We start from the raw sequence: 64,062 nt of genomic DNA on the forward strand, positions 1-64,062 counted from the left end.
GTGTCTTACATCTTCCATTGAAAGTGTACTCAGACCACTAAAACAATTCTTAAAATGAACATTGTAAATTTTATGGTAAGATTACACAAAGGATAAAACAGAGGTACGATTTCTTGGATAAGGACTATTTCTAATTTATCAAACAACCATAATTAAACCTGTTGAAAAAAACCTGTTGCGGTTATCATTGTTATTTGATTCCCTCCATAGTAAGTCAACGTTTTTTTTTACTATTTATGTCTTTTATTAAATAGATAATAAAAAAAATGATTAAAGAGATTAAAAAGAGATTAAAATTAAAAAAAAGATTTTCAAAAATCTCAAAACATCAAGCTGTGTTAAAACGAGCTGAATATGTATCTTCTCCACCATTGACGATTCAATTATAACTCTTGGTAAACTTGATGATCGTTAACGTGTGGAGAAATCCGTATGTGACAATTGCAATAATGTGTGCATGTACGCCAGAAATGATTTGGGCCAATGCTACGTTAGCGCATTAAGTCTTCAAAATAACGTAAAAATAACGCAAATTTGATCATCGTTATCATGTGGAGAAATCCATTTGCATGCATTTACGCCAAAACTAATTGGCGCCAATGCTTCGTTAGCAGTGATATTTTTCAAAACAGCGTAAAAAATAAAACATGCGATTGTTTCATTTATTTATTAAGTATGATAACAAAATATTAAACTTTTTACAGGTAGAAAACCTAATTACTTGCCATTTAGAACACAAACATACAAATTCTGTAGTAATTTACCTTTCATTTGATACCTTTATTATCACAAGATGTCTTTTACAAAGTTTGATATTTATACATATACGTAATAACTTTTATTTTGTTTTAAAGATATACTACTTTTCAACATGTTTCATTTGATCAAGACCGATTTGACCTTACAAAGTTAACCATATTATGTTGTTTTAAAAGAATTTCGCTACAACCGTTGTTAGTGGCCGTTTAACTATAAGAAGTGAGCTTTTTTCTTTCTTTTTTTCTTCCCCTGTCGAAGTCCTTTATTTAAGATGTAGTTACTGAATAGCAGCAAAACATCGCTGTATATTTCCTTTTTGAGCTTTTTGTTTTTTGTTGTTGTTGTTGTTGTTGTTATTACTGTGTAGATTTTGTGTCGTGGATGGATCCTCATATCATTCATTATTTTATTATATAAAAAATAGACAATATTCAACATTCCCAAAACGAATTACTGGAAACTAGAAATAATGAAACAGATATCATGTTACGATCATGTTTGGATTAACAGTATTGTGTTCTTTAATAGGTTTGATAAATATTAATTGTTTCACTATCGTTGTTTACCACTAACAGTTCTCTCGTTTCAAAGTTGTAAGATAAATCGCCTGGTTTATTGATATCATCGTTTTCTGTCAGGACAATTTCTATCTGTCCATCACCAGATATTCTGTGTATGTTGTTTGATAAATATCCTGCTACATAAACATCACCATGATCATCTACTGCAACACCACTTGGACATTTCAGGTCAGGGCTGTTGTATATCTCTTGTTCTTTCCCATCCGATGCTACGAAGTAGACTTTACTTTTAGTAACGTCTGAACAGTATACACCACCATCTTTGGTGGCACATATGTCACATGGATCGAACGTTGTTTTTATCGTGTTCATAACTTTACCACTGATATTCATAAGAGTTAGAGTTCTGGGTTGATTTTCGACCCATATTTTATCTTTTACACTGGTGATTCCGTAACAATGTCCTTCAATCTTTATTTTTCTTCCAGGTTTAGATAAGTTCAGGTCAATGATCTGGATACCTCCATAACCTGCAGATACAAAAGCATGGGTATTGTCATACACGTTAATATGTTCTATCTTATAATCAACTTTAATTACTTTTGGGTTGGAGCCATCAAGTTCACAAACATAAAGTGTATTCATTGAACGCTGACTTAGGAGTAACCTACCACCAGGGATAAAGCAACCTCTATGAACGTGCACATTATCACCTAATTTTGTAGTCTTGAATAAATTTGTCAACGATAACTTCCTCTGTTCTCCGACCATAAACTGACATTGCTGGTCAATATCTAGTACAGATGTTGGTGCTTGGACATTCTCTATATCTATTGTACCCAAGTCTGGGAGTTCATTTTGTATGTTTGACTCTAACCCTGAAGGATGATACGTTAGTGTCGGAACAGTAGCTGTTTGAATATCTCTGATTTCCATTTCTTGTTGGTGAGTTTTCGCATCTAGAAATTTTACTGCCTGGAATAAGTGAATTTCAGATGTATATTGCTTTAGTGATTTGATATCTTTTCTCCATGTGGATAGTGAGTCGTAGCTTGATTGGACGGTAGTTATAACATGGGACACCGCCTCTGCACACTGTTCATACTTGTTATCAATGTCCTTGTGTAAATTTGATTCTAACTTATCTAAATGGGCGATAAATTTCAGTTTCATTTCCGTCACGCTTTTCGTGATTTTGCTCCGACTTTTTTTCAAATCTTCAAATGTTGTCTTATTTCGACTCAGTATGTTTTCTGTAACTTGGCTTAGATTGCTAATTCTTCTCTCTAGGTCCAATATAGCAGTGCTATCTTTTACCTTTTTGGCAGCCTTTTCGACTGAAATGATAGGATTGCATTTAGGATGTGATACCGGTACACATGAATCACAGATCACCGTGTCATGTTGACAGCAATACAGTACGATCTTCTGGTCGGGATGATTCTCGCAGTTCTTGGACAATGTAAGAAGTGAAGAACTGAGTTCTTGTATTTCTTTCATTGGTACTATCTTGTGAGGTGGGTACATTCTTTCATGAACTCTAGCACATGTTTTACAAACTAGTTCACCACAATCACTGCACCAGGATTCGGCTTTAATGTCTTCTTTACCACGTTGACAGCCGACACAAAATGTTCTGTCTGCCATACTAAAACATGAGAAATACAAAGCGTTTAAGCATTAAAGTTATAACAAAATGTAAACATATCAACGCGAGTTTCGTTAGATCTTCCACGCGACATATCAGAAAACGGGAGCGATGAGAGATCGGTTATTAATTAGATTGAGTATGGTACAACATCAAATTGCAGATTATAATATACCATGGTTTTCCCTCCACACACTTTTTAGGCAAATTAATTCATTAAATTATAAAAGGAAAAAATCCAGTTTATGTTACAAGGTAGATTTTGTTACACATGTACACATTCAAGTTTTAAAATCGATAGTCTTCGTAGAAAATACTGCTGTTCATTTTTGTCTGTTATCAGAAAATTGGATTATTCTCTTATTGCTGAAATGTTTGAAAACAAACAGAACGTATAAAAGTAATCATATGTTCGCATGAGGTCAAACGTCATCAGAATACACATTTTAAGGTCACGGAGGTTCATATAACACTCTTCAAATGCAATACACGTCAGTGGACGGATTTTAAAATCGATATCTGTATAATATACAGATACAGCATAGCGATATCTATAGGGCTGTATCTGTAAAGTAAGACACCCAACTGCATGATAAAAAAATATCTGCAAATTTTCGTTGAAAGGTCAAACTAAGCTCAGAGGAAAATTCAAAACGGAAAGTCTCTATTCAAATGGCGAAATCAGAAGCTCAGACACATCAAACGAATGGGCATTTTATTATGTAGAATGACACCTTTAAACAAGTTGCATTAATGTATGTCTGAAGGACATAATCCTTATGGCAAGACAATATTAGTTTGGTAATTTTTTCATTTTATTTCATGTACCGTGTCAGGAACACGATAGTGTTTATCACATAGTCCGTCTCTATGTTTGTTGGCGTTTGTTTGTGTAGCAGTTCAGCATTTTTGTTTTTCGGTTGTGAAACAACTTTTTTGAATTTTGGATCCTCAATGCTCATCAACTTTGTTCTTGTTTGGCTTTATAAATATTTTGATATGAGCGTCACTAATGAGTCTTATGTAGACGAAACGCGCGTCTGGCGTACAATATTATAATCCTGGTACCCTTGATAACTATTTACACAACTGGGTCGATGCCACTGCTGGTGTACGTTTCGTCCCCGAGGGTATCACCAGCCACGTAGTCAACACTTGGGTACATGAATATCAATAATGTGGTCTTTTTTTAAAAATAAATTTCCTGTTTACAAAACTTTGAATTTTTCGAAAAACTATGGATTTTCTTATCCCAGACATTGATAACCTTTGCCGTATTTAGCACAACTTTTGGGAATTTTTGATCTTCAATGCTCTTCAACTTTGTTGGCTTATAAAGATTATGATATGAGTGTCACTGATGAGTCTTGTGTAGACGAAATGCGCGTCTGGCGTACTAAATTATAATCCTGGTACCTTTGATAACTGTTTTCACCTTATCATTTATGTGTTTCCATCGGATTTGGAGTGTGTTCCAGATTGGTTCCAGTTAATTATGTAAAACACCATCGAACAGATGTATTGTTTTGTTCACGCATCATACAAGTCTGGGGTATATCGCTATACAACCAGGTCCAATCCACCATTTTCTACATTTGAAAATGCCTGTAATAAGTCAGGAATATGACAGCTGTTGTCCATTTGTTTGATGTGTTTTATCAATTGAATTTGCCATTTGATTAGAGACTTCCCGATTTGAATATTCCTCGGAGTTCAGTATTTGTTTTTTTTTTACTTTATACTACCGTTACCTTTACTTTATTTACCCCCTTCACTTTAAATTTACAATTCATTGTAGGTGACAAATAATACGATCAAAACCTATCATTTACAGAAATGCATAAGAAATTAATTGGTCGTCGCACTCACTGACCGCCGTAAACTTTCACTGCAAAGATCAAAAAGTCTGAAAAGACCAGTTTTTGTCTGAATTAGCATCAATTTTTACTCGACATTCCTAATTTGCCTGAAAATTAAAAAAAAATTCTTGACATAGTATGATATTTCTTGATTTTTCCTGACAAGTTCTTGACAGTATGAACATTGTCTGAAAATTTCTCGACACTTCCTGTATCATCTGATAAGAGTCTAGATTAGTCTCGACCAATTATTGACTGTCTTAAATTTGTCTCGACATGTCTTGACATAATATTGACATTCTAAATAATGTCTGAATATGTCTTGACATATTCTTGACATTCTAAATAATGTCTGAATATGTCTTGACATATTCTTGACATTCTAAATAATGTCTGAATATATCTCGACACATTCTTGAATATGTCTTGATACTATCTCAACAGTTTAAATTTCGACTGAAATGTAAACAGACTTATTATTCCTGGAGTAGATAAAAAAAAAATTAATCTTTGGGAATTATTTGTTTTTTATGTAAGAATAATTGACTTCATAATTTTGATGCAGAAAATACAATTAAATTCAATTTTTCATCATCAAAATGATGATTTTCATTTTCATCTATCAACAAACTTTTTAAATTACAGTGGCAGTCAACGGCTAAGTTCTATGGCTGATTACAGGTAATTTCTTGCGTGTACTCTGACTTGTGGAATACCTTAATTTTATGGGGAACATCCCGTCCATGTGTATTCCAACAGATGACATTATACAAATTGTTCTTCTGTTGAATGAATGATTCGTATATCACCATGATTTGCTATTTATATAAACAAAATTTTGGTACAATAATTATTTACCATATTAACATTGACTATTATGAATGTTTAATGAAATATTTCACAGTATGATTAGTTTTAATTATTTAATTTATAAGATTTAGGAATCACAATTTGTAATTATTTAAAACCCACATTTAAATTATTTCATACTTTAGAATTAATAGCCATATGTGCATTTGTAAAATTATTTTATACCCAATTTTTCAATTATTTTACATGCCAACCTTTAATTTTGTTGTAAGAAGTGTAACTTGAAACAACAGTATATTATATAAAGAGAAAAACAGATTAAATTCATAAATATTAGTCGTGATTTCTAGAGCTCAGAACTGTCAAGTAAATTTAGTACACAATTAAAAATGTTCGGAATATGTCAAGCCATACTGAGAAAAAATAAGAATGTCAAGAATATGCCGAGGAATATCAAGACAATATTCAAACGTCAAGATTTTGTCAAGAAATTTTAAGACTATATTAAGAATGTCGAGAATATGTCGAGTAAATTTCATACAATTTTAATATAAATGATAATTTGTCAAGAAAAACTAAGACACCAGTTATACTTTTGGAGAATGTCGAGTAAAAGTTCATGCAAATTAAGACAAAAACTGGTCTTTTCAGACTTTAAAACTTTTGTAGTTTTTGTGTGTAGCAAGAGCATATCATGGGGCGGACCTAGCTATTTAAAAGAAGATATTCATCCCCCCTCTCGACCCCCCCCCCCATCCGGCACTGATCCGCCACTGTTTTCTTTGAACAATTTAAAGGTAACTACATTTGCTAACATGAATTGAATAATGCATATTACGAGAACCAGCTTTGGCATTCATTTTATTTCATTAGAATTTAGAGTATGAAAATACAAAAATAGAATAAAGGTGTAAACAATGGTTTATTTAGGGATGTTTTTTAACAGTAGTAACCAGAGGCTACTATTAAAGATGTGAAAATGTAACTGTACATCGAGCTGTACATGTGTAAAAGAAGAACCAGATGGATGCATGATAAAGCTGTAAACTCTACAATCATTGACAATTACAATACTAAAATAAACGATGTTCCACTATCAAAAGATAAAAATTCTGAAGTTAACAAATATGACCTTCTTGCACGTCAATCAGTGAGAAATCAGCTGTTCAAATAGAGAACGATAATATAATAGTGGCTTCAACTTAACAAAGATGCGAAATTTTTACTTAAAATTATAATATAAAATCATAAACAAATACTTACACTAGTTTAACAAAGATTGAACACAATGCTATATATCGAACAGCGAAGCCAAATTCCTTTACAACATTTTAATGTGGAATCGCATCATACATTAACATAATTAAATTATAGCACGTACACCAAGCGTAAAACACGTGTTAAGGGCGGAGATTTTGAAGTTTCTAAAAATATGTTTTAATAATACTATCCAGGAATTTCTTTCTTACATCATATTTTGGATGCACTTTCTTTTATGCAGTTTAAATTTAAACTATTGGTTGAATTTGTTAATATTTTTTTTCAAATAAACAAATCAACCTCAAAGTATACCAAGTTTTACATGATGCTGTGAATTGAATGCCTTCATGAAATAAATCCGGAGAGACTCATTATAATACACAGAAAATCAGCAATTGATTATTTCAGTCTGAGTTGTGTTTTATATATATTGACTGTTTCCGAATCCGTTTTTACTATTATAGAGCTTTTGCAGAACTCATGAAGTTCGTATCTGAAGTGTTAGGGGGTATGAGTATAACATACATTTAATTTCGATACAGTTGTCATTCCTTTGCCTTACATAAATGAGTGAAGTTCGGTAACTAGAGCCTTTAAGGGCCTGTTTCGATCAGCTGAGATTTTTTTTTATATACAATTGATAAATTAAATTATGCAATTTTTATACTTTTGCTTTAGTTTCAGAAGACAACAACCAAATACGGCAAAATTCCCTTAAACTTACCAATTCAAGGCAGCAGTCCAACAACGGGTTGTCTGATACTTCTGAACATTTCAGGGCAGATAGATCTTAATCAGATGAGCAATGTTACCCCTGTCAGGTTTGCTCTAAATGCTTTGGTTTTTGAGATATGAGCCAAATCTTAATTTTATTCTTATGTTTAGCAATGGCGGCCATCTTGGTAGGCAGGACGGGTCATCGAACACATTTTTGTCGAGCCTTCGACTTTAGTCGAAAAAGCGAGAATAAGCGATCCTACATTCCGTCGTCGTCGTCGGCGGCGGCGGCGTCCACAAAAATTCACCCTGTGGTAAAAGTTTTTGAAATTTTAATAACTTTCTTAAACTATACTGGATTTCTACCAAACTTGGATAGAAGCTTTTTTATGATCATAAGATAGTATCCATGAGTAAATTTGGAAAAAAAAATTCCATTTTTTCCGTATTTTACTTTTTAAAAGAACATTTTACTATTAACAATAACCACAATAAACCTATTTCTCGTATCAAACATAAACTAAAAGAACTAGCCAAGGAATTTGTTTTTGTCCCGGCCGATAAAGCTGCTAATAATATTATTATTGTTTGACGTAAATTTTACATTAAGGTTCTGAAAAAGGAAATCACCAATTCACCAACATTCCAACTGACTCCATTTTCAGAAAACGAAATTTGTAACAAACATAAACTTTTAGCCACCGCTTTACAAGCAGAGCCAAATACAATGAAAGTCCCAACTATGTATTGGCTTCCAAAGCTACACAAAACCCCTTACAAATATAGATTTATTTCGTCTTCAAGCCATTGTTCAACTACTAAATTGTCTTTTCTTCTTACCAGCACACTCGGTACAATTAAAAACCTTATAATAAATTGTTCAAATAAGGCCTTCGAAAATAGTGGAATAAATTACTTTTGGAGTGTCAAGAACTCGTTGGAAGTACTTGATAAATTGCATGCTCATATTGGTGATTTTGAATTTGTTCAAAGTTCTGATTTTTCTACCCTGTATACCACATTGCCTCACATTCTCATTAAGAAAAAAATCACACACCTAATTAAATGGACATTCAAAAAATCAGAATGTGAATATATATGTTCAAACTCTTTTGGGTCATTTTTTAGTAGCAATAAACAAAAAAACTATGTTAATTGGACATGCTTTGATACTATATATGCCCTTGAATTTTTACTAGATAACATTTTTGTTCGCTTTGGGGATTCCGTATATCGTCAGATTATCGGAATTTCAATGGGGACTAACTGTGCACCACTTATTGCGGACCTCTTTTTGTATTGTTATGAGTTACAATTTATGACAAAAATAAGCAAAGACCCATCAAAACAACATCTGATAAACAAATTTAATAATACTTTTAGATATTTGGATGATATTTTGGCTCTCAATAATGACGACTTCAGTATGTATATTAATGAAATTTATCCTGCTGAACTTACTTTAAATAAAGCTAATACTAATAATGACCACTGCCCTTTCCTCGATCTTGATATCTATATCACTAACGGAAAGCTGAATACTAAAATTTATGATAAAAGGGATGATTTTTCATTTCCTATCGTTAATTATCCGTTTTTAGATGGTGACGTTCCCTTGTCACCATCTTACGGTGTTTATATATCTCAACTTGTACGATTCGCTCGTGTTTGTAACAATGTTTTAGATTTTAACGAGAGAAATTTATGTATTACTGAAAAATTATTACACCAGGGTTTTCGATATCACAAACTAGTCAAAACTTTTACTAAATTTTATCATCGGTATAAAGACATCATTCTTAAATATAGCTCAACATGCAGACTTTTTATACGTTCAGGTATTTCACATCCAATTTTGTATGGAAATATTCTTTATAAAGCACAAAGGTGTCAGTATTCACCTCAGAAACTTACAAAACCTTTCAATAGACTGATTAAGAAGGGATATAATTACGATACTGTTGTCAAGTCATTAAAGATTGCATATTTTGGCGTTAATATTGAGTCACTGATAAGGTCTTTGCGTCGGAACTAAAGACATTTATTCTAAAAACAGTTGTTGGCATGACACGGGTTATGTTCTTCTCATATATGTTATGATGGTATGACACTTAACCCCTAACGGGAAGGATTGTGCCTGATGTTCATATGATGAAATCATAATCTTTCAGTCAGTTTAATTGAAGTCTGGAGCTGGCATGTCAGTTAACTGCTAGTAGTCTGTTGTTATTTATGTATTATTGTCATTTTGTTTATTTTCTTTGGTTACATCTTCTGACCTCAGACTCGGACTTCTCTTGAACTGAATTTTAATGTGCGTATTGTTATGCGTTTATTTTTCTACATTGGTTAGAGGTATAGGGGGAGGGTTGAGATCTCACAAACATGTTTAACCCCGACGCATTTTTGCGCCTGTCCCAAGTCAGGAGCCTCTGGCCTTTGTTAGTCTTGTATTATTTTTATATTAGTTTCTTGTGTACAATTTGGAAATTAGTATGGCGTTCATTATCACTGAACAAGTATATATTTTTTTAGGAGCCAGCTGAAGGACGCCTCCAGGTGCGGGAATTTCTCGCTACATTGAAGACCTGTTGGTGACCTTCTGCTGTTGTTTTTTTATTTGGTCGGGTTGTTGTCTCTTTGACACATTCCCCATTTCCATTCTCAATTTTATTAATATTTTCTGCAGGGAAACATTACATTCACTCTGTGGTTACAGTTTTTAGAATTTTAATAACTTTCTTAAACTATCCTTGGTTTGTACCAAACTTGGACAGAAGCTTGTTTATGATCATAAGATAGTATCCAGAAGCAAATTTTATAAAAAAAATAAATCCATTTTTTCCGTATTTTACTTTTAAATGGACTTAAGTTTTTCTGCAGGGAAACATTACATTCACTCTGTGGTAAAAGTTTTTAAAATTTAAAAAAAACTTTCTTAAACTATCCTGGGTTTGTACCAAACTTGGATAGAAGCTTATTTATGATCATAAGATAGTTTCCAGAAGTAAATTTTGTAAAATGATAACTCAATTTTTTCTGTATTTTACTTTTAAATTGACTTAGATTTTCTTCCAGTTAACATTACATACAGTCTGCAGTTAAAGTTTTCAAACATTTATTAGATTCATTAACTATCCTAGATTTCTACTAAACTTTGACAGAACCTTCTTACAATCATAGGATAGTATCAAGAGGAATATTTTTATTGATTTTTTGCCTCATTTTTGTTGAGCCTGCGATTTACAACAAAAGTAGGCGAGACACTGGGTTCTGCGGAACCCTTACAAATTTTTAAACTCGATACCCAATTATTATTGTGGCCAAGTTTGGTTAATTTAGCAGATGAATTTTATTGTAAACATCATACTTTAAATATGAATAGAAATGATCCTGTCTAGGGTATAAAAAGTAAAATCACAAAAAATACTGAACTCCGAGAAAAACTCAAAACGGAAAGTCCCCAATCAAATGACAAAAGCATTTGATAAAACACGGGATTGTTGTTATTGTTGTTAAAGATTCATAGAACTTAACTAGATCATAAAAGTTAATAATTTGAAATTAGTATAGACCAATCGTTGTTGAACAAGAGGCGGAAGAAATCAAGGCGACATTCAAAACGCACTAGTTTTCGGTGTTTTATATCTTCTCAGCTGCCAATCTAAAGAGGATATACAATGACAGAGAATATTATTGGTTACATAGTGTGTTAGTGGCCTAATACGATATAAACTTGGTCAGTAAATTCCATATGAGGTGAGAGCGACGCTCCAACCCCATATGGAATTTACTTACCCCGTCAATTAATCTGTTAACCTTACATATAAATATTAAATTGTGTACCCATAACAAAACAAAAGCAACAGAGGTTAATGAGCGGTTATAAAATGAAAACAAAAACAAAAACAGATGCTTTGTTATTATGGTTAGAAATGGGGGACAACTAAATAATTCTTTGAAAAATGAAATATCAATCCAGAAAAGAAATCGAATTCCCTCTATCAAACAAAAATATTTGAACGAAAATTAAAGCATTTCAATGTCAAGTTGTATGTTGCACATTTAAAATGTACCATGAACGTGTTCCTCTCACACATTTCATGGACATTTAAATGAATTACAAAACATTCATCTATAATAAATATTTAAATCTCATTTTCCATGTTTAACTAACACGGAATGTTAATCTTTGTTAAATAGATTTTATTGATCAAACATTCGACCGTTTGAATAGTTTATTTATATATATTGAGTAAAAATTTCGTCACGTTTTTCTGAAAATGATTAAGAAGAAAAATAGCTTATTTTACAAAGCAAAACGGTAACTTACCATGATACAACTGAAAAATGAATCCAATCCTCTTTGAATAAGGTAAAGGTGACAAAACCATATGGTTTACTACCTGTCAAAAAGTTTATTGACTGGGTAGTAAAGGGAGATGCCATTGATTAAATATTGACAAAAGAAAAATTCACACCAGGTTAGCCAGGTTAGCGATAAACATATGATATTGAACCATAAATGAATTTGAATTATATTAAGACATTGTAAAATTATCATTTTTATATGTCTACTACCTGGAATTTGATGACGTATTACAGGGTTGCGTATATAAACTCTGTAATCTGGGTAAAATTTGATAAAGATCTTAAACAAACACCACTTATGTTATTTTAGTCATAACTGACACATTCATTTAAACCAAAAAATTAAAATAAAACTATAAAAAATTTGAACATCATGATGAACGTTGTACGACAAGCTTAATATTCAAGTAGGATATGAGAGTTTTAAGAGCCAATATGAGTAAAAAAAATATTTTGTTTCAGTTCCTACCAGGAAATTCACAGTTTGCCTAATATGTAACGTCATGAAATGAAAACTGATTCTTACAACAAAAAGTCCTTTCTCACATCAAGTCATTCTTTGGATATGATATATTTATATTCTATATACTTATTTGAAATATTAGCTAGAAATGTGAACCTTATTTGAGCTTTGTCGAACCTTTTCTTTGAAACATTCTAAAAATTGAACACAGATTCTACGTGTTTGGTTGTTCTTTGATGTGTGCTCTTCTTTGTCCTTATATAAATCAAATACAAATAAGAAGATGCGTTATGACTATCAATGATCAAAGGTCAAGGATTTGAACAAACTCAGGTCTCCTAGCAGCCTTACTTAACGAAAAAATATTCTAATGTATTGCACGCTATAACATGCGGCGTCTTTGGAAAATGTGTAACAATTCAGAAGGCATATAGGCTAATGTTAACTATAATACAGCAAATGCAAAACAATGTTGGCAATCATAAAACAACGGTTTCAATGTATAATAAGCAAACAACCTGAATGAAGCACACACGGAATGTGTCTTGGTAACGTGTTTTAGCACTGAACCCTACTCTTAACCTTGAACAGTGAGGCCAAAACAGTTCAGCATGAGAACAAACTATTTGGATAGTATAGATTCATCAGATTAGGTAAGAGAGTGACCAGACAGAAAGTAAAATGACGCAGGACATTGTTACGATTGATTCTAAACAGCAGAATTTATCATGACATTGTCACGATAGAAATCCGACAAAAATGATCTGCTGAGTTTCCCAAATGTTATAGATATTCAAACCGTCGAACATATTTGGTCTACCTCTCTTGACTATTTCCAATTCATATTGATCTGCTATGAAGGAATTTGTTTAAATAATGATAGGACACGCCGGATGATAGTAATACGACATGTTTTCATTTTTCTTGTAGTGCCTTCTAATCTCAAACGGGAGTTTAAATCGTGTTTGTATGGCCGCCACATTATTTTTTTTTCTAATTTTCAAATTATAAATGTGTCTACCAATCCCGAAATTGAAGGCTGCATAAAGAAAGAAAGATGCAACAAATTCAAATTTTACAACGTTAATATATATTATACTTCGACTTTTAATGCAAGAACGAAATGGTGTGTTCACACTAAATCTACATACTAGACAAAAATATCTATTGTCCTTTGTATGAAAAACCGACTAATTTTTTGTTTTTGTATTTATATTTAGTGAGCTTTCCAGTGATATTTTTCTCGCCATGGCCATTCTTACAGTTTTCAATCTCAACACATGCCACATTTATTCACAATATCACAGCCAAATGTGTATACTCTAAGGTTCTAACAATATTATGAAAATGTTCCAAATATATCCTTAAATTGTTAACGCCTTAATGAAAGCCCGATCTGAAACTCCTGAGGTTATGAATATTAATGTAAGCAAAAGTGGAGTTCAGTTGTTTCAGCCTCGCTAAAAACTATAAAATTTTAAAATGTTTTCATTGTTCAGAAAATTAGTTACTTATCTTACCAGATGTTTTTAAGAAATCTGTGTAATTTTAAATGTTTATCGTATGCTCACTATTGAAAAAGGTAGGTTTTTGGGGTGTAAGACGTGATGACAGAAATTTTAACATGTGATAAAAGAAAATAAGGTGATGACTATCATTAATTGTTTGGTTGTATGTGTCTCGAAAAAGGAAGGACAATCATTTCAACCCTGTTATCTCATTACCTAACATGATATAAAAATATTATGTGAGTTAACTATTTCTGACCCTTACAATGACATTACAACTTTAAAGGGGCATATTTTTTTTTGTTCAATCGTTAATGACAGTAAAAAAATGACATAATAATTTGCTTTCAGCAACCAATTTGGTTCAATTTAGTTCAGATAAGCTTAGAAATATAGCTGTTGAACTATTCACTTGCAATTGAATAGTTCAACCTTATTGAATCCGTATGCATGTGAACTTCAAGTTTATATATTAGCTAGAGATGGGTTAGCGTAAACTAGGCTTGCTTAACTATTAAAAGTAAAATTTGGTTGACATATGCTATTTACAAAGTTAGTCTTATACAGGTAAAAACGATGATTAACATGTTTAACAATCATTTCATTAGATGGCGTCCAGACTAGAATATACGTGAAAGGTTGATACACATTATCGAATCCATGCATCGATTGGGCTGATTCTCATTTCGCCTTAGCTGGAAAATCATTATATACATTTATTCTCATTTTACCTTAGTAAGCTTTTTCAGGTATAAAAGAATTAACTTAGGCGAAATGGGAACTTGTTTTATCCATGTAATTCAGTTATGATTTATTTGTATTGCAATAAGTTGATATTTGTCATTTTAATGCCAAAATCGGACAACGGACGCCAAGTGATGACCATTTGAGCCAGGTGAGCTAATAATATTCAAGGTAATAACCGAAAACGGCAAAATTTCCTTGCAATGACCAAGGTTTTCCGATTTATCTGAAAATTTCAGGGCAGATAGATCTTGACCTGATAAACAATATGACAGCATGGCAGATTGGCTTTTCTGCTTTGCTTGCAGAGATATAAGCCAAAATCTTCATTTTACCACTTTGTTCTATTTTTAACTATGGCGGCCATCTTGGTTGGTTGGCCGGGTCCCCGGACACGTTTTTAAACAAGATACCCCACTGATGATTGTGGCCAAGTTTTGTTAGATTTGGCCCAGTCGTTTCAAGGGAGAAGAAGTTTCTAAAAGTTAACGACGATAACGGACGACGGACGCAAAGTGATGAGAACATATCCAACTAAGTTGGACATCACGTGACTTTTGTGACGTATAATAGTCGCCATTTTGTATTATATTTTCTCATATAAAATGCATATATGCTTCAATAAAGTTTAATTTTCTCTTAAACCTTACCCGTTTTCTTACTTTTGCAAATCAATCCTTGATTTTCAGACATATTTCTATTAAACAATGTTGGTCCTAACAGTTTAATTTTTTATTTAATTCGGTCAAATCGGAATCGTAAAACATGCACTTTTTCTCGTCATTTCTCCGTTGACTCAATGCTAAATTACCGATACCCATGTCCACTTTTACAATAATTGAAAGAATTCTGTAAATAAAAAACTAACTTTGCAAATCGAGTAAGTATATTCAAACATATAGCTGGCGATGAAGACTACTTTAAACAGTTTAATTTCAGGGCAAATTCGGTCAAGCATCGATTTAAAAAAGGGAATTTTCCGAGATTTTTCAAAATGGCGGCTGATGTATCATATGGAAATGTTGCATCAATTCAATGATTTCTATAGTAAGACTTTCCTAGATTATATCTAATTTTTCATAAAGAATTTCTGGTGTTTCTGTTATTTCTTTATATGTAATATTTCGATATCATTGATTTCAAAATTTCTTTATAAAAAAGAAATATTTTAAGTGTGACACGGGAACATTTATTTTGACAGATATTCATCCAGGTATACTGTTACCAGAACATAGTTTACTGACCGAACAGGTGAAATCTAACTTGGGTTATAATGTTACATCATAATATACAGGTAGACGTGCAAACCAAAAGCAACCACCTGGTGACATTTCACATCCTGTCAGTGTGTATACATGTATTACCAGAGTTTAAATTTTGTGATATACAAAAGTTTTCATAAATGTACAAATAAATATCTTCTCCTTCCCGTGTCAAATCAGAAGAAGTATGTTTCATAATAAATTTAAGAAAATATGAATATTATAAAAAAAATCTTTAAAAATATTTTTTGCTTAAAAGGCATTCAAATATTTATATGTTTCTATAATTATTTCAAAGATATATTCCGATTAAAATTTTAATTTAAATGAATTTCGACCATTGAATATGATTTTATTGTTTTTTATTTTTTAATTCAATATTTAAAGCTAAATCCAGGCATTGAATCGATATAAAGTTTAAATTGTTTAAAAAAAAGAGTTATTGTATACATTCCAACAGAGACGTATAATACGATTCGTCTGGTTTTAACAATATTGTATACCCGATAGTATCTACTGACAGAGTTATCGGTCCTGAATAGGACTGATATAGTTGGGTATGAAAGCTCACTTGGCCCTTTGGACCAGATGAGCTAAACATATCGCAATAACTTTGATTTTACAGTTTATAAAACCTAATAATTATTTCCATAATTATAAATAAATGGTACTAAGATTGCCCATATTATGAAAAACAAGGCACTGAAGGACACAGTGGATCTGTTTTTCTAATTGTATAAAATTCATAAAATTGTAACTTTTATTGAATAAAACCAATTGATATTTCATGGGAAGCAACTAGCAAATGATTATATACAAAACAATACCAATATTAAAAAAGAAATCATTAAAAGTAATTATCTATAAATATTTCGGATAACAGATATCCTTCATCAGTATGATTATGATGTAAAACGAATCACGATTTTATCTCAATATACATTCTGAAAACAATAACAATGTTGAAATTTAAACAATAAAAACAATTAAAACCAAACAAAAAAAAAGTTTGTACTATTCTAAAATTTAGATTACATAGCTATTTTCAACAGTGGCTGAATAGATGTGCTTAAAAAACGAGTGCGATATGGACTGGAACATTTTTTCAACTCAGATGTTACTACATCCCCATTATCATGATCAATAATCTGTGCTAATCTATCTAATCTAATAAAACACTTTAAATTTGACAACGGTAAACCACTAACAACAGAGGCTGTGTATTTCAACATCCCAAATAAAGTGTAGTTTGATAAAGGTAAAGTAATTGAACATGACTCTGTAGTTGTACATCCGAAATGAAAAGAACCCTGCAATTTCAACTGATATAATTCAACAATTTTAGAGCTGACAAAGGTCAACAACAGATACTGTGTAGCAATATGGAATACCGGTATAACCCAAATAAAAAGGACTGCGCGAATTAGAACTACACGTTTTCATTTATTCCATTTGTTGCCAAAGTTTTATATTTTCTTATCCAAACTATTTTCCTAGTAGGTCTATCCTCCCTAGACCAAGCAGTGTTTTGGTTTATGATTGTAATATTCAGTCGATTGAGATCTGCTTAAGTATTGATAGTAGATCTAAAATGTCGACTGAAAGGAATGTCTTGCTTGCATTCATAGTCGCTACGATTGCCGTTCATTCGTTTGGGAAATGGATGTTCTGACTGGCCATCATACGGTTTACTACATTTACACTGTGGACGATGCACAACATGTGTAGTCTTGCAAGTAACATAGAAAAAATGGTGTATTCTGCACCGATGGTGTGACTATTAAAGGTCCTGATATTCGTTATCTATTTGCAAGTCAGACGTTGTTTGTTTCTGCATCCCTTTCAACAGCCCACAGACAAAGAGTCTGCTTTAGAAGATAAATCAGTTCTCACCAGAAAGTCTTCAATGCTTTTGGGCCTTCGAAACGCCAGTATAGGTGGCTCGGTAAAGATCTTGGATAGTTAAGAATTTTTTCAATTTCTTTCCAATTTTCGCGGATTGATGTGATAACTTGTCAAATTCGGGATTGTAAGTCAGCACATGTAAAACCGACACTCTCTTGATAACCTTTTTGTCTTTATAATGTAAAATTATATACATGTTAATTATCTGAAATAATTCTTGCTGAAAGGAAGTTTATATCAATGCTAATACAGCAGTTGTGTTTATAATTACTGACACGGTTCCATTATTGCGTTTTATAAATATTTACTGTAGCACCATTGTGATTAACAACTAAAAGTTCTCCTGTTTCAAAGTTGTAAGATAAACCAGTCGGTAGATTGATACCATCTTCTGCTGTCAAGACAATATCATGTTCCTGTCCATCATTTGACAATCTATGTATATTGTATTATAGTTTCCCTGCTACATACACATCACCATGGTCATCTACCGTCACACCCTCAGCATGTATCAGATCGTGACTGTTGTATATCTCTATTTCTTTTCCGTCCGAAGTAACTGCATATACTTTATTACTCCTAGTATCTGTACAAAAGACATCACCATTTTTGTTGGCACATATATCATTAGGATTGAATGTTAAATGTATGGTATCCATAACTTTACCATTTATATCAACTATTGTTAGAGTGTTAGTGTGATTTCTGATCCAGATCATATCCTTCATACTAGTGATACCTCCACAATTTCCTCCAACTTGTACTTTCTTTACCAGGAATAATGCAGCCTCTTAATAAGTTTCTCACATCATTCCTGAATTTCGTATACTGAATCTGAATCGATCTAAATAAAGCCAGTTAGCGTTCACATCTATACTATTCTGTGTTCTGATGACATAGATTTTAACGAACGTAATCAATGCATCACTGGTAAATTGTTGTGTCAGGGATTTCGATACCATAAATTACTTAAAACTTTTACTAAATTTTTTCATAGATACAAAGATTTGATTAGTAAATTTGGCTATACCTGTAGAAAGCTTATTAAAAATGGTATTTCACATCCTAAATTTTATGGTAATATTGTACTTAAAGCGAGGAAATCACTTTGTTATCCTTGTAAACTCATCGAAACTTTAAACAAACTTATAAGTGAGGGTTATCGTACCAATATTGTAATTAGATCTCTGAATATATTTCACATTGGCACTAATATTGATTTTGTCATTAGCAAATTAAAACATAACTAAATTTCATTATCTTTTGAGGCGAGATGTATAGAGACACAGACACGTTAACTTTTATTACTATATATAGAAGTCGCTCTTCACTTTACTACTACCTTTCGATACATTTATTTTTGGCATTGCACAAGTAATGTCTTCTTTGACTATTAATGACGTTAAAATAATAAATCCCTGTGATGTGTTTTAGTCGATTTTAGTCTCTGATGCATGATTTTTTATTATTAATTGGTTTTGGCTTTTAACTAGCTGTCAGTAATTGCGAGTACTCTCAAATCGTATTTTTTTGTTAATTCGACCTGTTGATACTGTTTATAATGCTTTTTTGTTATTTTTTATTTATATGGATCTTGTCTGTACACCAGCCTTGATTATTTGTAATATCTTCAATTTTTCACTTATTCTTACTACATTTGTATAAACTTCAAGATTATAAAAAACCGGGTTCTTTTTCTAAAGTGAACTTTGATTGGTTAAATATTTCTCAGTTTTGTCCTGTGTTTGAATTTGTTTGTTAGCTTTTTGGTCATGAATGTACGTCTCTAATATTTAATTAGCTGTGCATTTGTATTCAGATATCGCAGATCAAATTTATTCGTTCATTGTGTAATCATACGTTTTTTTATTGAGTTAAGTCTGCCAATTGATACAACAGTTGTCGTTTGTTTATGAAATATATACGTGTTTCTCGTTTCTCGTTTTGTTTATATAGATTAGACCGTTGGTTTTCCCGTTTGAATGGTTTTACACTTGTAATTTTTGGGGCCTTTTATAGCTTGTTGTTCGGTGTGAGCCAAGGCTCCGTGTTGAAGGCCGTACTTTAACCTATAATGGTTTACTTTTTAAATTGTTATTTGGATGGAGAGTTGTCTCATTGGCACTCACACCACATCTTCCTTTATCTATTAAACGAAAAGACCTCATTTTGGGTGTCGCTTCTCTTCTTTCCACAATAAATTAATCAACACGGTTCTGTGTCCTATAGGTACAGTGCATATTGCCATTTGTCATCCATTCAAATGATTATTCAGATTGAGTATTTGGGGGGAAAACAAGAAAAAAGGCATCCGGATATTTTCCCGTCATTGGACGAAATTTCAAGTCAGATTAGACTTCCGGTTTGCGTTTTTCTGTATACTTTGAACATACATATAAACAAAGAATAAAGTGTATTTTCAGAATTCTATCTGCTATCATTTTCGAGTTTACTATCCACGGCAGTCACATAGCTTATTAGATAGAGAGGGTCTGTATACTACATCAATGACCACTATGGATCGATTAGTAAACTTAAAATTGAAAGTAAATACACTATATTTATATAGTAATGAATGTTCATAATATGCAGATAAGCGCTAAAAATATTCATGTGAACTTTTGATACCTTTTCTGAAATTCTCCAGTCATTAAATCTTTTACAAACTTCATTGATTACAAAAAAAGAAGATCTGGTATGATTGCCATGTTGAGACAACTCTCCACAAGAGACCAATATAATACAGATATTAACTATAGGTTACCGTACGACCTTCAACAACGAGCAAAGCCCATACCGCATACTCGCTTTAAAAGGCCCCGAACTGACAATGTAAAACAATTCAAACCAGAAAACTAGCGGCCTTATTTATGTACAAAAACATGAACGAAAAACAAATATGTAACACATAACATAAACAAACAATAACCACTGAATTATAGGCTTTTTACTTGAATGTTCATAAAATATGTATGTTCATATTGAAATTGTTAGAAAACCAAAAAATGGGAATATTGGAAATAAAGGAAGAGGGATAAAAAAAAAAAAGAAGCATTTTCCTGTCCCCAATAAGAGGAGGGATCGATATGACCTTTATCGGGACTCCGGGATCGGGTGTTTTTAAACTCGGGATTTCGGGATTGACCCTTTCGGGATCCGGCAATTCCTTTTTTTAATTTCGGGACCTCGGAATTTCGTTTTTTTAAGCCCGGGATTTCGGGATTGCATGTTTTTAAGCCCGGGATTTCGGGATCAGGACCCCTCCTATCCCCCTGCAATAACCTGTGACTTTTTTCCAGTTCTTTGATATTTTACAAAATTCTTCCAACAACACTTTACATACTTTAAACTACGCTCTGAATGCCCGCGATTTCGCGAGTGTGTTCTAGTTATCTTTAATCATAACGATCTCTATCGGTCTAATCTGAACCACTGCGTTCACACTACAATTAAAATGCAATCGTTCTACCCTTTTTGCCCGTAAAACTGTAAACACTTTGTATAAATAGAAAAGATTTATCAAATTCATGTGTTGATACACTGATACACACAATTGGGAAAAAAATGGATAAAGATATTGTTTCTCTTGAATCACAAGTTAAAATTTGATACTGGTGTTATTTCAGTTTCCCATTTAATATTCAAAAAAATAACTGTAGCAACGAAGTTACAACATTGACGCCGGAAAATCTGCTGTTCCTACAAAGAAAAAAAATCAGCAAAAGAAAAGAAGACACAGATTTCGCAAATATATGGTACGGCGAAGATAACATGTTTTCAGTTTGTTTTAAAGGTCTTTTAACAGAGAAATATGGGTTAAACAACGAACCTCTGAGATAGTTTTGCCGCTGCACATGCGCATACGTTATTTTCGATTCAATCGTACTTGTTTAAACCGATATATGCGTTCACATCTAGGATGAAAAATGTTGTCCTGCCTTTTTTTAAAGTTGTAATCTCTGTCCTGCCTTTTTATTTTTCAGTCTAGTCGGTCCTGCCTTTTTTTCTTAGCTTAATATCCTGACTTTTTTACCAATTGTCATCCTGACTTTTTTTTCCAAGTTACTCATCTGCTTTTATTTTAACTCAAATTCCTGTCCTGCCTTTTTTTCAAATTTCATCCTAGAATTTCCCCAGTCAATCAAACGTTGCCGAATTTCGACATCGCACGAAGTTCTTGACGCAAAATTAGAAGCGCGTAGATTTTTTGGAGAATTTCTTTTTCGTCAAACATTTCATAAAATCCATTGCAAAGTTTTTTTTAAATCAATGAAAAAGTAGTTGATTTTCCTTTTGTCACGACTGAAAAATGAAAGTTCTGAAATGAACAGACAGAATTTAGTGCACGTTCTCCTGAGAACAATTTCGCAGCATCAATTTACTTTTAAGTCCATAAAACTTCAGAGCTGGTAATCATAACTCATAAGTGACTACCTATGGACCCGGTCAACCTGTAGTTTAAAGAAATTTTCAACGGAATCTTATCTGGATGCTGGACACAAAGTTATTGGAACACAGTCATATCAGTCTTTAGGGTGTTAGACCCAGTGTATTTTATATTTGATAAACATCTAGTTTTTAAAACCTTTCATCAAATTTTAAGAAAAACACCACCCAAGTTAAATTAAAATATGTCGTGTATTGTGGTGTGAATAGAAGAATTAATTGGTTAATCTGTAGTTTATCGTCCAGTGGCAAATTTATCATTAATATTCAGGAAGAGAACAAGTATACAATGAATGTATCTGCATTATTTGTATATTAAATGTACATGTATGTGCCTGTCCCAAGTCCGGAGCCTGTTATTTAGTGGTTGTCGTTTTTGTATGTGTTACATATTTGTTTTTCGTTATTTTATTCAGATAAATAAGGCCGTCAGTTTTCTCGTTTTAATTGTTTTACAATGTCTTATCAAGGCCTTTTATAGCTGACTATGCGGTATGGGCTTTGCACATTGTTGAAGGCCGTACTGTGACCTAAAGTTGTTAATGTATGTGTCCTTTTGGTCTCTTGTGGGCAATTGTCTCATTGGCAATCATACCACATCTTCTTTTTTATATGTATGCATTTATACTAGGATGAAAGAAGAACATGAATTTGCTAATAAATGGGAAAGACGTATCAGCAAGCCAACGACACATTTTTTGTATTTGTTTGGATTTTATTTACAACCTACACATTGATATGTAATATTCCTGAATTTTAGGTCATCATCTTCGACTTCGTATTCAATTTTGCCTTTTGCCTTCTTTTATTCGAGTCACTGATGAATTAAAAACTGTCGAGGACATACATACGAATTTAATAAAAAAAAAAAATGTCCTCTTAAACAATTTATATATAGATTCAAAAGATATGATGAAATATATCTTGAATTTCTTTTTTTTCTCCAACTATCAAACAGTAAGTGGACATGAATCAAAAGAACAGCACGTCTTTGTAACATTTCTCTTAATTTCCATATAAAGTTGATTTGTTGTCGCACATGAAAATAAAGCGTTGATCACACAAAGAATGAACATAACAGAATTGTTAATATTGTCTTCAATTTGAATACAGATAACAACTGTACAGATCATGAAATCAATTTAGTTAGAATGACACTAAAGAAAACAAAAGTAAAAAAAAGTTAATTATCCGAGTTCGAATCTACTCATTGTCTGAAAAAATTGTTCGTGTTTTATTATGCTGCTTTCTTTTCCACGTCAAAGAGAAAAGCCTGTCCGTCACTACTATTACAAACAAGCAGAATCCTTTCTTCTTTGTCAAAATGAATTCCCCAAGGCTTTATCAATCCATCTGATTTAGTAATGATTTCTTTGCGTTGTTGACCATTATCAGAAACTACTACTACAGTGTTTGTTCTCTCATCCGTTACATAGACATAACCCTCATTATCGGTTGTCACACGACGTAAATCTTGAAATTCATCCATTTTAAACTTCCAAATTAGTTTTCCATCTTTCAACGAGCAGCAGTATATTGTTGTAACGTCAATACAGACCAACCTGCCTCTGTCTACTGTAATATCGTAGATACTCTTTGAATGTAAAGGTATTTTACGTTTTACTGTACCCGTCATGTCTATCACATGTATTGTACTCCCACCAATTACAACGTACAAGTTGTTATCATTACTAGTATATGATATTCCGTTGCAGCGACCAATGGTTTTTATACTGGTGACAAAACCTGTAGATATATTTATTATCAGTATGATTTTGCCGTGTTTACATGATACTGCTACAGTATTACTATTAACCACTGTTATATAATATGGTGAATAGAACAGAGGAATGTGATGGATATCAGTACCGTCTAAATTACAAATAATCAGTCGGTCATTCAAACAGTCGGTGAACACCAATGTATGGCCTGTTTTGATATAGCCATACACAAGTTGACGTTCTTGTGTTGACTGTTTTATATTGAACGGTGTACGCAAAGTGACAGAAACAGGAAGGTTGTTTTTGATAGGTTCCTTTTCTGAAAATAGATAATGAATTATCGAATGTATAATTACAACAATAGATTGCCTAATATATTGTGTAGTTTACCGATAAACGTGTTTAAATGGTGTAAGATTACTAGTATGTATATGCACACTCAGGGGCGGATTTAGGCGGGGCGTGGCGGGCGTGCGCCCCCCCCCCCCCCTAAAATTTGCAAAGCATGGGTTGTCTTCTAATTTATTTAAGTATCAGAAGAGAACATTCCATTTTTTTTTTATCATTGAAAGTATATAAAACAATCAGTTTAAAGTCATAAGAAACGAGTGACCGGTGAAAAATTCTGTTCTTCCAATTCTTGAACCAATGCATACACACATCATAAACTTAGTCTTCTGTGCACGAATTTATCATTTTTTTCGTGTAAATTTCGTATAATCGACAATTTTTTTTTCAATCGGTCAGTGTTGTTGTGTAAATATGGCTGGTAATTAAAGTTCGTGTTTTGAAGCCGAAGTTTAACGATGGTCACCTGTTTGTCAACAATCGACAAAAAATAAACAAAAAAGCATGGAAAGCGAGCACGTGTTTAACATGTGAATTCAGATAATAGTTTATTTTAAGGACATCCATGCGTATTGTGATCACCGGATTTTTACGAGATGGGTCACACTGAGGTCACTTTGCATAAATATGTCGGGGGAATTGGTTGCTGGAAGCAAGCAATTAAAATAAAGTAAACTTCTTCTAAATATGAATAAATTAAAGAATTTTCTTCAGAAAAAAGTATATGTACATAAGTTTTATAATGAAAACTATCCATTGAGTTATAAAAAACATATGCATTATTTTTTTTGGATTTGAGGTTTCTTATGACTTTTAACAGAATCAACGTGATTATCAATCAACTGACCTACGATTTATTTAAGTTCTGTTATATATCTATACCTAAAAGGAAGGTGTCAAATGAGGAGTTGCGTTTGATGACAAAAAAAATAGGGTTTTAGCAGTTAAAGTATAAACAATTGTTACATTGTATTTGCGGTTTTTATAATCAATTTCTTTGATAATCGAATGTCCAAAGCATCCCTAACGGCCTTACTCACTTTCACAATTTCATCATGGCATGGGCCAAGAAAACAGTCGGTCCAGGTGAGATTTTTTCTTAATGTAAAAATACTGTTTCGAGCGAAAGGTTAGTTTATAATTTGTATCTCTGTGTCTTTATATATTTCTTTCTTGTAAGCTGAATTTTTTTTCCAAATTATGTACCGCATTATTACATGCATGGGATCCTCAGGAAATAAACATAACTACGCTTAACTTAATGCATCTCATTCTGATTTTATGTGGTTTGTGGCGAACACAGTATATATAAAGTCTGGCACGACCTCCGAAAATCAAAAAAAGTAAAAACAGACATATAATGCAAGGACAATTCAAATTCACGGAGAAAAGTAGAAATTTTCGTTTGCATAATCTAATACAAGTTTTGGCGGCAGGTGAGCTGTTGTGATCTGTCTAGTCTCACCTTGCTTCCGTCGGTCCGCCCGTCTATCTGTCAACTCTTCACATTTCCATCGTCTTAACCAAGTTTGTCGGGGCTGGTGCTATGGAGTGTTAAAGTAATTCTTAAGTGAACCGATTTCATTTCACATTATTGAAACCATGTACAATCGGCTTTGACACATTGACCGGTGATTTGCAAACAAGGGTTATTTCTTTTGGTGATGTTTCTGTATTTCTTTTCGTCTCAACTACCAACACCATGTCTTTCAAGGATTACTCGAGATATTTATTACCTGATATTGCTTTATAGATCATCTTACAAAAATTGCTGGTGTCTTGATTGTAGAATGGTTTGCATAGGAACACAGAATCAACATAAAATGTTCGCATGGTCGGTCTTCAGATTCTGTTTTTAGGACTCCAGCTTTATAACTGTAGCTTTATAAACTCATAGTTTGCAATATGAATATCTTAGTGTGTAAGTAAGGGGTGTGAGAAGATTGTTGTAGATTTTACTAATTTGTAGGATACCTTGTCATCATAACTTGAAGTTCTACGTGGAACAGGAACATATATATATATATATATACAGATATATTGTTTTACATCTGTCCGTCCATCCGTTAGTCAGTCACTAGTGATTGTAGATTGTTGACAGGGTGGATTTAGGCGAGTTCTGCTAGAAACTTTAATTTCTCGCTAATTTTACCTCGCAATAGTTCGAAATACCTACATTGCACCCCTTTAGAAGAATATTTCAATAGTTATACCTCCAAAAAAATTTCGCCTCGCTCCGCTCGGCAAATATAAAAACTTGCGCCCCCTCTAATCGGAAATCCTGGATCCGCCCCTGACACTATATATATGATATTGAATTCTTCACGACCTCAAATTTTATTTCAGATGTTACCAATTTCTATTCCGGTTGCTATTGAAAACTTTCTAATAAGCTCTCAGTAATCGAGAAGAAATTATCAGACTATGTTGTGTTTTGTGTACTATTATTTGTGTTTGTCTTCTTCTTTTTTACCTAAGCGTTGTCATTTTATTTTCGACTTATATGAGTTTGATTGTCCCTCTGGTATATTCGTCCCTCTTTTACACAATTAAACCAAGGAAAGTACAAATAGTACATAAACGAGACTGAGAAATCAGAAATCAGAAATATTTCGAGAAATGTCGCGAAGAGGAAGAGGGGTTAACGATCTTGACTACCCATGAGGGTCTTGAACGGTCTGAAAAATAGTCATGTACAGAACATATTTATACAATGGAAGTTTATCAGACTTTGTAAAACGTCACAAATGTCTGCGCAGAAAGTTGATGAACCAGCAAATTTCATGATAACTGCTTGTCCTTTTTCTAAAGAAGTTCATCGGAAGATACCAGACCTTGTTGATAATATTGGTTATTTTGGTGTAATCAGGGGTGTCCGGTTTTTTCACCGTTGTTGAAAATTCATACACCCTGAGGCGCAGCCGAATGGATGTATGCATGTTCAACAACGGTGTTAAAATTCCGTACACCCCTGATTACACCAAAATAACGAATTTGTTTCTCTTGAACAATTCCCAAACAACAATACTCGGTAGAATCTGCTACTCTCCTTGGAATCAGTCAAGTTGAGACGAATGAAACAATTCCTTATTCTCATTTTTAAACCGGGATATAAAATTGAAAAATGCCTATAAAAATTTTTCAGTGTAACAATTTTTCAGCGTAGATGTTGTGGAAATACTGTATAGAAATACTGTTTGGGGTTTTTTTTGGGGGGGGGGGGGGGGGGGGATTGAAAACATTTTTTGTTCTTTTGAATTTTCTGGAATTTTTTTTAATTTTTCAAATTTTTTTCGTCAAATTTATTTAATTTTGATTTATTATATTTTTGATCTTTTTTAATTTTTGTTACAAGTGATTTTGTTTTCTTTATTTTGGCAAATTTAGATTTTTTTTATGTTTTTTTGGCAAAATTTAATTTATCCCGGGGTGAACAAGGATGAGACACGGTGGGACATGTGAAACCCCCCACCCTGTTTTATTTGTTTTTTTTACAAAAAACTTTATATCACTAAAACATTTTTTTTAATCAATACCAAAAAGTATACAGATCTTTAGAATAATATAACAAAGAAGTGTGTACAGTTTTAAGCAATAATCATAAATTATTTTTGAGATACGCGCGGCAAGTGAAAAAAACCTCCCCTGTTTTACAAAATACTCAATAACTCAAAAATAGAATTTTGAATCATCACCAAAAAGTATACAGATCTTTAGATTAATATAACAAAGAAGTGTGTAAAGTTTTAAGTAATAATCATAAATTGTTTTTGAGGTGCGACAAAACATGTAAAAAAAACTCCCCTTTTTTTACAAAATGCTTAATAACTCAAACATGAAATTTTGAATCATCGCCAAAAAGTATACAGATTTTTAGATTAATATAACAAAGACATGTGTAAAGTTTTAAGCAATAATCATAAATTGTTTTGAGATATGGTGCGACATGTAAAAAACCCTTCCCCCCTTCTTTTACAAAATACTCAATAACGAAATTTTGAATCATCACCAAAAAGTATACAGATATTAAGATTAATATAACTAAAAAGTTATTAAAGTTTTAAGCCATAATCAAGAATCGTTTTGAGATACGGTGCGACATGTGAAAAACACACCCTGTTTTAGTTACAAAGTGGCGTAACTCAAATGTCCCTTTCCAATATACCTTTATTTTCTTCTACATATTACTATCATCAACAAAAGTCTCGAATCTATTTCACTTTTACTGTATTTTGGCATATATATGTTTGCTCGTCAACCATACTGTTATTCATATTCCTTATCCCGAGCCTCTGGTTTAGGTGAGACAAATCGAAACCCCGTCGTTTTATGTGTTTTGAATTTCGTTTTAGGGTTAAAGAATATCCATTTTTTAAGGTTTTCTTACTCTTTCACAGGCGTAAGATGTTTCTTTCAACATATCATTTGGTATGACTTTTGATTTTAGTTACATGTATGTCATTTGCAACATAATTCAATTCCTTGATCAAGATAATTTGTGAATGCATATTAATTTCAATGAAAACATAATTACCAAAGGTATTCGTTGAATTCTTGTCATCCTGCTCTTTTTTTAATTTCGCCGTAACCTGTAAGAAATATGAATTACGTTGTTGATGCAATACACGAAAAAAGAACAAGTAAACAATAAAGTAACATGATGTTACTACATTAAAATATACAAACATGATTATTGACAAGGTAACTTGAGATAATTTGACTTAAACAATTTATATCATACAGGACTCTCACTGATATATACTCGTTTGACTCAAAAACACTTTGTTTGTACTAAATCCAGCTATCCACACCATGTGTAGTCTTGTGTTTATTCATTAACGAAAAATCTGGTGAAGGGGACTGTCTTGTATTTTTATGCCCCACCTACGATAGTAGAGGGGCATTATGCGTTCTGATATGTGGCTCCTTTCGTTCGTCCGCAGGTTAAAGTTTTTGGTCAAGGTAGTTTTTGATGAAGATGAAGTCCAATCAACTTGAAACTTAGTATGCTTATGATATGATATTTCTAGTTTTAAAGCCAAATTATCCTTTTGACCCCAATTTCACGGTCCATGGAACATGGAAAATGATAGTGCCAGTGGGGCATCCGTGTACTTTGGACACATTCTTGTTTTTTTATGATTCTTGTTATACATATCTGCCTTTTGTAGACCTGACCGTGTTCTACAGAAACAAAACCATTCAAGACAACCAGAAAATATACTAAGAGGTATTTCTATGTAAGACACATGATTATTGTTGCTTGCAGTTTGTCATATAGATGAGGTTTATTTCAGTGAATAAAAATATAAATATATTTTCACATGACTGTCTGGTTATGCAAGATAAACTTGCAATGAGCACAACGTTCTTTAATCCGAAATTGAAAATAATTTGTTTCCCATGTCAAAATGGGGGTTTATATTTTACTATCCGAACAAAAGCTGACACAATTGCTTGTCCGGCCATGAATATGCAAATCTTTTTATTGTGTTTGGTAGCTTATCCAATGCTATATACAGTTTAGCTAAACGTTACCATTCGTTGTTTCAAAAATAGGATGTGTTTTGTGTGTACATTTTTGGAATGTTGTGTAATAATTAAAAAAAAACTAAATTTCAATGGTATCTTCATTATATTTTTATGCATACACAACTCATACACAAGTCATAACAACAAATACATTTAAAATTTTTTTTAATCTATATAGACATTTGCCGTAGCAAAATTTCGTGTAATGAAGCTGACGGGTCGTTTTATAATTCAAGAACAGCAAACATTCACGTAGTCGTTCATTGATTGTTGTTTACTTACAATGCACGTTGTTGTCCCTGTACACTTAGAAATAATCTGTTTGTTGTTATAATTATTTAACAGTAGATATAACTAGTATTTTTAAATGGATTTTATTACTTCCATGAATTATATAAAACACCTTAGAAATTGGTCTAGCTAGGTCCTTGTTCAAAATTAAGTATGATGTAAATTACCATGCTTACATTATACAGCTTCATTTCTTGCATTCATTATATTTCATATGTCCTAAATCCTTTCAACTTTGTACTTGTTTGGCTTTATAACTATTTTGATATGAGCGTCACTGGTGAGTATTGTGAAGACGAAACACACGTCTGGCGTATTAAATTATTATCCTGGTACCTTTGATAACTATATCCGCCACTGGGTCGATCATCCCAGTTGTCAACACTTCGGTGTTGACATGAATATCAATCATATGGTCATTTTAGTAAATTTCCTGTTGACAAAACTTAAATTTCTTTTGAAAAACTAAGGAGTTTCTGATCACAGGAATATATTACTTTAGCCGTATTTAGAACAACATTTTGGAATTTTGAGTCCTCTATGCTCCTTAACTTTGTACTTGTTTGGCTGTATAACTATTTCGACATGAGCGTCACTATTGAGTATTACATGTTTGAAGACGAAACGCGCGTCTGGCCTATATAATTATAATCCTGGTACCTTTGAGAATAATAGAGATAACGTACATTGGTTTAATTTCTGCTCTAGGCATTAATTCTGATAGGCGGGAGCTAATCGGGCGGATTTACCTATTTATGGTGACCCGCGTGGTATCTGATGATTGGCTAAGTCCCCTACATCTTTCTTTTTTAAAGTAAAGAGCAGCTCCTCTAAGAATTAGTGAAGGAACACTTCATATATTGTGTAGCAGCTAAGTCCTGTTTTTTTTTTGTCATTCTTATTGTGCTATTTATATAATTATTATATTTTTTTAATATCTTGTAAGCCACAAAGTCACAACTCCTCTTTAGTTATTCGGCCTAAAACAAGGAACCATTTTACTTCAGTGTTCAGGTTAATTATTTGAAGAAAAAAGTAAAATCACAAAAACACTGAACTCAGAGGAAAATCAATTAGGAAAGTCCATAATCACATGGCAAAATCAAATAACAAAACGCATCAAAAACGAATGGACAAGAACTGTCATATTCCTGACTTGGTACAGGCATTTTCAAATGTAGAAAATGGTGGATTAAACCTGGTTCTATAGCGCTAACCCTCTCACTTTAATAACAGTCTCATCAAATTCCGTTATATTTACATGTTGCGTTAAATAAACAGTCACAATTAATAAAATAGTAAAAATACCGGTACATCAGTCATCATCATATAACAATTTTAAAAGGGGGACAATTTAACCGAACACAAAAACATCTTCTATCTACGAACACATTAATTGATTTGAGTGTCTGACGTCAGAAAATTTTATACGTCACATAAATTTGTCGTTCAATGTGCATACAAACAGTTTTAAAATTTACATAGGCAATGTAAGCATACATGATTAAAAAATCAAAAGTATGTAAGAATAAATTACAGAAATAGACCGATATTAAAACTAGTCCAAAATTTATAGGTAGAATTGATAAGAATCCAAAAATAGTTAATACCACTACGCGATTGAATGATTTTGACGTTTGTGGTTCAACGTATATAGTAATTCATAATAGAAATATATCATAATGACATATAATAGACCAATATAATACTGACTGGATCTTTTAAATTACAGAGTCACGTAATAAGAAGAAAAGAAATACAAAAAGTCGCATATACAAAACAATCCACAAAAAAAAATGAAAGCCAATACAAACACATCGACGAAATGTATAAGTACCGAGCCACGTCAAACTGATATCACATAAAACCATTCAACAGTAAAAGTAATATCAATACTAGAACAAAGACAAATGAAACAAGAATAAAACATGTTGTAAAGATGATAAACAACATCAGTACGCAGAATCTATACATCAAGACCATCGTGTATTATTTGAGAAGTTGATACGGAATATTTATCAACAAGGTCTTGATACCTTCCGATGAACTTTTTTAGAAAATGGACGAGACGTTCTTTGACATATCCCTGGTTCATCAACTTTCTACTCAGACACTGATGACGTTTTACAAAGTCTGAGTAGGAGCTCCAAGCTCTTGAATATCGAATAAGTTGGGAAATATATATCCCATATGCAAGTGAAGTTGGTATATTGCTTCTAAGGTGGGGGAAATTTATAATTTCAAAATTTAAATCGTCTCGTTTGTCATAGATTCTGGTACTGAGATGACTGTGTAAGTCAAATTCGAGATATAAGTCTAAAAATGAGGCGGAGGAAGCTGTGTCTGTTGTTTCATTTAATCTCTAGTTCTTGGGGATATATCAATGGAACCCAATCAGAAAAGATCGGATTGTTTATGGAAAGAACATCATCAATATATCTGAAAGTGAAATTAAATAATCTGGCTTCTTTGATCCTCTTGTTTTTGACAAGTGTCTGGAGGAACTCCGATTCATATGAAAATAAGAAGAGGTCGGCAAGAAGAGGCGCACAGTTTGTTCCCATGGGAATGCCGACAACTTGTTGGAAAAGCCTACCTCCAAACTCAACAAATATGTTGTCGATAAGAAACTCCAGCATACTGACAACTTGTTCTTCTGTGTAGCATGTTTTACCTTTTTGTTTGTCACTATTAACGAAATATGTCTTATGAAATCCCAAAGTAATAAATTTATAGCGTATGCTACCATTTTTATGTTGAAAGGCATTGTGGATAATTTCTTTTAGGCGACAGGGTTGAAAAATCAAAAGTTTTGATGGAACTAATTTCAGAAAAAGACCGAGATTTAAAATTGTCTAGAAGTTCTTTCGAATTTTTAAGAATCCACATATGGTTAATACCACCACGCGAGTAAACAGTTTCACAGTATTTCTGAAGACCTTCTTTCACTGCGGACAGAATTTTAGTCACTCTAATGGACAATTCTTTAGTTGAACATGAAGATGAGCCAGCAATTTACCGTTGCTTGTACGGAATTTTATGAAGCTTTGGTATCCAATACAAACAAGGTAAGTCCTCCGATTTGGTGTTCAATGTAATGTTTATTGAAGCCATGAAGGACTTATGATTTGCTAAAATTTCATCCTTGTCAAATGATATGTCTTTGTATGTGGGATTACCTGAGTGCTCCGTTATACCCAATTCTTTTACAAGACATTCGTAGTAATACGATTTACATACACAGACAATATCATTTGAAGCTTTGTCCGCAGGAACAACAACATACTTATCATGAAGAGTTGATAGACATTTCATGGCCTCTTTGTCTCTGAAAACGGACTTTGGTCGATCGTTCACACAGTTTTGCAACTTGTGAATGCGACGTTTTATCAGAGACCTGATAGTTTTAACCCATTCTGATAAAGTGTCAAGTTCAACTTCTTCTTGCTTAGCCCATGCCCTGGCGTAGTCCTCAATAGAATCCATAATTATTTTGAAGTTATGGTTCCAATTGAAGTGTTGGGGTTCTCTAAACTTAGGACCATGAGAAATCACCTTTCGGAGATTTTCATGTTGAATTATGTTTAGATCCCCAGTTATAACATGACCAGAGGAGCTGTAATTATAAGGCGAGTGGGAACAGTCACATGTTGGAGGGTTTTTAAGATATTGTTCTAAGTCAATGTCCTGCAATGCCTGTTTATAGTTGAATATTTTAGGTGCAATGATTTTGGTGTAATTGAAGGATACAATAGGAACAAACTGATTTTGAAAAAAAATAGGAATTTTAGATGTTACCTCTTTGTGATGTAGAACGTTGCAGATATTGATTGCATCGATTCCTCTATTGGCAAAATCAACAGGAAGGAATCTCTTCTTTTCCTCATGTAAAGGTCCCGATCTTACTGGTTTGAAAAGACGGAAAAGAGCTACATCACGAATAATACTGACTAGTCTGTATATTGCAGAAAATGTATTGTCAAGTGCATAATCTCTCAAACGTTTTAGAAAATTAAGTGGCAGTGAAAAGAGAATAGTTCTTATGTAATGTAACCCTAGTGGAAAAATGATGAAGATGTGAAAGAAGGTCACCAAAGCTTCCAGATGGTGACCTAGATTTGGAAGACTTTTTCACATTAGGCCGATGGTAATGTTTTTGCCCATGACTACGTTGTTGTCGTAAGGTAGTATTAAATAAACTCATTACATTAACATCACTGCAGGCAGGACTTGACAAATTTCCTACTCATTGCCATTGCAACCATATGGCATTGCAGTCCCTTATCCAGAAGTTTTCTCTATCTTTGCGGAAAGGAGTACTTAGTACAGGGCTAGTTATGAAGGAGATGACTAAAACACTAAATTATTGGAAAAAAATAAATTCAGCAATGATTAACATGTCATTCATTTTATGATTTCAGTTTAAAATGTGGTCCTTTAAATGGTGCCACTATGTTTGTAGTTGTCAACAGTCATGACTGTTTTATATGTAAACACTTCATTTAAATAAGTTTCCTTATTAAATATATATGTACTTATTCCCGATTAATATTTTGGGCTATCGAAAATAAAATAACAATTAAAAAATTATTAGTGTTTTGGTAATTTAAAAAATAAATTATTAAGTATCTTGCAATAATACAAATTCTCTAATTCTATGGAAATTTATCCCTTTTCGAACCCATTGTATAAACAAATTTAATCAACGTGTGGTTGCTGGTGATCTCAGAAGATCATTGGATGATTTTAAGGGTCATGACCTCTTTGGCTGACTGGATGAACCAAAATATGATAACAGGTGTTAATGAAATTGACAACTTCGTGCAATGTGAAAGGCACTCGAAGGGGATTTTCGGTAAACAAAAAAAGGAAATGTCTTTTTAATCATTAGAGAAACAGATTCTTACATAGTTACTCGTGGATTATCGGATTTATCCAATCTCGATAGTTAAATTATAAATTTTAAAGTACTCGCCGAGGCGGCTCGAACTTTAAAATTGATAATTTAACTATCTCGATTGGATAAATCCGATAATCCACTGGTATCAATGTAAGAATCTATATTTATCATTCTTATATGTGATACATATATATCAGTGTCGAACTTTTTATGAATAGGTAATAATATAATTATTAAAAGGATTACAACCGCATTTAGGTCTTGGAATAGTAATTAAAGCGCAGAGTTTGACAAGCAACATACTGTAATTATTGTGAGGTTTTTGCAAAGTGGAAGAATTATTGATAACTGATACTATGAAGATTTTTTCCGAAATCACAAAAATGAATCTCTCGATTTTGTTAATTCTTCAAAACTTCGGAGTAACATATGCACGCAATAATTTCTGAATTTACAGTATTTGTTTTCTTTGGTATTTCAATTGACTATGCATTTTACAGTATTATAGACCAGCGGTAGAATCAAAAACATTTTTTTAATGCACCCACCGAACAAACGGCTAAATTATATATCATTGGAAAGATAAAATTGTTAACTTTAATATTAATGATGCCGTAAGCATGAGAAGTGGTCGGAATTTTGCATAATTGAGGTCAAAGGTCAACAATTGAATATTACAAAGTTTTGTCTTTTCTGTCTATTTTGGGCTAAATTTAGGAACATAAAACATATTAAACAATTAGGGGACAATATTTCATTTAGAATATATGGAGCCTGTTGGGAATTATTGTTTTTCTAAATACGTAATTTTTAACGTAAAAAAATAACGTTTTTCGTCATTTGATACATTTTGTTTATTTATGACTTCATTTTTGGTAATATTTTTTTTCTCCATAAAAATGAAGTCTGAAGACGACTTGCGACTAATTTAAAGTCAGATAAAGAAGGATAAACGTTAATTTCATTGATTTCAGTTTCAATGGTCATGATGGTTATTTCAGTAAATTTTTGACATTTCTTTTGCAGACAAAGGCTGTCATTAATATTTTTGTTGTACAATCAAAATGTTTTCATATAAGGTTTACAAAATATGTTAGCATCATATCAACGTTTTTGACATTTTTTAACATTAGGAATACCCGATCGTCCTATCATAATAAACGAAAATAGCTTTAGTGTCAAAGTAAACTAAACGTATATTAAATCAACAGAAAAAGTGGACAAAACCTAAAACCAAAACAAGTTTATATATGAGTAAAAATATAAGCATTGTTAAGACGTAAATAGGTCAGGTAATCAAGCATCATCATCATCATCTATATCTGCCAGGTTTGTATTGATGATTTCACAAGTGTCTGATGCTTGAACTTGACAAAGTTCAGTACAGGACAAATTCTGTTCAAAACATGCACAACATTTTCTGCAAACTGATTTTCCTTTGCATATGCACACCAAATTTTGAAGGAAGTCAGATAACACTTGACCTTCAAACAAGACAGATTCAAGGCTACACTTTCCTTCTTTCCAACCAAGCTTTAGAGGCGATCCAATAGCAGACTTGGCGATATTGTAGTCCTTCAGATTTTGGTTTGAAAAGATGACATGAGGACGTTCTGTTTGAACGATGTTTCACAAGGAGGGAAACGGACCAAGCTAGAATCTTTACATGTGGCTAATTTCACCCGGAAACTGTTCAGATTATTATGGAAGCGTTTGTAGTTATCAAAGGTACCAGGATTATAATTTAGTACGCCAGACGCGCGTTTCGTCTACATAAGACTCATCAGTGACGTTCAAATCAAAATATTTAGGAAATCAAGCAAGTACAAAGTTGAAGAGCATTGAGGATCCAAAATTCCAAAGAGTTGTGCCAATTATGGCTATGGTAATCTATGCCTGGGATAAGAAAATCCTTAGTTGTACGAAAATTCAAAGTTTTGTAAACAGGAAATTTATAAAAAATGACCACATTATTGATATTCATGTCCACACCGAAGTGTTGACTACTGGGCTGGTGATGCCCTCGGGGACGAAACGTCCACCAGCAGAGGCATCGACCCAGTGGTGTAAATAGTTATCAAAGGTACCAGGATAATAATTTAGTACGCTAGACGCGCGTTTCGTCTACATAAGACTCATCAGTGACGCTCATATCAAAATATTTATAAAGCCAAACAAATACAAAGTTGAAGAGCATTGAGGATCCCAAATTCAAAAAAGTTGTGCCAAATAAGGCTAAGGTGATCTCTGCCTGGGACAAAAAGAAATCCTTACTTTTTCGTAAAATTTAAAGTTTTGTTAACAGGAAATTTATAAAAATGACCACATTATTGATATTCATGTCAACACCGAAATGTTGACTACTGGGATGGTGATACCCTCTGGAACGAAACGTCCACCAGCAGTGGCATCGACCCAGGGGTGTTAATAGTTATCAAAGGTACCATAATTATAATTTAGTACGCCATACGCGTCCAGATGAAACCAGTTAATCAAAGAGATTATTCGAAGAAATATAAAAAAAAAAAAAAAAAAAAAAAAACCTAGTGAGATTGTTTGGTTACTCTTTAAACATAGAAGTATTGTGATGTTTAGAAATGAATATTACTATAGAATACTGATATTTAACAAGTTTGATGTGTCATGCTACATGTCAAAGATTAGATATGTTATAAATAAAATTGAGAATTGAAATGGGGAATGCATCAAAGAGACAAAAACCCGACCGTAGAAAAAAAAACAGCAGAAGTTCGCCAACAGGTCTTCAGTGTAGCGAGAAATTCCCGCACCGGAGGCGTCCTTCAGCTGGCCTCTCAACAAATATATACTAGGTCAGTGATAATGATGTTAGTTTACATTTTTTACAAATTCACACGCTATTAATGCAAGCCAAATAAAAGCAACACCATTTCACGAAAATACAAGCAAGCAAACCAATAAAAATTCGAATACTCGAACAACAAATCCAACTTACTATGTCAGCAAACTGTAACCAGGTATTTTCTAAGTCGTCCTTACTATGTGTACATTTATGCTCACGACATAAGTAGCGTCCTTGTTCACACTTTTCACCCAGGTCTTTATAAGTTATTCTGCCTTGTGTGTTAGAGTAATCCCCATTTCTGCATTTCGCTTTTATTTCGTAAGATATGTTCTGGCTTAATTTTATCTTTAACTCTTCAATTTTTCTACAAAGCTCTTCTAAAAGTGTGTCATATCGACTATACTTGGCATTAGTGAATCTCCATATCTGTAAGGCAATACTATTCTTTGAAAAACAGATACATAACGTTCTGAGTCCGGTTTTATCTAAATTGACCAATGCTTTTCCTCTATATAAAGTTTTTCGCCCATCTGTCTCTTCACAAACTGTATATTTTGTAATATAATAGAATAGAATATGATTGAAATAAACAAGGGGGAGAAATTTAAATTCGAGTATCAACCATGGTGAAGAACGAAAACTGCTCCTTTCACTTCCGAAACTTTTCTGAATAATATCGAGAGAAGTCGATTGCGTTGTAATCATGCATGGCATATAGTATGATTTGTGTATCAGATTTGAAACGTTTTTGGTTGCTGTAAACTGAGGTTTTACTATAATATCAAATTTTTCCATCACATTAAGTATGTGTGTTTTATATTTTCCAAACTCTAAATCAGGTTCTTTTTCAAAAAGTCTATCAATAATGTTATCTGATAATTGTCCTGTCTTTTCCAGATTGGTCCAGTCGGTTAACTGTACTATTTCAATATTTCTTTTTTTTGGATGATCATCGCAAACTAGGCACCTAAAACACTTAACTAACCAATCCGGCTTTAAAATGATATACTCCTTTATGTCAGCAAAAAAAATAATGCTCCCAATTTTATGCTGGTAAGATAGGAAAGGAAGAAGTTCGTTTTCTTTGATAAAAAGCATTTGGGCTAATTCCACAAAACTCTGCCATGACAATATATTCTGTTTTGAGTCGTCTTTCAAAACGCTTAACGCATTTTCAAGTTGGATCCACTGCATAGGAAGTTCCTCAGCAAAAAAACTCATTTCTTTTGCAACATCAGAAATTTTATCTTTCAATTTTTTACAGTCGCTTTTAAGACATTCTGTGTTAGAAATAAAGTAGATGCCTCTATTGTGATTAGCTTTATCGTATTCTCCAAAAACTTCTTTAAATCTTTTGATATATTCTTTCTTCCTATCTTCAACCTGAAATGAAAAACGGAACAGAAATTGGAATGTTTTTGTCAAACAGTTAAACCTTTATACATGTTACAACAATGTAACATATATTACTGTGATTTGTTATTGTTGTAAACATGTTATCATCAGATCAATTCGATTTCACAAACATTAATTTCGTGACTTTCATAAATTATTACTTTTAACTTTTTAAACCTTTTTGACATGTGCAAGCAAAAGCTATGGTCTGTGAATTGATTTATTTATTTTCTTTTTATTCCAAATCTCCCAATACTTAAACTAGTGTTCAAACATAGAGCAATAGACGGGTCAATATACATAATTAAGTATAATGGTCTCTGGGAAGGAGTTTCATAAAACATCGCCTTATCTTTATGTACTTGTAAGCATACAAAGTGTAATTTGAAAGTTTCTTTTTTAAACCTCTTGTCGTTCATGGTTTGTGTTGATTTTTCATAATTTTGAAATGTTTACTTCAACAAATATATTGTTATAACGTTAAATGTATCAATTTATTCCAATTATATAGAAATGATGTGAACTCCTTTTACTGTTCTTTTCATTTATAAAGTGTGTGTTTTCCCCCCACATTTCATTGAAATCACAAACGATAGAGAAAAATTCAAAATTTAAATAATTTGGCATAGTGTGCAGTTTAAGTACAATTGGATAGAAATTTTAAAAAAAACGCAATACAAAGAGCTAAAAAAGATACAAAAAAAGAACTGGCATAATCCTGATTAAATACAGGCATTTCGTTATGTATATAATGGTGGGTTAAATCTGGTTTTGTAGCTAGCTGAACCTGTCACTGGTATGGTAGTCGCATAAAAGTCCATTATATGTGCGAACAAATCAAACAAACATAACAGGTACACATTTCAAAAAATAGGGTTACAGAATTCAACATTGTGTAATAATGTTACCACTATTAAACAAACAACTATGTTATATGAGGCTAACTTCATGCAGGAACTTCTTAGGAAGAAAGATAAGATGTTAGAAATATCCTTTAACTCTACTCCCCGTTATATAGATGATGTTCTTTCACTAAACAATTCAAAATTTGGTGACTATGTGGAACGCATCTATCCCATCGAACTAGAGATAATGGATACTACAGATACAGTTAAGTCGGCTTCATATCTTGACTTGCATCTAGAAATTGACAATGAGGGTCGATTGAAAACAAAACTTTACGACAAAAGAGATGATTTCAGCTTTCTAATTGTGAACTTTCCATTTTTAAGTAGCAACATTCCAGCAGCACCTGCATACGGGGTATATATCTCCCAATTAATACGATATTCCCGTGCTTGCATTTCCTATCACGATTTTCTTGTTAGAGGGTTGCTGCTCACAAGGAAGCTTTTAAACCAAGAGTTCCAAATGGTGAAGTTGAAAATCATCCCTTCGTAAATTTTACGGACGCCATCACGAGTTGGTTGACCGTTATGGAATAACCGTTTCACAAATGATATCGGGTATGTTCCTTACGTCGTAACTACAATCCCCTTCCCTTTCATGAATGTGACCTACCGAATTATACTATTTACCGGATTTGTAATCATATAAGCAACATGACGGGTGCCACATGTGCAGCAGGATTTGCTTACCCTTCCGGAGCACCTAGTTTTTGGTGGGGTTCGTGTTGTTTATTTTTTAGTTTTCTATGTTGTGTCATGTGTACTATTGTTTTTCTGTTCGTCTTTTTCATTTTTAGCCATGGCGTTGTCAGTTTGTTTTAGATTTTTAGTTTTTTGCGTTTGGTGGACCGTGAAATTGGGGTAAAATCTCGAATTAAGCATTAAAAATTAGAAGGATCATATCACAGGGAACATGTGACATCAACGTCATCAAAAACTACCTATACCAAACACGTTAACCTTAAATTTTATTACCTAAGCTGTATTTGGCAAAACTTTTAGGAATTTTGGTCCTCAATGCTCTTCAACGTCGTACGGTGTTTGGCCTTTTAAACTTTTTTGGATTCGAGCGTCACTGATGTGTCTTGTGAAGGCGAAACGCGCGTCCTGTTTACAAGTTTTTGATTTTTTTGAAATATTAAGGCTTTTCTCCCTCAGGCATAGATTACCTTAGATATATTTGACAAAACTTTTAGGAAGTTTGGTCCTCAATGCTCTTCAACGTCGTACTTTGTTTGACATTTTTAACTTTTTTGGATTCGAGTGTCACTGATGAGTCTTTTGAAGACAAAACGCGCGTCTGGCGTATATACTATATTTATCCTGGTATCTCTGATGAGTTTATTTGCACTATCATTTTCTATGTATAGTGAACCATGACATTGGGGTCAAAACACATATTTTGCATTATAATTAGACAGATCATATCATAGGGCACATTTGTACCGAGTTTTAAGTTGATTGGACTTCAACTTCATCAAAAACTACCTTGAACAAAAAATTAACCAACTTTGACCTGAAGTGGAACGAACGGACGGAAGAACAGACGGAATGACGAACGGACGAAAGGACAGACGGAAGGACGAACGAACGGACGCACAAACCAGAAAACACAATGCCCCTCTACTATCGTGGGTGAGGCATAAAAACAAAATGGTATACACTAGTAGACAAAGTAAAATTGAAAGACAAAAGTACAAAAAATTACCACAGTATAACACATTGGCGGGATACCTAGCCACACTTAACGATATAAAACAAAACTGTTCGGATTTATTTGTTTTTATCAAATGATATTATGAAATACTTTCAAATTTTGATCCATCGACAAACATGGCCGTCATGGCTAAAAATAGAACATGGGGGCCAAATGCAGTGTTTGGCTAATATCTCAAAAACTAGAGCTTTTAGAGCAAATCAGACATCGGGTAAAATTATTCAATTGGTCTGACGATTTATCAGTCCTGAAATTGTAAGACGAATCGAACAATCCATTGTTGGGTTGCTGCCCATTAAATAGGTAGTTTTAAGGTAATTTTGTAGTTTTTGGTTATTATCTTGAATATTTTTATAGATAGATATAAACTGTAAAACAGCATTAATGTTCAGCAAAGAAAGAAACTACAAAAATGTTAATTTGACCAAAATTGTCAATTGACCCCTTAAGAAGTTATTGCCCTTGAAAAACAATTTTAAACAAGTTGTTCATCAAGCTTGCTAAAATTTTAAAATCTCCTCTGAAATTCAGGTGAGCGATTTAAGCTCTTGAGAGCCACGTGTTTATCATGACATGACGAAACGGACTGAACTGTCCGCAGTCACTATTCATCAGAACAGCATTTCAAAATTTAAAAATCGTTCGGGAATTCAGTCGACGAAGACTTAATCAAGCCAAAATAGCCGTTTCAGACTGAAATCAGGCAACTAGTGATTTCAAAACTGTCAGGCTCAGGAAGAGTAAACAGCTATACGTTCAGAAAAGAAAATCAGTTATTAAGTCTCAAAAATGTTACGGCCTACAAAAGACAAAGGTCGATAAAAAAAATCAGGAATTATTGTCTTAATTGTAACAAAATCCAAAGGAATGTCTATATGTACAATAAGTTCACAAACTTATTTGTTGTTAATAATAATAATATAAAAAGTGTCAGCATATGAACTCCAGGAAAGTGAGAATACTAATACATGTTATATATTGCTGATTCTGATATGACGCTTTGAGTACAGAGCCGTTGTCAATTATGAATATATTAATATGCCAGCTGACATGAACGTCATGAATTGTTTGTGCTGTTCCAATCTCACTCTTACGTCGTTTACTTTATATGAATGGGTTACCAAAGGTGATAGGGTACAATTAGGATATTGAACGATGAAGTAAAAAAGAAGCATTCTAACGACAAATGCTCAACCTTAAAACGGAAAGTCGACAAATCAAGAAAACATAAGCAGACTATGATAAGAATTTGTTGTAAGCCCATTTTCGTAAATAAAAGTAAGATAATGAATCAACTGTCTCTATTACGCTATTTTCCTCGGAGTTCAGTATTTTTGTGATTTAACTTTTTGTCATCATTAAATTATATTTATTCAGTTTGTTTGTAGTATACGTCAATATCAATAGTGTGTTCAATTATGGGTACAGCATTTATCTGGAGCGCTTCAAAACTAAAGAATTGCTGTCTTTGTCCTTTTCTATTAGAATAGAAATAATTCATGGAACTTGTTTTTAAAACTAATGTACAAGATCATTGTGGAATTATTATTATGGGAGTCAAATATTAAGTTCTAATAATTCCATCATAATCTATCTCACAACAAGAATAACGTGTATATACACATGGAAAAAAGTATTGCAACACCAAATTGAAATTGAAATTAAAAAAAAACTCTTTATTTTTTGGTGATATAATTTGTTAAAATAGAACTAGTTAATTTTATTTAAATATAACCTGAGTTTGATCAATAATTATCGACTCGATAAGTTCTTATCTGCAAATGCAGCTACTGTGCCCGTGAACAGCAAAACAGGTGTTTTTATCCTCATTGTTTTAACACTTTAAATAACCAAGTTTATAAAGTTATGTGATTGACATCCTCCACAACTCTTAACCGCAGCAAGATGGCAGATTATCCACATGAGAGAATCAGGAATGTAGCTGCGACAACCGCACGTATTTTGGGTCATCACCATTCCACTATTAGTCGTTTTGAGAATGCAAATCAGGCAATAAACGATGTTAAAGACTATCCGAGATCAAAAAGACCTACTATGCCATCTGCTAAGGAAATTCAAGCATATATGGACATTATTGGGCGTAATGTGCGCGAAAGAACATTCCAGTCCAAACACGTGATGAAATAAACAATGCCCTTCATCAGAAATGGTTGCTGCTACCTTAGCAACAAATGAGTCGATTTGTGGTTAGATTAATAATTTTTTTTCAAACATTTTTTGTTCTTTTTAATGCCAATGTCATCATAAACTATATTTCAATATTATTTTGCATATATTTTATCATATTTCATCCAAAATAAAAGGCTGATTTTTCAAGTTTTAAAAAATCAAGGTGTTGCAATACTTTTTTCCATGTGTATAGATAAACAAAAATCTTCCTTTATTGTGCATTTGTAATTTCAATCCCCTTTATAGCTGATAATGCGGTATTGGATTTGATTATTGTTGAAGGCATCATGGTGACCTATAGGTTGCACTTTGTAAATACAGCTGCTTCTGACAACACGCCTCTTTTAAGGAGAAATTGAATATTCATAGAAAATTGATTTTGTTTACATACTGGTTCCCAGTTATGCTCTTTGTGTGCCATATCGCAGAGACAGAACTTGGGAATGTTACCAGTAAATAAACATGTGCATATTGTTTACATTGAAATCTGTGGTAACCTTTCATTCGTGGTAGGGGTAGTTAATAAAATTAGTGTAAGTTTAAACTCTGAGAAGTTCAGGGTATAGAAACGTTGAAAATATGCCGCACAGCCCTATATTTTGACCTTTGAAAAAAATTGTGGTGCAAATGAACTTTCAATTCTAGGATAAGATTTTTTCAAAACTTCATAGTAAAAGTGGTATAGTTTTAGCCGTAAAAGGAGTTCCTATGGGAAATTGCATTGTCAATATTTACAGAAATGCAACCTATAATTGTTAATTTCGGTGTCATTTGGTCTCTTGCGGAGAGTTGTCTCAATGGCAATCAAATCATATCTTCTTTTTTTATATTTAATAAACATTTTTTCGGCACACACTTAATAAAAAAATCGAGCATTAATCAGGTGATAAAAGCCGATACCTCTTCTTTGAGATATTTATGCAATGCTCCTGATACATGTCACGGTCGTTAAAACCAGAATCTTAAATGCCTAAATCTTTCTTAAACCAACATGCCTTGGTCGAAATGCCAGCTTTTCTTACGTTTAATTCTTCAATTTATTAGTCGAAAGACAAAATTAATAGTAATCCATTAATAAGACTTTCCTATCATGTCAAGATAAAAATGACCGTTAAAAACTTTAATTATTGTACTCGTGATGATACCATTGGGAATTTGCATTTGCAATACATGGCGAACACCAATAAAGAATCAATTGAAAATATATATAAAAAATACTATATCAACGCATGCAATATCCTATAAGCATGATAAGGGGAACGGTACACATTACGATTTTGGTAATAGAACTTGTATGCAATTAGTTTAATTAAATATTGCAGTTTGGTTAAAGATATGTGCCAGTCATTGGTAGAACAGCAATCAACAAACAGTTCATTTAAAATAATTGCAAATTGCTAAAATATTGTAGTTTGTCTCAGAGATCAGTATGAATAATATAGTGCACATATGCTCGCCCAACATGGTATGTTTACACACATTATATTTTATGTTTATCTTCTTTCTGACAAATTCGTTTGAAACGACGCTTATTTTTCGTATTCCAAGTAATGGTTACTGTTAGTTAACAGTTAGGGTTATCTGTCATTTTATGCATCAATGGGGCGAGTTACGTGAAAATAGAATTCTGCTATTATCTTTCATCGTTTCCTTAACTTTGCTTATTTTTTCTTGAATTTGGTAATCGATATTACAACTCAAAACAAAAAGAGAAGTGACGCTTAGCCAATAATTATTTTGTTCGATTAATTTTTTTTGATTTTTTAGGCAATATACATACTAGTCAAATTAGCAGCAGATCATTCTTGCCGCTTTTTTATGTTATCATAATCTCTGTTTCTGAAAAAGTGTAGTGTATACAAACACTATTTTGGAAAGCAACACAATGCATGTATCTTTATACTGTACCTCTTTATCTTTCTTATACTGGTCAATATGAGTGCACACTACAATGACAGGTGGATATAAACCGTGTCCCGGAGAACTTGTACGTAGACAATGAATACTATCTAACCAAAAGTCAATGTATTCTAAAAAGAAGAAAACAAAAATAGATGTACTTTGTATTAGACGTCTTTCCGCTATAAAGTGAGTATACATTTAAGATAAATTATAACCTCACTTCAAAACGGTAAGAGTTATTTGTGATCGAACTGTTGTAAATGATTCAATATCTTTGCTATGGTTCAACTCTCAGAGGTTGTTATAGAATAAAACCTGATCTTTAACCGAACAGTCTAAATCTGATTTAGGGTTGAGCTGTAACAATCAGTTTTCGGGTAGAACAGTTTTACTGACATTGATTAAGAACAGCTGGACTTTCCTTGTTAGTCATTCAATTAAATCGTAAAAATCATTGCAGTCTTAGGTGTATATTTTAGTTTATTTTTCTTCTGAATGCTTATTACTATTTTTAAATCCAATATTTATGTATATTGTACGTACCAGTGAATTAAGGAAATATCCTGGTAATGTTCTTTCCTGTATTATTTTTGAAAACACTAGTAGTAGATTATGTTTAAAACGACAATTATTCATTTTGAGGATCACTTGTCATGGGTATAATGTATGTGTTGTTTATTATGAGCTCTTCAACTTCGTACTTTATTTGGCCTTTAAACATTTTGGGATTCGAACGTCACTAATGAGTCTTTTGTAGACGAAACGCCCGTCTGGTGTGAATATACAATTTTAATCCTGGTATCTATGATGATATAAAAAAGAAGATGTGGTTTTATTGCCAATGAGACAACTATCAACAAAAGACTAAAATGACACAAACATTAACAACTATAGGTAACCGTACGGCCTTCAACAATGAGCAAAGCCCATACCGCATAGTCAGCTATAAAAGGCCCCGATAAGACAATGTAAAACAATTCAAACGAGAAAAGTTTTTTGCAACTACTGTGTCGATGCCACTGATATTGGAGATTTGTTTCCCCGAGGGTATTACCAGCGCAGTAGTCAGCACTTCTGTGTTGACTTGGGTTATCATTGATATGTTCATAATTATAAATGAACTGTCATCAAAACTTTAAATTTTTTTTTGAAAAAAAATAAAGCTTTTCTCCCTCAGGAATAGATTACCTTAGCTGTATTTGGCAAAACTTTTAGGAATTTTTGGTCCTCAATGCTCCACAACTGCGTACATTATTTGGCCTTTAAAACATGTTTGGATTCGAGTGTCACTGATGAGTCTTTTGTAGACGAAACGCACGTCTGGCGTTAATATAAAATGTTAATCCTGGTATCTTTGTTGAGTTAATTTGTATTGATTACACATCATATTATTTTTTTCGGTTAGTTTTTTTATTTCCAATGACAACTTGGCATTTTACAATCGTATGACTATGATCTAATTACGTTATGTTAGCTTTGACACACTCGAAAAACCCACAATTTATAATTCTAAAAACTTCATAAAACAAAATAGACAAGAAGCGTCCTCTTCACCCATTGTAATACACTAGCCAAATTGTGGGGTCTGTTAGGCTTAGCAGTATGTACAAGTATGATTTCACATCCTGAATGGAAACGTTTCATCTGGTACATTTTATAAACAGAGTGCCACTCTTTTTGCACGTTTTAAACTCTTGTTACAAATATTTAAATAGATGGACTGTTGCAAAGAAAAATCATTTTACAATCCAATATACCATTGTGTTCCTATGGCAGTTCACATTTTCACGAACTTCATCCCTGACGGCCTGCATTACATGACATATGTATTGCATTTATTTGTTAATTGGTTCTTGTCTTAAACATGCATGAAATTATTGAAAATAGATGTTAACGAACCAACAATTAATCATTTAAAAATGTTAACACACGGAACAAAAGCATCACTTAAGAATGCAGAGGAATCTAGCACTTAAACTTTTTAGAATTTACGTCTTAATATCTCAATTTTTATTGTATAATTACAGTTATAAATAACATATAATTATGTACATTATAGTTATTATATTTTTTATTTCAACGTTTAATTCAGATTAAAAAGTAATTAAGTAATGTCCTGGTTTAATCAGTTGAATGTGTTAATAAATTTTGCTATGTATTTGTACTGTTTCTGTCAATAAAATATAACTTTTAGTTACAATACATTTGCTATAAAATTGAGAATGAAAATGGGGAATGTGTCAAAGAGACAACAACCCGACCATAGAAAAGACAACAGCAGGAGGTCACCAACAGGTCTTCAATGTAGCGAGAAATTCCCGCACCCGGAGGCGTCCTTCAGCTTACCCTAAACAAATATATACTAGTTCAGTGATAATGAACGCCAGACTAATTTCCAAATTGTACACAAGAAACTAAAATGAAAATAATACAAGACTAACAAAGGCCAGAGGCTCCTAACTTAGGACAGGCGCAAAATGCGGCGGGGTTAAACATGTTAGTGGGATCGCAACCTTCCCCCTATACCTCTAGCCAAAGCAGAAAAGTAAACGCATAACAATATGCACATTAAAATTCAGTTCAAGAGAAGTCCGAGTCTGATGTCAGAAGATGTAACCAAAGAAAATAAACAAAAGGCTATGATTGAATGTGTATTTGAACAGATAAATGATATATTTACTTATAAAACTCTAAAATTTGATGCAACGTTACTGTTAAAAGATTAACCGTATACAAGATAAGGAGAATTGTGTTGACTAAAGTTTTAAAATATTTATCAATATGTTCATAACTGTTGACATGAATTGGAATAGTCTAACATTCAATAGTTCTACCTGACAATTTAGAAATACCTTATACCAAACGTTTAAAATTTGAAAAATGGGGTACACTTTTTCCGTTCAATTAAAGTTTAAGATGATTGTGAACAATCAAATGATTGTTCTAACCAGTACTGGATACAATAATTAAATAGTAAAAACCAAACTTGTTTTATTTTGTTATTAACATCTTACCTTCAATTGAATCAAAGTTTTTATCACCTTCTGTAGCTGATATGGCTTCAGATATATTTGTAACAAGGAGATAGATAGCGTGTGGGTTTAGAAAAGTTTGATGTGTGGCATAATAGTCTTTCTGCCCTGCAAAATCCCAAAGACCACATTCGACAAAACTCTCAGATGTCATTTTGTCTTGATCTATCTTAACTTTAACAAGAATTTCATCCATTTGTTCGAAAATCTTTTTCCTCATATCTTCAATTTTTATTGAATCTCCGGATTTATTAATATCATTAGTAGATAGTACAACATTATCTTTCATAGGTTTGTCAAAATTTGATTGTTCTGCAACCGTGGTAATAGTGTCCGTAATGTTAACATTGTTTTCATTTGTTAATGCTTTGTCGATTGAAACAGTTGTAGGATGTTTCTCTAGTTTCTTTTTAATTCCAGACAGCGGTCCTTTAGACGAAATCCTTTCTTCCTCGTTGGTTTCCTCTTCAGATGGAATTACGTGAGCAGAAAATGAAAAATCGCTTTGTCTGTGTTCTTTTTTTAGAGTCTCTCGTATCCTTTTCATTATTTTCTTTCTCTCAGTTTCAACTGTAATAAGTATTATACAATATAAAATGCTTATAGCGAAATTATGTATGGGTTTTATTTTTCAACGGAATGCTTAATTACAACGATAAAACAGCCACACCTTCTTAGACCGCGTTCTTTGTACTAAACATGCAGACACCAAAAATGTACATGTTTTAAAATTTAAACAAATGACAAAATTTAAGTTGAGATACACTCAGTTTAATTGACATCTCTTGTGAGGGACTCTGTGGAAAAATATAAAGAATTACGTCGCAAAATTTGTATATCCAGAAACTACGTCTGGCGTATATACAAAATGTTGTCCTGGTATCTATGATAAGTTTATTTACAACAACTGGGTCGATGCCACTGCTGGTGGAGATTTATTTCCCCTAGGGTATCACAAGCCCAGTAGTCAAAAACCCGGTAACTATGTATTTCTAAACTATGAGGTATTTCAAATCAAGGATCCTTTCAAAAAGTGTACAATTTTTATAATTTAAATCTACAGTACATACATGTATATCACATCTCTATTTACCTTATAAATCTCACATCACTTGTTAATAACTTAAAAGGTATTCTAGTCATAATTCAAAGCATGGATCGAAAAGATCTCAAAACACCCTTTTAATTAAAACCCATTTAGTGTATTTGCCAATATAAGATTATTTGTGTATGCTATTTTGCTTCCAACATCATTGAAGATGCATGAGCTGAAATCTAGCGCAATACAAATGGTATCATTTACTGAAATAATTAAAGAAACAAGTTGATGTATACTGCTCTTCAACGGAGATGTTAATTCTGAGTATCAGTGCGAGTGGACTATTTGTATGTCGCATTGCAAACATTTTTAACAGGCCCCTGTCTTTGGACAAACACATACATACATAATGTGGCGGGATTAAACATATCAATGAGAAACCAACCCTCCCCCTAACCTGGGACAGTGGTATAACAGTGCAACATAAGATCCTATAATAATATGTATAATTGTCTTGAAATACAATTGTACAACATTTTAGTTCATTGTGTATTATTCTATATAACCGTCTAAACTTCTTTTAAGTGACTTCAGAATGGAGTGTTCAGTGTTCTGTTTTCGATATATCTTTTAATAATAAAAATTTTAATTTGATAAACATTTAGATTTGTCAATTTCTGTTTAGATAATTAATATGATTTGTATAAAGAAAAAAACTTAAATTGTTAGGAAATAGTAAGATTAAGATTAAAGATATATATCCAAATACTATTTTCTTTAATGATACTGTAAAAAATTGAATTCTATTTTATCATTAACTCATAAATACTTTTCCAAATGTTTTCTAAAAATCGACAAGAAATAAATAAGTGGTAATAATTTTCTTCTTCGTTACTACTAATGTCATTTCAACTGATCGGGCGAAGCTTACGTTTTAATTTGCGTAAGGACAGTCTATTTGAAGATGTGTGTGATAAGGATGATTGCCGTTATAATTATTACTGATTTCTAATCACCTATCAGTGTCATCAAAGGAATTTACAAAAGAATAACTGGACACTTCATTGATGAGTTTATTCTAAAACACCTATCTATAGATGGACTAGTTTATTATGAGCGAACCGGTTAAACTCCGCCCAGTCAAGTGAAATAAATTGAGTAATACATACATTTCATAGACCGTCATTCTTCTGTTTCAATTTAAACAATAAGTGGTTTGTTGGTAATATGCATTGTAAAAGTATCCATCTATATATTTTTAACTTATTTTCTTCTAAATAATGGAACACGAAAACATATATTTTATACTAAGGTTCTCATTAATTTGTTAAATACGCATCCATTTGCTAACACCAATTGATGGTGCAGTTGTATCTTTGATATCTACTACGTTTCTAAAACTTTTGCACTAAACCTCTATTGTGGTAACAAAATGCCTGTACTTTTATCGTATTCACTCCTATCATACCTGTTAACTGTTCCGACTATCCGGAATATCTGTAAAAGTCGGATAACATTTTCCACAAAAACTCGCTATTTCTTATTGTTTTGTTTATGTTTGCATTAGAAATTAATCAGTTGCTCATATGCATTACGGAAAGAATATAAAATAAAAGCTCGAGATCATATACTGTTTTTTTTAATCTGCAGATCCGGATTCGTCAACGTAAACGATACGGTTGATACGTCTTTAAATGGCCGACTTCTATTATCAACAGATTATGGCTGTTTAACCGGTGCGTGGATATCCGTTTAAACGGGACTGACCTAAGTCTTAAATCAAATTGAATCCCCAAAAAAAGAAATATATTTGACTGTAATAAGAATAATATGTAAGAAATAGAACTTAATTGATAGCAGTGTATTATATCTTTTAAAGTTATTTTCTTAATTCATTCAAATAAGGATTAAAGAAATTTTGGCGATCCATTTAAAATATGGTTACTAGTTAATACACGGAATTTTCACGACAAGTCGTAACTAAGGAGGGAACCTCCGTTTTAGTTGCTTAAATCAACAAATATTCGATTACTACAATATTATCGACTTTAAAACAACAACTACCTCAAATCGCCGATTTTACGATTAGATTCGCCAGAACTAGTAATTAAGTTGAAAACGTTCATTGGATAATACCAAGAACTTGTTGATAAATATTCTTCACATTGGTAAATTATGGTCATAAAGTATCGATTCTAGATACTGAGTGTGAATTTGCATATATATCTTAGTGTTTCTTTATGGTGTACAGATAAATTGCTATTTTCATTTTATTTTGTGTTGAGATTCCAGTTACAACCCGATGGTTTCGGCGGATAGAAATTGTTTTTTACATTTTGAGCGGAGAAAATAAACAGACACATTTAAGGGAAGTAAAATTAGTATTAATTCCTACTGAGCACGATCCAAAAAATCTTGAAATAACTGTTATCCTGATTTAGAACAAGGGTGTCAGAAAATGTCACAATTGAATAGTAAAATAATCCGCCTTGTTTATCATGCCAGGTTTTAACAGATCTTAAATGTCTGCAGTGACTATTGATCGGAATGACTGGATATCAGAAAAAAAGTCCAAACATATTTCTCTTCCAAAAATCGTGGTCAGATCAAATTTACAACTTTAAGACTTTAATCCAGCTGCAAGTGCGAGTGAAACAATATTACTGTTATACATTGGGTTGTATGAAAATATTATGTATCATGTCGATGTTGAAACCAATGTAACTAACATATGTTTCTGGAAAGTCGTATCGCCATTGTTATATCATAATTCGTTTCTGTGTGTGTTACATTTTAATGTTGTGCTTCTGTTGTGCCGTAGTTCTCCTCTTATATTTGATGTGTATCCCTCAGTTTTATTTTGTAACCCGGATTTGTTTTTTCTCAATCGATTTATGAATTTCGAACAGCGGTATACTACTGTTGTCTTTATGTAAAGCCTGTTAAAAAACCTGATATACAATTTTATCGGTAATTCCTATATTTTCCCTTTGATCTTACTGCCTAATATTTTCGAGTATCAATGTACTGGCTGTATCACTGAAAATTATTAGGCAATACATTACGTGACGTTATAATTACCGATAAACAGAATACTAGGTAGTTGAGTTTTTGATACTGAATATATCATGTTGAATATCTTAACTCGACCTAACGGGCTCGTCTAGATATTCCACATGATGTAGTCAGTATCAAAAACTCAACTACCTATTATTCTATATATATCAAAGATTGATTGTGTGATGGATTGTTGGTTGCTTAACATCCAGTGGTAAATATTTCATTCATGTTCAAGACCGTGAACAAGTTAACAATAAATATAATCCGTAGGTCTTTTGATAAATGTCATCCGGGATGATGGTAGGAGAAATTTGGACTGCCACTGGAAAATTAGGCTATTTTGGATAGGGACGGATATTTAGTCTTCAGACAGGCCGCCTACGGACCCATCAAAGAGTTCTTGCAAGGGTGCTTAACGTGCAAAGAACATGGCACTTTTTTACACCAGGCATCGGATTTAACATCCCCATTCTGACCAGACGTGGCTGCAAACTTGAAACATCCCGCACAGCCAAACGGACACCCCACTTTAGAAAGCGTTACATGCTGGTCGGAGAAAGACCAAGTCACCATATTTTTTATTCTCCTGTCACCCTTGGTGGTTTATATGAAATATGAAATAACACAGACAAAACAAATTATATAAACATATAATTAATTTATTTCAAAATAGGAAATTTGTTCACTATCTAATCTAAAAATTGCCCATTTTGAAAAAGATGAAGCTGTTTTTGTCAGCACGATTATTGAAGAAAAAACAACCATTGACTTCTTACAAACTACAAAATGCTATACGAAATAAAGGGTAGATTCAAACTCTGGTCATGGTTTAATTTGAATTTAAATCGGGATTAAAATCTGTTACTCACCTTTACCAATGACCCATTCACCATCAGTTGTTCTTATTTGGCATGTTTTAACAATATCGATTCCATCCGTGCTGTTTACTTTCATAATAGATTCTCCAACTAATCTACGTACAAGACTTGACTTCCCAACTCCTTCTTTACCAATAATCTGAATTCTAACGTAACGTCTTATTTCTCTTCTGTCCTTGATTGCTACTAAATGTTTATTCCTGTTTATTTCTTCTAAACGTTTTATATGTATCTGGATTTCTAACAAGGATATTAAAGCAATATGATTTTAAACTTAACATAACAAAGTTTTAACATATTTCAGAATAAACGTAAAAAAAATAAAATGCATTTTCGAACGCAATGAAAGAAATGCATTTTAATCAAAATTGTGACTGTTCAGGTTCGTTCATGATGTAACTTATAAGTATTTTACAATTCCATTTTTAACGTTTACCAAAGAAACAGTAGAAGTTCTGCCAGATATTATTCAGTTTTAACCAAATACATGTGAAATGTACTTATGCATGCCGGCGCTATTCTACCTTTATACAAATATAATATTTAGAATTGGTCTTATATGATACAAAATGAGATTTTATTAAATTGTGGTCACATTTTTGACAAAATATTTACGTAAATTTTGAATTTTGCATATAACCTTACACAGGTAATTATAAAAAGCTGGTCCAGATTTCTCAATAAAAATATTAAAAATCGATCATGTCGATGACAGATGTAAGATGACGGTAAATCTATATATACCCAAAAGGTTTACCTGTCAAACCAATCTATTAAACATGATATCGAAATAATATATTGAAGAAAAAAACACCACACTTCATCTTAGTTATTCTCAAAATTGTTCAAGAAATTTAAAGTAAAATAATAGGCAAAATATGAACACGTTAATTAAATGAATGGCATCTTATTTCATCTTAAAAATTTTCCTAAAGGGAAGAAATAATAGCTGTGTACAGACAAGATTCATATTTATAACTTATTGTCTAAATTGGTGTCAATGGATGAAATATAATAAACAATCTGTTGATAGTAATTTGAAAATAAATAAAAGAGTTTTTCATACACTGTTGTTTGAAGTTGAAACACACTTCTCAGATAAGTAAACATATATATCGATTGAACAAGCAGCTAACAATTTGGTTGGGATACTTGTATGACATTAATACTGCATGGAAGTTCTGTAGCCTGAACTTTTGACTATAATACAGTTCGACACAATTTTATCCTATAAAAGGGATCTTATTAAATCACGTTTCCTTTTAAAACATTAGATTGTAAATGCATTTGCTGAAAGTCCAACAAAATCGCTCTTTGTTTTTTTGTAACGGAAAAAGTAAATATCACAAACGTGATGAATGATTTAGTTGTCAGTTTATTTTCAATCTATGAGTTAGACTTTTCCTCTGGTATCTTTTGTCCCTCTTTGAAGTAGTCCATTTCTCCAAGACAACATCAATGTATATTTCGGGAATATATACTTCCTTTAAGTTTTAGGTATTTATATAGTCACCAATAACAAGTGCAAAACAGAAGTGTCGCGCAAGTGTAAATTATGAGGTTATATTGAATATCTCAAGCAAGGCCAATATAGTTTAAAATACATTTGAAAAGGAATTATTCTTTGAATATTTAACATTTGAATTTTACTGCAACACAATTTTTAAATACTTTTCTAAACGTTCTCGAAATTTATTCATGGCTTCACAATGGAATAATTTCGTGGGCTTGCTCAAAAGGACCTAAATACGGTTGATGGTCAGGCTGTTGTTCCTATATTTAAGAGTAGCGATGAGAATCTAAAGTATTTTTGGTTTGACTGTATGTTTTATCGTAAATTTTGACTTGTTACAGTTCATATACAACTGCGGATGATTAGAAATATCATATACTTACGAAAAGATACAAATATAACAACATATAAACTTGATGTAACAAGAATTGCCACTATGACTTCAGTTCTATACTTTTCTGAAAAATTGGAAAATATTAATATATTCATTTGTTGTTTATGCTATTTTTAATTGCCTATCAACCTTGTTTTTTATCGGTTTAACTTAACAAAGCTATAAACTGTTGAAAAAAAATTAAAATATAAACAAATAGTATTATTACATTTGTATTAGTGATGTTGAGCTTTTAAACTTTACCATATGCTTTCTTTTATCTACTACTGCATATAGAGTAGCCTTCAAAACAATAGATTTGAAAGCAAAATCTACAACTGCAACTTTTTGGAATTTGTGGTTCTCAATGCTCAAATTGTAATCCTGGTAACTTTTTATACAACTGGGTCGATACTGTTGGTAGATGTTTTGTCCCCGACAGTATCACCAAACCAGTTTTCAGCACGTCGGTGTTTTCATGAATATCAATTATATGGTCATTTTTATAAATTAACTGTTAAAAAAAAGGAATATTCGAAATAGTAAGGATTTTCTTACCCCAGGCATAGATTACCTTAGCCGTGTTTGGCACAACTTTTTAGAATGTGGGGTCCTCAATGCTCTTCAACTTTATACTTGGCTGGCTTTCTAACTGTTTTGATCTGAGCGTCACTGATGAGTCTTATGTGGGAGAAACACGCGTCTGGCGTATCAAACTATAAGCCCCGTACATTTGATTACTAGTTATCCTGTTTTGTATTGATCACGTCTCTTTTACTTGTAAATAAATAAGGATGTTTTTAATCGTGTGCTATTTAACAGGATTTCTCCCAAGTCTTTTCTATTCGCCGTCCCTTTCGACAAAAAATATCTTTTACCCGTTTAGTTCAAACTTTCATTGTCGATGTCTCATGCAAACTCTATTACCTAGGATTTCATAAAAGGCTCTACCCCAGCGACTTATAATTTGATATACCCTTTTCCATGCGTGTACCAAGTCAGGAATATGAAAGTTGTTATTATCCTTTTGTTTGACGTTGATGAGCTTTTGATTTTGCCATTTGATTAGGACTTATATCTACAAATTGAATATGAGGGTCGATTGAAAACAAACATATTCGACAAAAGAGATTATTTCAACTTCCCTATTGTGACCTTTTCATTTTTGAACCAAGAGTTCCAAATGGTGAAGTTGAAATCATCATGTCAAACTTTACGGACGCAATCACGAGTTGGTTGACCTTTACGGAATATTCGTTATACAGATGATATCGGATATGTTCCTTATATCGTAACTACAATCCAGTTCACTTTTCACAAATGTGAACTTCCGAATAAAACTATATACCGGCTTTGTAATGGCATTAGAAACACGACTAGTGGCACATTTTGAGCAGGATCTGCTTACCCTTCCGGAGCACATGAAATCGCCCCCAGTTTTTGATGAGGTTCGTGTTGTTGTTGTTGTACCCTTATTTGTGACACTTTGTTCACGCACCGATGTCAATATAATGGAATTTGATGCGTCTGTCGTACAAGTGAGAGGTTAAACGCTATAAACCAGGTTCTATTCACCATTTTCTGCATAAGAAAATGCCTGTACCAAGTTAGGAACATGGCGATTGTTTTTCATTCGTTTGATGTGTTTTAGCTTTTGATTTTGCCTTTTTATTACGGACTTTTTGTTTTGAATTTTCCTCGGAGTTCAGTATTTTTTCATTTTACTTTTTCATTATTTCCAGTCAAGTTATAAGTTGTAACACACAAAGTAATCTTTCCGATCTATCCCACAATGGTTTAATTTGAGGTACTCACCTTTGGTAATCACATAGTTTTATATTATTCGATAGATCATTTAACCGATCCATTTTATCTAAATATATTTATTTCTTATTTATTTCAGATATAATAGAAACAGCCAGATACACAGCTATATATCCATTCAAACGGGATAATGGTAACAAGGAACCTTCTGAACTAAGAGTTGATATCTTCTTGTCGAATATTTTATTGACGCTTTCACGAGTTGTTTAACCGTTATGGGATATCAGTTTAACAAATGACGATGGATGTGTTCCAAATGTAGTTTTAAAAATTTGAAAACAACACTTTAATAATTGCTTGCGTCCGACGCGCTTTTCTTCGTTTACCTTCATCAGGAACGCTCAAAGCCAAACATTTAAAATCCGGAGATGTATAAATATTATATAAGATTATAACAATTTCGTCCTCTTTTTCGTCGAATGTGACTTTCCAAACATGACTTATAATAGGATTTTTAATTACATAAGCAGCACTGAAGTTGGAAATGTGGAACACGATTTTGCATTCCGTTCCAGAGCACGATTTTGCTTTCCATTCCGGAGCACCTGAAATCGACACGGTTTTTGGTGGAGTTCGTATTGTTTAGTATTCAGTGTCCGTGTCTTTTGCCCCTCTATAACAATTTGATCAACCAAATTCATAGATAATGACAAATCTTTTAAAATCATCCGATAATCTGATTTTGTTTCAACCGTTTTATAATATTCATTGACACCATTTGACATCACATGTCTCTAGCCATTTCGATTAATTTATTGCCATAAGTTTCGGATCGAAAAAAATTGATTAATTCAAAGTTGCAGATAATAAAGTATTTTTCCGTGTAAGATTTAGAAGTTCGTTTGGCGGCTTACTACCAATACTCTGTTTAATCCTAAAGAAAATGTTTATATTTTGACGTTTTGATAAATGGAAAGGATAAAATCATCGTTTTTTTTCCAAGAATTTGACCGAAAACTGAAAAAAGTCAGATACAATTATCTTTCTCTCTGTAGATTTATGACTTTTGGACAGCGGTGTTCTACTGGTACCTTTATTATTCAAAAAGTTAAAGACATTCAATAACGATTGCTTCAATCCAGAACACATTAACAGAAGTGTTAATACTAGTATTCATTTGTACAAGACGCAGCTCAGGTGTGAATGTTTGATTGAACATTAATAATAACAAAAAATATGTGTGCGCACAGAGATTAATATCATCATCGGATTCGATGATGAAAAACCATCAGCACAGTAGTCAGTTTGATATCGGTTAGGATTTTATACGTAAAAATGTACATTTAAGGAAAAAGAACCAATCCGGAAAAATGGCACTAAGCAATTTTACATTCCCGATTCGACAATATTTGAAGTTTTTAATTATTGATTAATAAGTACCTAGAGTTGACACTTTTGTTTCTCTTGCAATGTACTCATCATCACTTTCGTTTTCTTTATTGCCATTCCTGAAATTAAAAAAATACTAAACCAATGTTTTTGTGCTGCAGCGGCATTATTAACAACACTGATTAATCATCAACTTATTAATTGGGACATGTATACAATTGCTTGGGCAGTGAATATGATACTGCTGAGGAATAATTGGATGTCCATAATTGAAAATTTTCAATTATTATCTCTACAATAAATTTCAACACTTGGTTTTATAAAATGCTTAATAAAATGAACTTGTGCATAAGATCTTTGATAAATGTAAAAAAATAAAATGAACAACAATTTGAAAAATTTCACGGATGATCTTGGTTTTTTGTCGAGCTTGCGACATTTGTTGCAGAAAACACGAGACAGAAACAGTGCTCGGGCGGCGGGGGCTTCGTCGACGGCGTTAGTTAACTTCATAAAAGCTTTATATTTAAGAAGGTTGAAGACCTGGATGCTCAATAATTTGCATCTAGATGCCTCATGTTACGAAAATGTCCATTGTCCTTGACCTTATTTTAATGGAATAGTGACTACTTGAAAAACAAAAAATTGTAATGTTAATTTCTCTCTTACTATAAGTACTATGATAACTAAATTGCAATAGCTCTAGTATATTTGGTGTATGGAATGATTGTAAGGTGTTACAAGTCTAGCGGGCAGGTGTCATCTGACCTTGACCTCATTTCATTGGTCAGAGTTAAGTTTTTGAGTTTTGGTCTTTTTTTTCCCAAATACTTTACGCAATAGATCAGCTATATTTGGTGTATGCAAATATTTTATGAAATACATGTCAGTCTTGCAGGTTTTATCTGACCTTGACTTCAATTTCACTGTTCATTACTCAGTGTAATGATTTTGTGTTTTGGTGTTTTTTTAACACTATAAGCAATAGGTCAAATGGATTTAATGTATAGAATGATTAAAAGGTGTACATGTATTTCTTGTTTGGTTTATATGACGAGAAATTAAAGGCTTAGATATATATATCTTTCTTACCTCTTTATGACATGTCTAAACTACTGTATATATCTTTCTTACCTCGTTATGACATGTCTGAACTACATCACTGCCACCTTGGTTATCATTAAAGGGGAATAATTGACCAATGTCCCTCATTCATTTTGGTTAATTAGTTTCAAATTTTATTATCAAGTGTTTAACAATTTGTCATGTTATTGCTTACTATACAGTTCTGAATTTGTTAGTCGTAAGGCCATATGTAGTTGGTTCGACTGCATTAAGTCCTTGGTAAACAGTCGTCTCATTTTGGCAATCATACCACATCTTCGTATTTTATATCAACTTCGCAGTGTACGTAGTTGTGCGACACATATGTGATTAGTTTCATATTTACCTGTCAGCGATGATTGGTTTGCATTGATTTTTCGCTATAATATCCTCTGAATGAATACATTCGTAATCTGAAAACAAATGAGAAAATATATAATTTTTAAAACATAAAATTTGTACATATAAAGTGAGTTACTGATACGAAACCGATATTCTTTTGTGTGTTGAACAAAATTTTCTTTAAGGATTCCATCCTACTTAAGGTTGCTCGGGACTTTGCGACTGCGCATAATTTCACGCATAAATTACCAAAGTATTTGTCGTAAATTCGATATAATTTTTTAACCATTTTGATTGATTAGAAATGTTAAATCAATTTAGTTTTGTGGTTATTACCCGTATTTGTTAAAGGATCAAAGGGACATTTCATCCATTTTCACCATTGTCCCGCCAAAATTTGGGTTGTCCACATAGATCAAGGTGAGCGACACAGGCTTTTGAGAGCCTCTAATTTATTTAAAAAGATAAACGCAAGCTGTTTTTTTTGTTAAATTATTTGTAAATTCTGTTTTATATAAATGGCCTTTAAATTTGTGAATATTGTTTTTTTTCAAAATAACTCACATTTATAAAATGTTCATAAATGTAGAAAAAAACATACTAGTAATTTTTTGCTGTATATTTATCAAATTTAAAAACAAATGCACTATTTACGTTTTCATGAAAATTGGCAAACACTATCTTGCGTAATCAAACAAAATGGAATTTTAGAAAAGATGGGTCCATGAACTTGTTTTCAAGTTAAATAAGTTTGAATGATAAAATATAGTAGAAAACTGCATCTTTTCCCCAAAAGTCATAGTTTGACGTCTCGAAAATAACATTTAACGTTAGCAATGTCTTACATCCCAAGTAACTTATCGTATGCCCTTTTAAATAAAACAGGATTTTACTGACAGCAAGTTTGTACGTCCTTGGTTGCTGCTCTGATGGCAAATATTTTATGCATGTTAAGGAGATAGGAGAAAGATATCAAAACGACATTCAAATCATTAGCCGATAATAAACTGACGACGCCATGGCAAAATAAAAATCAACCAACAAATAACATTATACAAAACACCCCATAACGAATAAGTAACACAGACTCCACCAGGTGCTTCGAAAGGATGAGCTGGTCTTGCTCGTCGTGGTGCTACTGTAATAACAAACACGATGAACGGCCGTATGGGGACCTATAGTTGTTAATTTCTGTGTCATTCTAGTCTCTTGTGGAGAGTTGTCACATTGGCAATCAAGCATCATCCTCGTTTTGTATAAAGTGGGTATGTCACATTCAGGGAAGAAATAATTATGGTAACGAACATATCTATGAAACAGTCGCGTTCCTTTGGTAGTTTATAAAAACCTTTGATATACGAAATCAAACAATTTCCGTTAGATAACGACCAAAATAATGTTTGCTTTCCTTAACTTAGTACTTATTGAGAAACTATACACAACCTGGTGTTGACACATTACACATCTTTAAATAACACGAGCAATCTTCTTCTGACGGTACACAAAAACATGAATTCCGAGGTTTTACGATGAAATCGTATCTTCTCGTGTAGTCACATCTACAGGTGGCATCTGTGCTTCGATTTCCATTGTCAAAGACAACTTGACCTTCCTCTTGGCATACCGATTTCCGAAATATGCAGTTGGTACTGACATTTGTAAAGAATTTCATTGGCCACGGCTGGTAGCGTTCTGACGAACAGATGTCTGCATCTAATCCTCCACGAAGAACAGTTTTTCGACCTGTAGTGAATAATTTATAACATGAGGGAAGTCAATGCAGTTTAAAGGAAAATAGCTTTAACGTCAAGAATGCACACGCTGAAATGTCTCGCCTTCTTTAATAATCATTGATATTATGTTGATAGTCCTAAATATAAAGCGTCATTACAACTGTCACATAAACTCAACATTAACCAAGAAAACCAAACATTGATCAATGTATTAGAAAATATAGACCAAAACTCAAAAACTTTACTTTGACCACTGAACCATGAAAATGAGGTCAAGGTCAGATGAAACCTGTCAGCTAGACATGAACACCTTACAATCATTCCATACACCAAATATAGTACACCTATTGCATATAGTATAAGAAAAACAGACCAAAACTCAAAAACTTAACTATAAACACTGAACCATGAAAATGAGGTCAAGGTCAGATGACACCTGCCAGTTGGACATGTACACCTTACAGTCCTTCCATACACTGAATATACTAGACCTATTGCTTATAGTATCTGAGATATGGACTTGACCAACAAAACTTAACCTTGTTTACTGATCCATGAAATGAGGTCGAGGTCAAGTGAAAACTGTCTGACGGGCATGAGGACCTTGCAAGGTACGCACATACCAAATATAGTTATCCAATGACTTATAATTAGAGAGAATTTACCATTACAAAAAATTTCAACTTTTTTTTCAAGTAATCACTGAACCATGAAAATGAGGTCAAGGGCATTGGACATGTGACTGACGGAAAGTTCGTAACATGATGCATCTATATACAAAGTATGAAGCATCCAGGTCTTCTACCTTCTAAAATATAAAGCTTTTAAGAAGTTAGCTGACGCCGCCGCCGCCAGATCACTATCCCTTCGTCGAGCTTTCTGCAACAAAAGTTGCAGGCTCGACAAAAAAGTATCATCAATATAACGGTAATTGTTGGTTAATTTATCAAGTAAATACAATTTAGACGGGTCTTTACTGAGTTGGTCATTAATTGTGATAAAATATAGTATAAAACAAGTCTGCTATTAAACGGGCGCAATTATTGCCCATAGGAATACCTACAACCTGTCGATAATCTTTGTTGCCGAAACCTAGATTAATATTATCAATGAGAAAATTAACAGCATCAATCATATCTTCCCACCTCCATTCGTTTTAAATAAGTCTTTTTAAGAATCACGATGACACATACTTTTGATGTCGGATCATTTTTGATATGTCATTGCTTTTACTTCCATTTCTAGAAAATCGTAAATGTGTCAGAAAATGTTAAACAAAAGAAGAATCTACATTGATCGACAACAAATTTCAGATTTATAAATATTTCAACATAATTTCAAATTGATGGATGGAATCCTATAAATGTACCTTTCGTTATTTGTAAAAAAAATCATTATTTTACATACAGATTTACATCGAATAATAGGAAAAGTGTAAATTGAAACAATGTGATCATTGTCCGGAATTCAGAAAAATGTGCATTTGTCGTACTAAAATTGATTTATTTTTTATACACAAAACATGTTTGACTAATGTTTGACAGACGAAACCCAAGGATTTGTTTTGAAATAGATTTTATGTGAAACCTGTCTACAAATTAACAAATCGATATATGGATATATCCATCACAATGCCATAAATATATGTCTGTAGAAGTTATTCAATTTACCTGGCTGGTGAAAATCGAATATTGTGCAGTTTTCGGAATATCCATTTATCAAATCGTTCTTTAGGCAGAAATACTTAGACGGATCCGGACAATGACTTCTTGCACGGATTGACCACTGCGCTGGTTTGGGACATTTAAACGGGAAAGCTGCACAAAAATTAACC

At 32.6% G+C, this 64,062-nt stretch overlaps 2 protein-coding genes across 2 annotated transcripts; both read right to left on the bottom strand.

The window, feature by feature from the left end:
- Positions 1-1,098: 1,098 nt before the first annotated feature.
- On the bottom strand, positions 1,099-12,025 carry LOC134705570 (uncharacterized). The gene is made up of 2 exons (XM_063564286.1): positions 11,908-12,025; positions 1,099-2,928 (listed from the first exon to the last, which is right to left on the bottom strand). The coding sequence occupies exons 1-2, from the start codon at positions 12,021-12,023 to the stop codon at positions 1,281-1,283; spliced, it is 1,764 nt and encodes a 587-aa protein (XP_063420356.1). The 5' UTR covers positions 12,024-12,025; the 3' UTR covers positions 1,099-1,280.
- An 11,427-nt stretch (positions 12,026-23,452) lies between these two features.
- Positions 23,453-60,429, bottom strand: LOC134706139 (uncharacterized). Its single transcript, XM_063564847.1, has 9 exons — positions 60,425-60,429; positions 59,101-59,168; positions 55,907-55,981; positions 54,002-54,250; positions 49,016-49,603; positions 46,008-46,129; positions 38,040-39,272; positions 28,877-28,931; positions 23,453-24,313 (listed from the first exon to the last, which is right to left on the bottom strand). Exons 1-9 carry the CDS (start codon positions 60,427-60,429, stop codon positions 23,511-23,513), a joined length of 3,198 nt encoding a protein of 1,065 aa, XP_063420917.1. The 3' UTR covers positions 23,453-23,510.
- Positions 60,430-64,062: the final 3,633 nt, after the last annotated feature.

This window comes from Mytilus trossulus, chromosome 2, assembly GCF_036588685.1.
Source record: "Mytilus trossulus isolate FHL-02 chromosome 2, PNRI_Mtr1.1.1.hap1, whole genome shotgun sequence".
Lineage (NCBI taxonomy): Eukaryota > Metazoa > Mollusca > Bivalvia > Mytilida > Mytilidae > Mytilus > Mytilus trossulus.

Excerpts from the sequence above, each read along its gene's own strand:
- LOC134705570 (XM_063564286.1), bottom strand. The coding sequence starts at position 12,023 with ATGGCATCTCCCTTTACTACCCAGTCAATAAACTTTTTGACAGGTAGT. Across the intron at positions 2,929-11,907 it reads CATTTTTCAGTTGTATCATG|TATGGCAGACAGAACATTTT; the intron begins GTAAGTTACCGT and ends CTCATGTTTTAG.
- LOC134706139 (XM_063564847.1), bottom strand. Across the intron at positions 54,251-55,906 it reads TGTTATATTTGTATCTTTTC|AAATCCAGATACATATAAAA; the intron begins GTAAGTATATGA and ends TATCCTTGTTAG. Across the intron at positions 49,604-54,001 it reads TGAATGGGTCATTGGTAAAG|TTGAAACTGAGAGAAAGAAA; the intron begins GTGAGTAACAGA and ends TACTTATTACAG.